The sequence below is a fragment of the Microcaecilia unicolor genome, chromosome 12, assembly GCF_901765095.1.
Source record: "Microcaecilia unicolor chromosome 12, aMicUni1.1, whole genome shotgun sequence".
Classification (NCBI taxonomy): Eukaryota; Metazoa; Chordata; class Amphibia; order Gymnophiona; family Siphonopidae; genus Microcaecilia; species Microcaecilia unicolor.
Genome location: NC_044042.1, coordinates 29,100,808 through 29,161,755, shown reverse-complemented (window position 1 = coordinate 29,161,755; position 60,948 = coordinate 29,100,808). Strand labels below are relative to the sequence as shown.

The window sequence follows — 60,948 nt, the reverse complement described above, 5'->3', positions numbered from 1 at the left end:
GTAATTGCCTTCTCTATCCTCTCAGCCTCTGCTCCTGTAAGAGAATTTAGTGGGATCGAGGAGAATTAACTATCAGTCTCCCTCCCTAGCTGCTGTCACTTGAGCTTTACACAGCTCATTAAAACAAAAATTTCCTAAAACAGTTTCTGGTGTCCTCCAAGTCCCTCTCCACACACCCCCTACCCATTTCTCGCCCTGGCTATTTGAGTCTGTGCCTTTTGTCTTGCTTGCTTGGTTCCCCTGTTCAAAGAAGACTTGTTTCATCTTCCTCAGATTAAAGTTGATTTCATCTACATGAAGTGCCTTCATCATCCACCTGTCCCTAGCTCGAAGCTCTTGACAGATTAGATACCAAAGCCCTTTCCTCAAGCTTCTTGGTTGAACAATGTAGCTCCTCTGCCTTTTGTACTTTTTCTCCTGTTCTTTATTGTAGCTGCCCACATTATTATTTGTTCCCTAATCACTGTATTAAATCCATTCCAAGCAGTTGCTAGTGAAACTTCCTTTCAGGTTAATATATTCCTGAATCGCCTTCTTTTTCTGGTTGACTAGCCCCTCTTCCTCCAATGAGCTGTCATTCATTCTTCAAGATCTCTTTCCTTGACCTTTCCCATCTATCCTTAACCACTAATCTCACTGGGTTTTAGTCAGAGCAAGTTATCACGTCAGTCTCGACCCTTGGCTGCAGGTCGTCATCAACTAGAAAATAATCGATCCACAAGTGCTACCTATACCCTCTTTGAACAGAAGAAGGTATACCCTTTTCTGTTTGGGTGCATAAAGTGCTAGATATCTGATACTCTCAAATATGCTATAAATTTTTAAACTTTGACTCTATCCTTCCTTCTTTACATAGTAGCATAGTAAATGACGACAGATAAAGACCTGTACGGCCTATCCAGTCTGCCCAACAAGATAAACTCATTTTACATGGTATGTGATACTTTATATGTATACACCCGAGTTTGATTTGTCCTTGCCTTTCTCAGGGTACAGACCATAGAAGTCTGCCCAGCACTGTTCTTGTACTAAGTTTTGAAGCTAACATCGAAGCCCCTTAAAATTTACACTCCAGCCCATCCCTATCTATTCAGTCACAATCAGGACGTAGACTGTAGAAGTCTGCCCAGCTCCCGTTTTGTTTCCAATTACCGGCGTCGCCACCCAAACTCCGCTAAGATTCCACGGAACCATTCCTTCTAAACAGGATTCCTTTGTGTTTATCCCACGTGTGTTTGAATTCCATTACAGTTTTCATCTCAACCACCTCCCGCGGGAGGGCATTCCACATATCCACCACCCTCTCCGTGAAAAAATACTTCTTGACATTAGTCCTGAGTCTGCCCCCCTTCAACCTCAATTCATGTCCTCTAGTTCTACCGCCTTCCCGTCTCCGGAAGGTTCGTTTGCGGATTAATACCTTTCAAATATTTGAACTGTCTGTATCATATCACCCCTGTTTCTCCTTTCCTGCAAGGTACTGTATACATGTTCAGGTCAGCAAGTCTCTCCTCGTATGGTTTGCAACGCAAATCCCATACCATTTTCATAGCTTTTCTTTGCACCGCTTCCAGTCTTTTTACATCTTTAGCAAGATATGGCCTCCAAAACAACACAATACTCCAAGTGGGGCCTCACCAACGACTTGTAGAGGGGCATCAACACCTCCTTTCTTCTGCTGGTTATGCCCCTCTCTACGCAGCCTAGCATCCTTCTGGCCACGGCCGTCGCCTTGTCGCATTGTTTCTTCACCTTCATATCCTCCGACACCAACACCCCAAGGTCTCTCTCCTGAGTCGAGCTTACTAATCTCTCCCCTCCTATCCGGTATCTGTCCTTTGGGTTTCTGCACCCCAAGTGCATCACTCTACACTTCTTGGTATTAAATTTTAACTTCCAGACCCTCAACCATTCTTCTAACGTTCGGAGATCCCTTCTCATCGTTTCTACTCCCTCCAGGGTATCCACTCTATTGGCTATTTTCGTGTCATCCGGAAAAAGGCACACCTTTCCTTCCAACCCTTCTGCAATATCTCCCACAAATATACTGTATTAAACAGAACAGGCCCCAGCACCGACCCCTGAGGAACTCCACTGCTCACCTTCCTTTCCTCCGAGCGGATTCCATTTACCACCACCCTCTGCCACCTGTCATGTCAACCAGTTTCTTATCCAGTTCACCACCTTCGGTCCTAAGTTCAACCCTTTCAGCTTATTCACGAGTCTTTGCTTGACATCATCACCTCACCCTCCAGTGTTATCCTTCCCTGAAGATAATGTGATATTGCAATCCCTCCCCTGCCCCTAGGAATTCATTTTCCCTCTCCCAGGGATCCAATTTTCCTTTTAAGCTTTTTAACAAATTGCCCTTGATTGCCTGTTGGGGAACAGATATTAACCAAATTATAAATCTCATTATCTAGAGACAGCCTAATGATCATGTGTCTTCTACCTCTATCTCTAACTACCTGGGCCACTTGGAATCCTAATTCCTTGGCAAACAATATTACCTACCCCATCCTTTCTTCTCCAGACTAACAGATACAAAAAATACCTCTTGGTATTTCTTCAATCAAACAAGTGCTTATTTTTGCTAAGTAGGAGGCAGTCCTGAAAGACGCAGGTATATGATCCCAGTTTTTCTGCTTCTTTATAGGTGAGTTCAGTTCTTTAACATTGAGTGTAACCAATCTTTAGGCTCATCTTATTTAAGGATTGTAATTTTAAATGACTGCCGAGTATGCCCTATGTTCACACTTAGATAACATTTTTATCCCATACAGATTTTTGTAAACTTTAGTTTGTTATGTACATTTGTTTTTATTATTTTACCTTTTGAACTGTAATCAAATTGTATGTTTATGTGGGTATTTGCTGTTTTGCATATTTAATTACTTTTATTATTTATTTGATTATAATTATTGTATTTATGTATTTGACGCAGCTGTAGGGCAACATGTGGCCACGTCGGATGACTGTCTCAATAAAATTGCTCAGCACTTCAGTATTTCTAGTCTGCTTCTATTTCTGCTGAAGTCACATTTGGCCATGCAGATATTCACTCTCATACTCCACTTGCCTTCTCCTCTGTTCCCTATTGGCAGACACACCCATGAAAAGTCCTGATTTAGTTGATGTTGCTCGAGTTAGGACTCTCCCTTCGGATCATGGTGCAGAGCCTCTTGTCAGTGCCAAATCTTCTATATGTCTCCACCTTCTAAAGGAGACCTCATTGCCACCTTGAAAGTTCACACTTTGAACTTGTGCCAGCATTCTTGAAGCCCATGAATAACACCGCTGCATGTTGTGCCTCCTTGGCCTTCTCTCTTGTTTGTATTTTATAAGCTTCCCCACCAATGGATAAGACCAGTTGAAAGGATTAGATCCATCTGTACCTGATATTTTCTTTAATAAGGGTCGTCAGGATATACCTGAAATCCCCCTGCTTGCGTAGTGTGGACTGGGCCAGAACAATAAATATTTCCACTTTATAGGTAGTCCAAGTCAGACTGCTTAAAGCTTGATCTTAATTGCAATTTTCTCCCTGTTCATAGTAACATACAACTATTTCTCCAGGGTGTAAATCTAGAATGATTTACGTGTAGTATTGCTTTGCAAATGAATCAAGTCAGCATTAAATGATATTGGCTTTTGTTTGGAGTCTCTGGAAGAATACAGACAAATGGGGAGCAATTTGGATACATTTTTTGAGCTGAAAGTTGTCTTCCACCCAGAAGGTAAAAAGTATATACATCAGTTTCAAAGAGCACATGTACTTACAGGAAAGGGAAAATGGACAGGGCAAAGGGAAGCAGTAGGAGGAAGGTGTGCTTAGATTTCTTCTTACTGGTTGGACCTAGTGTTGCCAACTACCGGTATTCAGCCGGCCTAGCCGGTATTTCAATGGCCAGGTTGGCTGCTGGCAGACCCTCAAAACCGGTAGTAGAAAAGCCATTTTTTTTGTCCCTAACACTGATACTGAGGCACTTTTGCATCTTCCTCTCCCAGTGCAGCGTCTTTCTCATTGCCTCTGTCTGTACCCGAAACCCTCTCCCCCCCCCCCCCCGCGGTCCGTGCAAGGTCTCTCTCTCTCCCCATGCACCTCCCAGGTCCTAAAAGTGCTTTTGCTGACAACGACACAGCTGCAATGATTCAAACAAGCAGCCTCTGCCTGCATTCGGGGCCTTCCCTTGGCCATGTCCCATCTTCTATGATGTGGCTTCCTGTATGATAGAAAAGACAGTGGTAATGAATACCTAGGAAAGGGGCAGCAGGGACTCAGACTTAGGCATAGACTCTAGGACTGGGTGGGAGACCAAAAGAAGACAGACTTTTAAGAATGGGTGAATTTTGGGCATGTAATTGGGGCATGGCTGGGATTGTGAATGAGGGCTCAGGGATTGGATAGGATGGGGGGATTAGGTGGAGGGACAGTGGGTGAGTGCAGAAAAATGGGAAAGAAGGACATGCGGGGTTTGGGAGGATGCTGAAAGGGATAGAGGGCTACCAAAACGGTGAGAAAAAAAATAAGAGAGAGTAGAAATGGAGGAAGTAAAAGGAGAACAGGAGTCTGGATGGGGGTAAGACATAAGAAAGGGATTAAGAGTGGAAAGGGTTTGGGTGACAGGGAAGTAACTGAGACTGGTAAGGGGGAAAGTACGTGGGCTGGGGAAGGTGGAAATGGGGAACAAGGAAGTTGGTAAAAGATGAGGGGAGGTAAGGGACTGGGGAAGGAATGAGAGCTGGGAAATTGGAAGACTAAGGAAGTAAGAATAGGAAACAGAAAGTGCTAAGTAGGTGAACAGTGGAAAGACAGATTGCAGACTAGAGAGGGAAAGGGAAATGGGACTTGATATACCACCTTTCTGAGGTTTTTGCAACAACATTCAAAGCGGTTTACATATATTCAGGTACTTATTTTGTACCAGGGGCAATGGAGGGTTAAGTGACTTGCCAGATTCACAAGGAGCTGTAGTGGGAATTGAACTCAGTTCCCCAGGATCAAAGTCCATTGTACTAACCACTAGGCTATTCCTCTAGTGGGACAAAGAGGAGTGATATCTAGCTATAGATTAGTGTTTTTCAACCGGTGTGCCGTGGCTGTTTCCCAAGTGTGCTGCAGAGTATCTGGGAATCCCCTCCAGGTCATTGCACGATTTGCCTCATTATCTTCTCACTCCTCTCCACTGCAGTTCTTCAAACTTTGCAGTTGCCAGCATGTATTAGAACAGGCCTTCCTCTGGCCAGCCACTAGGTCCTTCCTTCTGATGCAACTTCCTTTTGCCATACGGGAGGGACACGGCTGAGGGAAAGCCTGGGGATGGCAAGAGGTAGGCCTGTCCTAATATATACCTTCTGGTAATTGCAAAGTTTGAAGAATTGTGACGGAGAGGAAAGAGAGGCCCAAGGAGTGGGAGGAGGAAAGAAGGAAAAGAGAGGAGACAGGCTGCACATAAAGGGAAGGGAAGAAGAGAAAGCAGTGTGTACTGGGGTGTGGGAATGTGAGAGAGGAAGAGATGTGGGGGGGGGGATGTGAGGAGTGAGAAGGAAAGAGATAAGGGAGAGAAAGTGGAAGGAAGAGATGGAAAAAAGCAAGAGGAAAGGCAGGGTGAGAAAGAGGGAAGGAAGAATTGCTGAAAAGGGTGGGGAGAAAAGATGTGGGAAGGGCCAGAAGAAAGAAGGAAAGAGGAAGAGGGTGGTGTAGAGGAGAGAAGCAAGGAGGGAGGGTGGAGGAAGAGAAGAGGGAAGGAGGTGAATAGAATTATGAAGTGGGGAGAAAGAACTTAAGTTTAGCACTTCAATATTCCCTTATCTCTTGTTTGTCCTGTTTGACTGTCCTAATTAGATTGTAAGCTCTGTCGAGCAGGGATGGTTTCTTCATGTTCAAGTGTACAGCACTGCGTACGTCTAGTAGCGCTGTAGAAATGATAAGTAGTAGTATAGGGGAATAACAAGGAAAAGGTGAAAACAAAGGATATGGATGGGGAAAGTAAGCTAATCAATGCCTATTTAAGGGGAGGGGGAGGAAAATCTCCCTCTGCCACCAATCTGAACTCTCCATCCCTTGCCCCCCCAAACAAAATAGTCAAACTACGCCTTTGCGTCCAGTGGTCTTCTGGTCATTTAGGGCACCTTTTTGTGACTTAGTTGTGTTTGAAACAGGTTTAGGCCAAATTGTATAACTTTTAGTCCTGGACATTTTTGTTCTGTTCTATTATGGCAGAAAAATGTCCGAGTTTTGGGAATGCCCAAATCCCAGCCCCAACACACCCCCTTGAGATTTAGATGAGCTGCATAAAAACTGCATAGGAAACCGTCTTAAAAACTTGTTTCAAAAATAGCGATTTGGACGTTGTGGGGGGGGGGGGGAGTCCATCTGCTGCTTTATGCCACTTTTTGGACGTTTTTCTGTTTCGAAAATGAGCCACTGTGTAACTTTGTAAGTCTTGTGTGCCTTGACAATGAGCACCAGTGTGTATTAACCAGCCAGTTTTAATGGGGGTTAGTACACAGATTGCTTTATCTCCTTGTACTTCAGGTTTAATGGCTGGCTCTGGAAACAAATTTATGTTCCCCCTGAGATCCTATTTTGGCAGTAAGGGACCTCATAAATCATGAGGTGTGTCTTGTAAGTTGCAGTGTGCACTGTGCATAATAAATACCATTACTTGTGTGTCACGTATACTGCATGAGTGACCTATATGGCAGTGCTCTGAGGTGCACTGCAAACAATTCCTCGGCAATGCAAGCTATAATTGCTCTGTGCGGCAGAGCAAACATTCTGTGTGCTTGGGGCATGGTGCATCTTGTTTGCACAGGGCTCTGGTTTTAATAGGCCTCGCCGTGATTTCTTTTAATAAGGTATTTGGAGAACTAATGGATTGCGCTGGTGTTGGAAGTCCCCTGTGCCTCTTTTGTTCGTGCTTTTGGGTTATTTCTGTGTGTTTGCGCATGTGTCTGTGGTCCCTTCTTCCCCAATCAAGGAAGAGTCCTTAGTTTTTACAAAGCAGGTGAGCTGACACACAACACTGCATTTAACCGTTTGGAACCTGGTCCATCCCTTTTCAGCAAGGACTGGGGCAGTCAGTAGGCAACATACAGACCCTATAGACTGCACTCTTTCACTACAATGGGTGCTTTGCTGTGCTTAAAAATCTTTCAACCTATGAATGTATGATGAGGATTTTGGAACAGGGAAGAGAGAGATGAGATGTGGCCCTTATCATTAGAAACCTCCAGAAAGGGAATAGGGAAGCTCCAGGGTTGCTTCCAGCACTGTTTGTACTTCCTTCCTTCAGAATACCAATACACCTGTTTCTGCTCCTTTTGTACCCTCATTACCAGGTTACAATCTTGTCCTCCTGCTTTTATTTTTACAGTTGCTGAGAATAAAAACACGGACTCTCCCTCTCCATTTGGCTGAAATCTCTTTCCCCTACCAGATCACTGGAACTCACAGTGCCACAGCCGTAGATGGGATCTCATACCTGTTCCAGGGTTTGCATAGCAGACAGATACCCAGAGGGGCAGCAGAAAGCAATCTAGCTTGGTTTAAAAATCCTGCATAATCAATTCAAGTACATAAGTATTGCCATACAGGGACAAACCAAAGGTCCATCAAGCCCAGCATCCTGTTTCCAACAGTGGCCAATCCAGGTCACAAATATCTGGTAAGATCTCAAAAAAGTACAAAACATTTTATACTGCTTATCCCAGAAATAGTGGATTTTCACCAAGTCCATTTAATAATGGTCTATGGATTTTTCCTTTAGGAAGCTGTCCAAACCTTTTTTGAACTCCGCTAAGCTAACCGCCTTTACCACATTCTCTGGCAACGAATTCCAGAGTTTAATTACACGTTGAGTGAAGAAAAATTTTCTCCGATTCGTTTTAAATTTACTACATTGTAGCTTCATCGCATGCCCCCTAGTCCTAGTATTTTTGGAAAGAGTAAACAAGTGATTCACATCTACCCGTTCAACTCCACTCATTATTTTATAGACCTCTATCATATCTCCCCTCAGCCGCCTTTTCTCCAAGCTGAAGAGCCCTAGCCGCTTTAGCCTTTCCTCATAGGGAAGTCGTCCCATCCCCTTTAACATTTTCATCGCCCTTCTCTGCACCTTTTCTAATTCCACTATATCTTTTTTGAGATGCGGTGAACATGTGTTTATCTTGTTGGGCAGACTGGATGGTCCATACAGGTCTTTATCTGCCGTTATCTACTATGCAGGAACATCCCATGCAGAAGAATCCAGCAATAACCAGGCGAGGATGCCCAATTGAAGATATATCAACAGCCAGAGCTGCATATAAATTATTTCTGAAACAGAGAAGGAGTAACTCAAGCCCCAGGGTGAAGCCTGGCAGTGCTGCTGGGCTTTTCCTCGTACAAGGAAGACCCGGTTCTCTTCAGGGAATATGTAACATAGATACCCCTCCCAGTCAAAGGGGAAGATTTGGTTGTTAATAATTATTATAAACTAGTAAAAAAGGCCCGTTTCTGACACAAATGAAACGGGCGCTAGCAAGGTTTTCCTCGGCGTGTGTATGAGAGTGAATGTGTGTGTGTGTGACAGAGAGTGAGACTGGGTGCGAGTGTGTCTGTGAGAGTGTGTGTGAGCATGAGAGTGTGTGCCAGGGCTCCCCCTCCCTCCCAATTCCAGGGTCCCCCCTCCCTCCCGCCCTCCGAGTTCCAGGGTCATCCCCCCCCACCCTCCATGCCTCCGAGTTCCATGGTCATCCCCTCCCTGCCTCCCTCCGAGTTTCAGGGTCCCCTCCCTCCCCTGCATTATGCTCTCTCCCCTGCATTCATCCATATGCAGGCAACGTCCTCTGTGCCCTGCCCCTCCATCCATCCATGTGCAGCATCTCTCCCCTGCCACCTCCACCTCCTTCCGAGTTCCAGGCCCCCCTCCCCCCTCTGAGTTCCAGTGTCCCCCTCCCATTTCCAGGGTCCCCCCTCCCTTTGTCCCTCCGTCCCTCCCTCCCAGTTCCAGGGTCCCATGGAACTGGGAGGGAGGGGGGACGGAGAACATTGGAGGAGTGACGTCAGCAGGTGGTTACAATCCCAGTGACACACATTGGAACGTTGGAGGAGAATGTTGGAGGAGTGACGTCAGCAGGTGGTTACAATCCCAGTGACACACATTGGAACATTGGAGGAGAATGTTGGAGGAGTGATGTCAGCAGGTGGTTACGATCCCAGTGAGACACATTGGAATGTTGGAGGAGCAAATTATTATATTAGATGAGACTATTAATTGTAATGGTTTTTAAAGGATCATGTGCCAAAAAGATTGGTTTATATGCATCTTTGGCTGTTTGATATACCTTCATCTCTGCGTCCTGCAACCAGGGCAGCAGGGTAGTATAGTAAATAATAATGTTGGCACCCATAGGCAGGAGTGGAGAGCGATAGCGTGGAGAGGTTTCGTCCCCAGAGACAACAGAGCACAGTCTTAAAGCAGGCAGAATCAGGCTCCTCTTTTAGGCATTGGGGAGAATTCTGTAAATAGCACCAAAAGTCAGGGACTGCGAAGAGCCGCACTAAAGCGGTATTCTCCAAACAGTGCCTGCACGGAACTCCCTTTATAGAATACAATTTTAGCACGGATCATGCACCTAACTTTGGGCGCTGCACTTGGCACCTGCTGAAAATGCTGGTGTGCGACTAAGGATGGTTGAGTGCGTAAATGACCCAATTCTATAATGTTGTGCCTAATTTCTGGGACCGCCCCTAACCTGCCCATGTCCCTCCCATGGCCACACCCCCTTCTGAGTTATAGTTCATTAATTAATTAGTTGGTGAGCAGATCCAAATGTTGGTGACCTATATAGAATCCGGGGGATTATGTGTCCAGGGTTTTGGTCATCCAAAAGCACAATATTGTTTTTAGAAGTATGAAATCTTTAGATTATATTTATGTTTACGTTAATTGTTATTTGTCTCAGTATGACTGTCTTTGGTGCACATCTGTTCCTTTCCCAGTGTACAGGTGCTTTCAAGTTCATACAGAGTATATGTGGATTGTACAGCTCAGGCAGTAATCGGCAGCACGGTTACCATTCTGGTAGCGCATGAGCCCTTATCACTAGGTCAATGGCTGTTGGTAAGTTTTAGTCCGTAAATAGGCGTGTCCGTATAATTTTTGTGCACATCCATTTCCCTGCCCATTAAAAAATAGCCTTTTTCCCAGCCGCGGTTAAAAGTGGCCCAGCGCATGCCAAAAAGACACGCCCACACTACCACAGCCCACTTTTTATGTGGCTTTTGTAAAAGGACCTCATAGCAACATATGCATAGTAGATGACGGCAGAAAAAAGACCTGTATGGACCATCCAGTCTGCCTAACAAGATAAACTCATTACACATGGTATGTGATACTATACCTGATCTTGATTTGTCCTTTCTATTTTTAGGTCACAGACCATAGAAGTCTGCCCAGCGCTGGCTTTGCTTCCCAATTACCGGTGTTGCCACCCAATCACCGCTAAGCTTCTGTGGATCTATTCCTTCTAAACATTTTTGAATTCCGTTACCGTTTTCATCACCACCACCTCCTGCGGGAGGACATTCCATGTATCCACCACCCTCTCTGTGAAAAAAATACTTCCTGACAGTATTCCTGAGTCTGCCCCCCTTCAACCTCAATTCCTGGCCTCTAGTTCTACCGCCTTTCTGTATCTGGAAAAAGTTTGTTTGCGGATTGATACCTTTCAAATATTTGAACGTCTTGTGTGATTAATTTTCTTACCCGCTGAGAAAGGTGAGATTGAGCGGAATATAAATAATGTAAATAAAATAAAATATAGAATACAAGGTGAGCAGGCCTGGCTTGGGTGCTAGCATGAACACCAGCTTTCAGGAGGCATAAGTGTGGCATTTAAAGTTTGCTGTGGAAATCGGCGCTAAGCATGATTCTGTAAAGGGCACACACTTTTTTTTATAGAATTTGCGTAGCATTTTTGAGGGTGATGTATAGAATTTTCCCCTTGTGTTGACCCTTTGCCCCTACAGTTTTTTTTCATTAAATCTGAACTTATGGATGCTAAATGAAAAGGTAGTAGCTTCTGTTCACTGTGTCCTGGCATATAACCAGTGGTGTGCTGGAGCAGGCTCTCACAGGCTCGCAAGAGCCGGTTGTTAAGTTTTTAAGAATTTTGGGAGCCGGTTGTTAAAGTAGGGCCCTCCATGGCTACTTAACAACTGGCTCTCAAAATGTGGGATTGGGCCCTCTGCTGAATTATTTTTTACATTGCTGGTGAGGATGCTGAGCCCTGCCAGCCAAGTAAATAGACTACTGCTGCTCCCCGCTCCATGTTTCCAGCTCTGGGCAACAGGCTGGGACTTCTCAAGCATGCGAGAGAAGTTCCAGCATGCTGCTTAGAGCAAGACGTTGGGAGTGGTGGCAGTCCATTTATTGGCTGCCAGCAAAGGTATGCCTAGCATGCTCGCACGAAGGGAGGGAGGAGAGAGAGGCAAGTGTTTCTCCCCCCCCCCCCCCCCCCACCTCCACTGGCCATCCCTGGCCCTTCCAACTGTAGAGCTGTCTACATCCGGAGAAAGAGCCTGTTGTTAAAAATTTACCAGCACACCCCTGCATATAACACTCTCTGAAGAGAGATTCTGTTTTAAAATTAACAGACGCTTATTAGCTCACAAATGTATTTATTCTTTAAAAGAGATTTGCTTTGCTTTTTAAGTGCTTGACACTTGAGTTTCTCTAAGTGAAGGGCAGGGTGATTAGGGTGATGTCTCTTTGCTCCTCTTCCAGTATTCATTAGTCAGCTGTAACAAGAAATAAAGAACAACAAAAATTAATTATGTATATTTGTAAAAGGCCTAAAATTTAGGAGCTTAAAAGTTATGTTTAATAGTTTAGGCCTAGTGGAGGAGTGGCCTAGTGGTTAGTGTGGTGGACTTTGGTCCTGGGGAACTGTGTTCAATTCCCACTGCAGGCACAGGCAGCTCCTTGTGACTCTGGGCAAGTCACTTAACCCTCCATTGCCCCAGGTACAAATAAGTACCCGTATATAATATGTAAGCCGCATTGAACCTGCTATGAGTGGGAAAGCGCGGGGTATAAATGTAACAAAAATAAAATTCATTTCCTAGATTTAGGAGCCTAATTTATGAGCCTAGTGCTGAAAATCAATTTTAAGCTCTTATGTTTTTATCCCCACCTTAAATCCACCCACTTTTTATGCTCCTAAATTTAGGAGTTTAGTGAAATTTCGAATATAAATGTAGGCACTCCGCCCTTGTCCATTTTCAAAAAGGCCAATTTAAGACATAACTCTAAGTTAGAAGCGTAAGTCTTTTGACTATTGGGCCCTTAATTTCTTTCATATAAATGTATTCTCAACATGCTTTATAGTTTATATGTTTGAAACATGCTTTTGTAGCCTGTGCGGTGGAAATCCTGGCTACCAGTTTTAGTGCCTGATCTGTGTGACAGTTCCTAATGAGAGGGAGGAATATTGTTACCCAATTCAAGGCCCAAGGAGGTAACGGGGTGTGTCTGTCCTAAGCCACTTTAATGGTTAATGCATGCATGAATATGCACTGGAATGCACGTAGCGCACATTAGATACCGTGAACATATTAACCCAGCTAATGTCTTATCAGTGTACTAAATATGATTGGGTTAAAAATAACATGAGTGCATAACATTTTAACAGAGTTTCCTACCTGTGTTAAATATGAAAATAACTTGGTGGACCAAAACTAGGAAGTTATTTGTTTTTATTATTCATTTTTGGTTATTTTTGTTATGTACTAGCCCCCGGATTCTATATAGCGCGACTCATGTTGCGTGCGCAAATACAGTCCGATAATTGCCAATTAACAAGCAATTATTGATACTAATTGGCATTAATTAGAATTTACGTGCAGAACTGTCTATGCGTATTTTATAAAGTGCTGAGTGTAAATTCTAAGTCACATAGTTGAAAAGTGGGCGTGGAATGGGCGGGTACTGGGTATTTCTAAAATCTATGCGAGTTGTTATAGAATACACCTGGTTTGTGCCTAATTTAAGCTTTGTGATTTACACCATGTTTTACTTGGCGTAACTGCCCAAGACTAAATTTAGCTGTGCGAACTGGTGCTCGGTGTATTCTATACACCGCGTGGAATTTAGGCTTATTCTATAAAGTACGCTTAAATTAAGGTGTACTTTGTAGAATACTCTTAGATGAATTTCATTTTGGCACCGATTTTTCTAGGTGTTATATACAGCATCTAGTCCTATATAACTGGTCTGTTTATTATATTCTAATTTTGTAATATATTTGTGTTTATATTATATTTATTGCAGGAGTCCTCAAATCCAGTCCTTGAAGTCCACAACTCAGCCTGGTTTTCAGGATTTCCACAATCAATATATATGAGATCTATTTGCATTCACTGCTTCCATTGCATTCATATTGATCTCAGACATATTCATTGTGGAAATCCTGAAAATCAGGCTGGGTTGCAGACCTCGAGCACTGGATTTGAGGGCCCCTGATTTATGGATTAGATTGTAAAGTGCTTTTATTTATTTATTTTATTTTATTTATTCATACTTGTATCCCACACCTATCCAAAAAAGAGTTTTGGTTCAAAGTGGCTTACATTTAACAGTTGTTAGAAATTACATTGATTCAATTATATTTCTAAGGTTGTATGATGCTGTGTTTTACAGTGATTGGCGAGATAACTATTAGCGCATATGTTCTTGAAATGCAGTATAGCGCAAGATTTAATAAATGTAAAGATAATATTTACCTCATCTTCATTGTTCAGGTAAATTTAAGTGCACCTATAGAGGTGTGCTTAACTGTTACCGTGCTGACCCAGAGCCTTGAGGGTGGTGTCAGGGATGGGGTGTTTGATTTGGCGGCGTGGGATTACAATTGACATCTTCAGAAGCTGGAGGGGTGGGGACTACACTGTTTCCTTTAAGCTGAGCGGGAATCCTCCAACTGCATTGTTGCCAGTAGGGGGTGCTGCTTCAATATTGTGTTTTTAATCGCTAGGGACAGGCAGTTTCTCTGGAGTCCTGCAGAGCTTGCCTGTCCCTCACTATTGAAAATGGGATAGTGAAACAGCACCTCCCACTGGCAGGACTGTAGGTGGAGGACTTCCACTCAGTTTAGAGGGAACAGTGGCAAGGATGAGAGGCCCTACTTTGGTACCCCAGCTCCCTGTGCCAGGTACTGTGCTGCCCACAGTAAATGGTCACATTTCTCCCGGTCAGGTATTGCAGCCATGTTTAATTAAACATGGCAATTTTTGCATATAATTATTTTAGTAAATCCTGTATTAAAGTGGGATTTAGTGCACATATGAACACCAGCAACTAAAGAGCTTTAGTACATAGACTTCAAGGCGAGTCACTGTCAAACGGGAGTTTTAAAGTTATAGCTCAAACCACTGAATCACCCTTATAACAGAGGTTTTTACCTTTCTGGGCCTCTGGTATCTTCTCATTTAACAGCATCTCCAGGAGAAGCTGATACTTCTGCAGCTGTTTCGAGTCCACCCTCATCCCAGACTCCACGGGAGCAGTCAGCTGTGGAAGAAAAAAAAACGTTGAAAAGGCCCAGCGCCACTCAGGATCTGATGCAGTGTGCTTGCATCAGAACTGTGCACTAACGATTAGGGAGCAATTCTGTAACTGGGCACCTCCAATTAGATGCCCTGAGGGTGGGCGGTAGGAGTCTGTTCTATAAGGGAACCTAAGCATCTAGTGTAACCGGTATTAGCATTCTTAAGATTTAGATGCCTACACCACCAGTGGTGTAGCCAGACCTATCATTTTGGGTGGACCCACAGTTAAGATGGGTGAGCCTTCCAAAACTTCCTTCCCCGCTGTGTCCTGTATCTCTCTCCCTCTCCTCCACCCCAAATCCAGCATTTGCTCCCCACCTGTGGTCCAGCCACACTCCCCCAATCTATCTCATCATCTTTGCAGACACAGCAGTGATGTACATCTGCTGTTTCACTGGCCTCACAGGCTTCTCTCTGCCGCATCCCACCAGAGAGGAAATAGGAAGTGATGTCAGTGAGGGTGGATGCTGCAAAGGATGAGCATTGCTGCTGCACTGGCAAAGATGCTGAGGTAGATCAGAGAGAAAGGGAAGGAATTGCCAGGCCACGGGCAAAGGCAGAAATGCCAGATTTGGGGATGGGAGAGAAGAGAATGAGGTGGCCGCCGCTGAACCTTTTTGGTGTGTCAAACAGGGTGGGCCTGTGCCCACTAAGGCCAACCCGTAGCTACGCCACTGACCCATACTTAATACCAGCCATATATGCTAGTATTCTGAATGTTTACATCTTAGTACCTTGTTTATAAAATTGCTCTTTTAATGCATCCTAACACCCCCATTCGGTATAACACTGGAGCCAGATCAGCCACGAGCTGCACCCTGTCCCTGAAGTAATGATGTGTGTTTTTAAACTTTGTTATTTTATTTAACTGACCTTTTGCTCTTAATAATGGCGTTCCTTTTCTGTTATTTGTTCTTTGTTATAATTTCAGTTTTAATTGTGAACAGCTAAGTTCCTTTGTTGGTAGTTGCGTTATATCGAGCAATTTAATAAACATAAGCATAAACACTGCAGTAACCAAATAGTATGCAAATAGAACACACTGGATGCGTAGGAACCCAGGTCTATGCTGGTCTTGTGCAAACCCACATGACACTAGCACAGACCCAACCTGCTCTTTACTCTTTCACCACCTTCGACTCCCTGATCTCCCTGGGTGCTTCAAACACCCATGACTCTTCGCACCTCCCCCCCCCCCCCAACGTCCCACAAATGTCCTTAGTGGCTTGTGGCCCTTAGACTATGACTTCTCACACTCCACCCTGAAGATTTTCTCTGGTGGTCCTCCTCACCTAGCTCCTACAGACTACACTGGGACCCACTGAACTCTCTTACCCCCCCCCCCCCCCCAAAAAAAAAAAATGTCCCTGGTGGTCCTACCTACCTGATCCCTCTCTCTGCACACCTCTAAGTTGGGAGGCAGCAGCAATACGTACTCACTCCTGCCTCCATGCTTCCATTTTGACCCCACACTGTGTAGATTGGTCTGGTGGGGCCAACTCGGGCCACCAGCGATGTTTTTGGGGCCATGAACCTAGGGGCCTTCAGTGATGTTCAGTGATCTAAGGTGAGGTTTGGTAAAAGAGGGCACCCTATTAACAACACATAAAAAAACCAGGAAATTTTGGGTTTCTTCCTCTCATTTTCATTTGAAACGACTGCACATCCCTATTACATATCCACGCATCAATGATCTGTGCCTTGTTTTTTTTGTTTGTTTTGTTTTGGGGGGTGGGGGTGATAGTAGTGGAGAAATTTGTACCTTGATGATTTCTGCCTCATCCCTGTTATCATAGTCCATGATGTTCATGTAACCCTCCTCTTCTGAGCGTGGCTGTAAGTTCACTGATTTCTTCAGAACCCTGTTCCTCTCTCTGTCCTGGAGCCACAAAAAATTGCAAGAAACTTTATGCAGAAACGTGTCAAGTACTACAGTGCAGAAAACAGATAAGCCAATCGTTCTTTAAGATCTGAAACCCCTGTTCATGTGCACATACCATTATTAAGGAAAGTACACTATGAAGTAACTCGCAGCTGTTCTTTTTCCAGTTGGTGGTCCTGTATTATGGAATCAATTGCCATTGAATACTCAAATGATAACAGGGGAAAACGCACAAAAACAAGGGCAGGAGGAGTGGCCTAGTGGTTAGGGTGGTGGACTTTGGTCCTGGGGAACTGAGGAACTGAGTTTGATTCCCACTTCAGGCACAGGCAGCTCCTTGTGAATCTGGGCAAGTTACTTAACCCTCCATTGCCCCATGTAAGCCACATTGAGCCTGCCATGAGTGGGAAAGTGCAGGGTAAAATAAATACTATTGGAGATTCTACATGGAATGTTGCTACTATTGGAGATTCTGTTACTACTATTTGAGATTCTACATGGAATGTTGCTAGTGTCCAACATTCCATGTAGAAGGCTGCGCAGGCTTCTGTTTCTGTGAGTCTGACATACTGCACTTAACCCTCCATTGCCCCATGTAAGCTGCATTGAGCCTGCCATGAGTGGGAAAGCACGGGGTACAAATGTAACTAAAAAAAAAAAAAATACAAAGCAATTTAAAAGAAGTTTAAAAAAAATCTGTTTGTAAAAGCTTATGGTACAGCATAAATTGAAGATAAACTGGTGTAGCAGTGATAGTAAGTTGAAGATGTAAGGCCAGAAATTGGTTGGTGGAGATTTGAGTCGTGGATGAATATTAAAAGAGAAGAGCAGATGTATAGAGGGGCATTTTCAATATGGATGTTTTGCAAAAAAAAAAAAAAGAAAGTCAAAAAATCCAGTAACGAACATGGCCATTTTCAAACCAGAAAAACATCCAATTTTTTGTTTCAAAAATGGCCACTTGCTAGACCTTTTTGTGCTTAGTGCATCCATCTTTTTTTGACAGTTTTCGGGGAAAACAAATCCAAGGGGAAAACGCACTAAAACAAGCCGGTTTGATGTATGGGGTGGGGACGGGGGCAGCATTCTTAGTACACTGGTCACACAGACATCCCAGCAGAGCAGTGGGACACCCTAGGAGGCACTGTAGTGGACTTCACATAAAAGTCCCAGTTATATATTACTACTACTACTACTACTACTACTACTATTTAGCATTTCTATAGCGCTACAAGGCATATGCAGCGCTGCACAAACATAGAGGAAAAACAGTCCCTGCTCAAAGAGCTTACAATCTAATAGTTACCCCCTTATATTGTATGGGGAGCCCTCCAAAATCCACCAAAATCCTACTGTACCAAACTGTACACCACTACAGTAGCCCTTATCCTGCAGATGTCACCTATATGTAGGTACAGTAGGTATTTAGTGTTTTTTGGAGCCTGGGCTCACACATTCCACTACAAGTATACCAGTCAGTGTGGGATATGGGACTGAGTCCCCTTCTCTACAATCCACTGCACTGACCAATAGTCTATTCCTGGGATCTGTGTTCTGCTTTAATAGGAATGGCCATACTACTATTACTACTTAGCATTTCTATAGCGCTACTAGATGTACGCAGCGCTGTATACTTGAACATGAAGAGACAGTCCCTGCTCGACAGAGCTTACAATCTAATTAGGACAGACAAACAAGAGATAAGGGAATATTAAAGTGTATTCTATCAATTCTAATCCTAGCACAATTCCCCTAGACCTAATCCATTTTTTATAATGTAATTTAACACAAAGTCTTATAGTCAGCAACTTTCAACAAAAAGTCATACAGCGTGGAGTAAAACAAGAATATATTATAATATAACCCTCAACATAATTCTTATTCCTCTCACTAACCCTAAGAAAGACCTGGCACAGGCAAATCAGAGCTAAAACAAAATGGCTTCACCTCTGCATGGATGATTTTACTGCAGCTATTCAGGACTGACTGTATTGGAAGAGAGTCACTAAGGATGCTCTTTCTATGGCTATCACAGCACCCGTGGAACTGCCTTACCAACTAAGGGCTGTCCTACTGGCTCTAGAACATTGATTTGACTTGATTATCCCTAATCCAGTCCTTAAACCCAATCTTAACTTCAAGCCATTCTTTAGTCCATTCTCCCAAATGTTAAATTGTGGCTTGTCATCTGTATCCCACTCTGTCTAACCTGACCCCTATTCCCTAACTTCTTCACCCTCTCCCTAATTCTACCCCACTCCTCTCTCAATCCCGTTTATCTGTTCTCCCAGGCTCTCACTTGCCCATTTGGTACTAAGGTTTAATTGTCACTTCCTCCTTACTTTCATCTTTGTGGCATCATTATGAGATACAAAGGAGATGTATCCCTCGGAACGCTCCACCAGCAGCACCATTACATACACAACCAGAAGAAGAGCTGCTACCTTCTGGGAGACCATACTGAGACCTGAGGTAGGGAGAAGCAGAGAGAAGAGGTTATTTCTGTCCAACCTAGAAGGACTCAGCATCTTAAATATAGTCGCCATGATTTATAAAGTACCATTCATGTATGCTCTTCTATATGGTAGAGTATATGTCTCTTTCCACCACTTGGGGGGGGAGGGGGAAACTTGGCATCCTAAATCATTTTTTGTAATGCACTATCCCCCCAATTCTATAAATAGCACTCAAAATTGTGTGCGCAAATTTGGGCGCATGTCCAATTTGCACATTCAATTTAATTGACTAATGAGCCAATCAGCGCCAGTAATTGGGCACTAGCAATCAATTATTGGTGCTAATTGGCAACAATTCAAATTTACATGTACATCTTGCTAGGCGCTGGTCTTTAAAATGTGCACGTAAATTCTTGTGAGCGTGACCATGGGAGCTGCATGGGTGGGTCAGGGGCAGTGGCGTACCTAGCTTGGTTGCCACCTGGGGTGGGTCATTGCTGCACCCCCCCAGCTCATCACCCCCACCACCCTTCCTCCTAGCAAGGGGGTGCGCGGAGCAGTTGAGTGGCTGTCAGCTCGCGATTGCTCTGTGCACCTCCTTACTACATGCACCCAGAGTGGACTGCCCCCATCGCCCTGCCCTTGGTACGTTACTGGTCAGTTGTGTTCACTAAAGATGCATGCAGTATTACAGAATATAGGAGATCCACACCTAATATAGCTGCGAGGATTTCAGATGGTATAAATCCTGGCACCCCAATTTATACTAGGTTATTGGCAATAAATTGGCACCCCAATTTATACCAGGAAGGAAGAGAAGGAAAAGTTAGTGGTGGGTTGCAAATGTCAAGTGGGAAGGCTAGATGGACCAATTTAGATGTCCTTAGAGCATTCAACTGCTAATTTGCAAATTAAGATGTGTTTAACCACTATCGCAGAAGTGCTATAGCTACCACAGTGGCATGAAGGTTTGTGCATGCTAATTCATGCATTAGTGCGTATTGTGTTAGGGAGCAAGAACTAGGTAATGGGTAGAGAATGGGCACACGGTAATTAATGCATGCTACCTTCCATTTGTGCTGTTGGTGCAGCTTTACTTACTGCTTTCTCAATATGAGGTGCTGAGTGCAGCTGTGCTAATTGCGACCAGGTTCTACACATGTTAATTCGCATGTCCATGCGTTAATTCAGAGGCTGTTCTGGGCATGCCCCCAACAATTAGCATGCAGCCTTTGCACCTACTGCGTGCTGAATTTTGCTGTTAGGGTGCATTAAGAACAAAAACTTTTAACACACTTTAGTAAAATACCTCCTCAGTCTTCTGCTGTCATTTACAAATCACAGACTTGGTGACTAACAGAGTCACGGTAGGGAAGACAAAAAAAAAAAAAGATTACAGATACTTACAGTGTGCAGAAGTTAGTCGCCTGAGAATTGGCTCCTTTGTCTTTTGATTCTTTCTGCCAGGTATTGCTCTTTGTTCTGTGCCAGTCGCAGACCTGTTGAACCTTTATATGTTCCCCTCAAGTGTGTTATCAGGAGTCATTGATCTTTGCTGACAGGTCCTAGCTCAGTTTCCACATCTGGATGTCTGATGCTCATGGAAACAGGAGTTCTTGCTGCATCTCACTGGACTCAGTGATGGGTTACCTAGGGTAGATGTATGTGGACACTTCTGCCCCTCACTGAGGAAAACTCTAATGACTGAGTGACAGGACATCTAATCTAATCCATTCTAACACGGAGCTTGGTTAGTCACAGAATCCCTAAAAAGGTTCGATGCAACTTACAAACAAAGATGCCCAAACATTAATGGGGAAACATTTCAATTTATTTGTATTTATATGCCACACACTACAACAAAGTCATGTCAATGTGGCTTACATAGTACTACAAAATTAATATAAAAGATGGTTTTCATCTGGTGTGTCTTGCATAATATTATGAGAATTATACAGAAGATGGTGTGAGTCTATGTGGTTTAAGTAGTGCTAAGAGAGGATGTAGAAAGGATATGAGAGAGAAGTGTGTGAGGAGGCACATTAGTTAATAGAGGAAGTGAAGATTAGGAGCAAATTGATTAACCATTCTCTATCAGAAATTTTGTTTATGGGTGAGCCTTCAGACGTTTTTGGAATCAGAGATAGTCAGGCAACCATCTTACATCTGTTGAAAGCGTGTTCCAGAGTTTGGTGGCCAGGAAAGGGAAATTTATGCTGAAAATGGACTTGTAGGTTATTCCTCTGCAGTTGGGCAGATGGAGGAGGTCAAAGTGCCTAGCACCTTTCACTGCGTTTTTTAGTGGGAGATCAATGAGGTTGTGCATATATTCTGGTGCTAGACCCTATAAGATGGAGTAGTCGAGCGTTGCGAGTTTAAAGGCTATTCTGGCTTTTATGGGTAGCCAGTGTAAGGCACGAAGTAGTGGGGTGGCTCTTTGGTATTTGGCTCTGTGAATTAGTCTTGCTGTGGTGTTGTGAGCTGTTTGGAGTTTTTTCAGACTTTGCTCTTTGCAGCCTGCACATAGTTAGTCCATTGCAGTAGTTGATCTGGGATACAGTAAATGATTGTACCACCAGGCGGAATGATTTCATCGAGAGTAGGTTTCTGATCCTTCTTAGCTTCCAGTATGTGCTGAAAATCTCTTTTGCCACCCGTGATATATGCCCTTCAAAGGTGAGTTATTGGTTGATTGTGATACCCAGAATTTTAGGTTATTATCTGGGAGGTAGCTAGTTTGATTTAGTGAGAAGCTTTGGTAGCGAACGAGTCAGTAGGGACAGGAAATTATCATTGATTTTGTTTTTTCCTTGTTCAACCTTAGTTTAAAAGTTGAGCCCATTTTTCCAGGTTTTCAAGATTTCCACAATGAATATGCATGAGATCTGTTTGGTATAGGGGGTCAAGTACTTCTATGCATGAAAGAAAAGCATGACTTGGGGGCGATTGTATCTGATGACCTTAAGGTGGCCAGAAATGCTGACAGCAAAAGCCAGAAGGATGCTTGGGTGCACAGGAAGAAGAATGGCCAGAAGGAAAAAGGAAGTGATAGTGCCCTTGTATAGGTCTCTGGTGAGGCCCCATTTGGAGTACTGTGTACAATTCTGAAGACCGCACCTTCAAAAGATATGAACAGGATAGAGTTAGTCCAGGAGGGCAGCTACTAAAATGGTCAGTGGTCTTCGTCATAAATTGTATAGGGACGGACTTAATAGACCTCAATAGACCTACTACTACTACTGCTACTATTTAGCATTTCTATAGCGCTACAAGGCATACGCAGTGCTGCACAAACATAGAAGAAAGACAGTCCCTGCTCAAAGAGCTTACAATCTAATAGACAAAAAATAAATAAAGTAAGCAAATCAAATCAATTAATGTGAATGGGAAGGAAGAGAGGAGGGTAGGTGGAGGCAAGTGGTTACGAGTCAAAAGCAATGTTAAAGAGGTGGGCTTTCAGTCTAGATTTAAAGGTGGCCAAGGATGGGGCAAGACGCAGGGGCTCAGGAAGTTTATTCCAGGCGTAGGGTGCAGCGAGACAGAAGGCGCGAAGTCTGGAGTTGGCAGTAGTGGAGAAGGGAACAGATAAGAAGGATTTATCCATGGAGCGGAGTGCACGGGAAGGGGTGTAGGGAAGGACGAGTGTGGAGAGATACTGGGGAGCAGCAGAGTGGGAGAAAGGTGGGAAAGAGGAGATATGATAGAGTCATTTAAATATCTCTGTGGCATAAATGCAGAGGAGACCAATTTCTTTCAACTGAAAAAAGAACCTGTGGAATGAGAGAGCATAAAGTGAAATTAAAAGGGGATAGACTCAGGAGCAATCTAAGGAAAGTACTTGATAGTGTTCATCTTTTGTTGAGTCTGTATATTTGAAATTTCAATTAAAAGAAAAGAATGAAAGAAAGTTCTGGGACTGCTGAGAGAGATCCATAAACCCGAATCTCTAAAAAAAAAAAAAAAATGGATCAGAACATCATTCTCTGATTCTCAAATAAATACACTCAAAGCTAGATTCACCCAATTTAATCTGGGTTTCTGTTAACACCATATGTCAGAAGGTTATGTTCAACATATTTGAGTTTCAGAAGCAGATTGCTTCTAACCTTCTTTTTTCAAGAAACAGATTTAACAGGTAGACGCACAAGAGTGAATCTGAAGGGGAAAGGAGGGGGCCAGGGGAGTGGGTTGTAGAAAAGATAGAGAAATGAACAAACAGGTCAATAATTTATTAAACTCTGATTTGTTGACCTCTTGGCTGCATCTTCCTGTACATTCCTAGACTGCTGATCAGAGATTTAACAAGAGAGATATCTGTTCTGAGCCTGAAGAAGAAAATGAGCTCGTAAATACTTTCCCTCTATCCTGGTACCCTAGAGAAGCCATGCACGGAGTGTGGCAGCTGTGAATTTCTTATGTTCCATGGTGCAGGAACGCTCTCCTCCCCTCTCACTGCTACCCCCCAAGTGCTCTGGTCACTAAGGGGCTTCCTGGCTCCATCTGTATTTATTGCAGTTTATAAATTGAAGCGGAGCAAACTGAGTGGCTATAATGCACTGGAAAAGTTGGTGCTGTTGGCAGTAGAGAGGATGTGGTGGGGGGGGGGGGGGGGGTGGAGGTGTCAGGGAGTAGCCTAATGGTTGGGCTTGGATCCTGGTGGCCTGGGTTCAGTTCCCACTGCAGCTCTTTATAACCTTGGGCAAGTCACTTAAGTCCTTTATTGCCCCAGGTACAAAAACTTAGATTGTGATCCCTCTAGGCATAGAGAAAGTACCTGCATATACTGTGTAAATATAATAGTGCTATAGAAATGATTAGCAGTGGGATTTATCCATTTCAAAAAAGCTCAGGGAAACGCATCTCGGTGATATTAACTGCAATCAAAATGTTTAATTGGGATTACAATTTTTGTTTGAACAGCAGCTATTTTATATCTGTTTGATCAAAAATTGTAATCACAATTAATTGCCCAATTAAACATTTTGATTGAAAATAATTATAGGTTTAATTGCTGCATGGATAGGGCGCTGCATATTCCATCTGACCACTACAGTTAACCAGATAATGGCGATATTTAGTCCCCTATCCGCTTAGCTAGCTGGTAGTTAGACATCAAAACTAACTGGTAGAAGGCTAAATATTGGAGGGGAGGGGGGTGGATTTGCCATTTTGAACCCAGAACTGGCACAGCCTGGAGTGACTAGGGTTCACTTCTACCTGTCCCTAAGGTAGGGCTGGGGCTCCTACAGGGGGGGGGGGTCGGGGGGGGGAGTTCTTCCGGGAGTGGGGATGCCCTTGGGGGGTTGGGGCTTCATGAAGGAGGTGGATGCACACTTATCACCTCTCATGGCAGCATTAATGGCATTAATAATTTTAATTGCCATTAACAATTGCATGTTATTCACAAATGTTAATGGTGATTAATCAACAGCACTATATTATATTATTTTTTAATATAATACTGTTAGTAACTTGGATTTATCTGGCACTTTTTTCCTTAGATAACGTACCAGTCACTGAACTCAATTGTCATACATTAGGAACAAATCCAAGAAGACAGGAGGAGCCTTCACGGAAAGTCAAAGCAAAACAGCAAAAGTAGAGGCTGACAAATGCGCAAACCAATAGGGAGATAATCTCAAAAAACAGTTTATTCAGAATATTCATATCAATATCAAGGACCCGACACGGTCCGTGTTTCGGCGCCAAAGCGCCTGCCTCAGGGGTCACAATCAGCTTTCTCTGAGGAGAAGCTGGTAGGCTTGAATTCCTTTGTATATGCAAGTTAATCCACAGAGAGAACAAAGGAACAGCCAACCGATCAGCAAACACCATGTGACATTCAAGCCTATCAGCTTCTCCTCAGAGAAAGTTGATTGTGACCCCTGAGGCAGGCGCTTTGGCGCCGAAACACGGACCGTGTCGGGTCCTTGATATTGATATGAATATTCTGAATAAACTGTTTTTTGAGATTATCTCCCTATTGGTTTGCGCATTTGTCAGCCTCTACTTTTGCTATACATTAGGAACAGCCATGCAGCCATAGGGCCACTTTAACTACCTATAGGGCCCAGAAGCGTAGCCAGGTTGATGGCACGGGGTGAGCGAAGAGCGGACTGCCAAAAGCGCTGGTGTGTATTTTAAACGTGACAGATTATGTGAAAAATAGGCGCCGACGCCATTGGAAGTCCGTTTACGGAAACGGTCTCTCCCCTGGTGACCCACCTAGCTACGACTCTGATGGGGTCCTGGGCAATCTTTTGTGGATGCCCCCCCTGCCCCAGTCCATTAGCAGAGCTTCCTTAGCCCCCTGCCAATAAAAACCCCCAAAAACCAAGCATAAATGTGCAGAGCCATTGTCTAAGCTGTATCTGCTGGTTTTTCCCTCAGAAAGAGGAATTCCATGTCAGAAAGGGGCCACACAGCAGAGCCATCAGCTGTGTGCCCTAAACAGCAGCTCCACACCTTTATATTACTTTTTTTGGCTGGAAAAGTGGGGGTGGGGGTGGGGGGGGGTAAGGAAGCCGCCAGGCAATTGGAAGATGCTGGACCAGAGTGCAGAGATGCCTATGGTGGCCCATATCTAAGCGAGCGAGTGAAGGCCAATGAGCAAGTTTTTTTTCACGGTGCATTCAGGGCATAAATTTGACACAGTGGTGAAGGGACTGAGGTCTGGGGAAGGGATGCTGGCTATTTTTATTGACAACCAATGACGTCACTGCGGGAGCCTCACAGCAGACAACACGGCCATTCCAGAGACCTGGCAAGAGGGAGGACTGAAGGACCTGTGGCGGGTCCCGGAGTGCCGGAAATGCCTGCATCGGTGCCACAGCAGAAGTGGAAGGAAGTCCTGGGAAAAGCTGCAGGACGCAACCCCTGTGCACAGCGTGGGTGCAGGTGCGGTGTGGTGCAGGAGGGCACAGCGGGGCTGTGACACACAAAAGGTGTCTGTAGGATTTGGATCCTGGCTTCCCTGATTCTCAGCCTGCTGTGCTGTTAAGAGAAGGCGTAGTGTCATCATAGCTCACTTTCTTTCCAGTCAGCAGGGACAGTGAAGCTTCAGAAGAATTTATCAAGGGTCGTGACATGATCAGATAACAATTGCCAGAACATCTGCCAGACTCACCCACACACACCTTGTGCAGTCATACTATGCCACAGAGAGTTTTAATCATCAGCCAGGCTAAGTTCCAACTTGTGAGTCAGAGAGAAGTCTCATGTCAGCATTCCCAAGGTCTCTTATTCACAAATTGACTTTTGTTGCTGGAGGCCTGCTTGATAGAACACTCAGCATTTACAACCCCAGTTATATATTCCTCCTGTAAAAAGTCCTGTTATGAGGCCTTTCTGCTTCTCTAACATTTCACTTACAAAATGCCTGCTGCAGGAACATTCTGCTCACAGAATAGCATTTCAGCCCAAGTCCTTCCTGTGGCTTGGTAAACCAGTATATTGAAAGGCAGGACCGCTGAGAGACAGAGCCGGGCCCAGGCCAAGGCTGCCACCCCCCACCCCTTTACCTTCATGCATCTGCTCCTCCTTCAGCCTGTCGCTTTCCTATTCTTGTGTGCCAGGACCCGGGTTATTACGTTAACGTAAGCACCTGGGTCCCAACGCACAGGAGCAGGAGAGAGACAGACCGAGGGAGCCGAACCTTCTGCCTGCCTCCGGAAGTCTTGCCGGTGCCAGGCCCCTTTTGAGGCCTGGCCTGGGGAATTTTGCACCCATGACCCCCCTCTCGGCAGCCATTTTGGAAGGAAGCCCTAGTTCTTGAAACTTCTTTGGTTGGTTATGATATTACCTCTTGAGAAGAGCAATTGCTTCGCAATGAACACTAACTAGCTTGTACTCAACTCATTGCATTATTGAGAATTCTATTTATTCCATATACATGGACACCATGTTCAACACAAAGGCCTCTGTTTGAGAAGCCATTAAGTAACCATAGTTGGTTAGGTTGACAGGAAACCAGTTTTGTGAAGACTTAGACTGTGGTGATTGGAGAGCACCATGTCCAGTTGTAGCAATAACTCAAGTGAATGGCACAATCACTCAGCACAAAAATCGTGAGCATAGTAATGTCTAGAGACGTGTTAACTAAAAGTCCCTCTTGAATTTGTGAAATAAAGACTGGACTATGCAAGCTTTGGCACAGACAATAAATTCCTTTTATTGTAGATAACAAAGATCAGTACAAAAATAAGCTAGCAAAAATATAATTCTCTGACAACAAATAAATCACAATAGATCTGCTCTTGCAAAAAGCACTAATAATTCGTGAATTACAAAGATTGGTTTCCTTACAGAAAACTATGCACTACACATCAGCAAATACAGCTTCTGACTTCACACATGCCAAGATTGCTCTCACTTCCCTGTCACATTATAAAGAGATTTCTCTTGCTAATCCCAAAACAATAAAAGTGTCTCCAAACTCATCCTGATGGTCCCTGTGACCCAGATGAACCACAGTTTACTCTTATCTGAGCTCCAGCAGCTTTTCCTACTGCCAGCAGAGCCTGCCTCAGCAAGAGGGTCTGAAAAGCTTCTCCTTTCAGCTAGGAAGGTCAGAGTTGTAACAAGACGAGTGCCCATTAGTGCACGGAGCTGCCGTTAACATGGTGCCATGCACCTGACGGACCTATGCAGGATAGTCGGGGTGGGTGTGGATGGAGGCTTTCCCACTGCACACTGGCACCTTGCTGAGGGGGCGGAGATAGGTGGGCAGGTATCTAGGGACCAGGAGAGGTCCTGGGCGCCATTTTTGCTTGGCACTCAGGAGGAGTGCATCAGCTTACCTGACCACAGAAGTAGGTAGGCCACAAGTAAAGTAATTCCCCCCCCCACTCCCAACGAGAAGTTTCATTCTCGCTCATGGAGATATTTCGGCACCACCCTCTCCTTGTTCACAGTGTGTGCCTTTCTGTGGAAGGTTGCAGGTCAGGGCCGTGCCTAGGGTCTCTGGCGCCCCCCTGCAGACTATCAATTGGCGCCCCCCCCCCCCCCCCGTGAAAATGATCACGCCCCCCCCCCCCCCCATGAAAATGATCGCTCACCACTTGCCACACTGAAAGGAATTGTCAGCAATATTCTTAGAAACAAATTGGTATACATTGCAAAATAAGATAGCAGATGTAAATTCTCAAAGTGGACATATTCCAAATGCTAAAATGAAAATAAAATGATTTTTTTTCTACCTTTGTTGTCTGGTGACTTTCTTTTTTCAATCATGCTGGTCCAGTATCTGATTCTGCTGCTATCTGTCCTCTTAACTCCATTTCCAGGGCTTCCTTTCCATTTATTTCTTTACTTTTCTCCTTTCTTCTTCATTTCTTGCTCTATATCCATTTCCAGCAATTTCTCCTCTCTCCCTGGGTCCTGCCCTCCCATCCATGTCCATTCTTGTCCCTCTCTGCCCTTCCCTCCTCCATCCATAGCCAGCAATCCTCCTCTCTCCCCTCCCCTCCATTTCCAGCAATTTGTCCTCTCCCTGGGCCCCCATGTCCATCCTTGTCCCTCTCTGCCCTTCCCTCCTCCATCCATAGCCAGCAATCCTCTCTCCCCTCCCCTTCCAGCAATTTGTCCTCTCCCTGGGCCCTGCCCTCCCATCGATGCCTCTCTGCCCTCCCATCCATGCCTCTCTGCCCTTCCCTCCGCGCTCTGGGGCCTTTAAATCTTTTACTTCCGGTCGCAGCAGCGTCAGTGAAAGTGGAGCGCTGCCGACGTCTCCCTTCCCTTTGCGCTCTTGGTTCCCTCAGTGTCCGCCTTCTTCTGACGTCAGAAGAAGGCGGGACACTGAGGGAACCAACGAGTGCAAGGGAAGGGAGACGTCGGCAGCAGTGGCGTAGCTAGGGTAGTTGACACCCGGGGCCAGTCATTTTTTTTAACACCCCCCCCCCCCAAATCCAGTACTAGGCATACCGAGAATACAAAACACGACCTATAGAGCAATTTTACCATACCATAAGCAGTCGTTTCTATGAGTCACACAAGGAAAAGGAAAGCATCTTAAGCACTACAGTGAGCACTAGAACATCAATTCACCTATTGTAAAATGAAACCAGACAGAATAGTACAGATCGTCGATCCTGCACAGTCAATGCCAACTGAAAGCCATGTCTTTTTCACAAACACAGATACACCCTAATCCACTATAGAATAAGTAATCATAAACTTTCTATTTAGACAAAAATTAAACTGAACCCCCGATGCCAGACTCTGCATACAATGCAACGCCAAAGAAACAAAAAATGTCTCCTAGTACTGTGCAAAATATAAAGACAGCAGATGTAAATTTGAAAAAACTAACAAATACCAATCACCACTTTACAAATTAACAAATAGAAATAAAACAAATACAGAAAATAAAATAATACCATTTTATTGGACTAATACATTTAACTGCCAGAGGCCAAAATCTCCTTCCTCAGGTCAATACAGTATAGTGCTGTTACAGTATCCTATCCTGATCTGAGGAAGGGGGTTTTGTTCTCTGAAAGTTAAGTCAAAATGTATTAAAATTAGTCCAATAAAAAGATTACCTTATTTACATGTTCTATTTATAAACATTTATTAACACAGCTAAAATACTATATCCTAAAGCAAAATAATAAAAATATATATTTACAGTTTGTTGTCTTTGGTTTCTGCTTTCCTCATCTTCTTTTCACCGTCTTCCTTCCATCCAGCATTTGTCTTCGCTCTCTCTCTGCCATCCAGTGTCTGCCCTCTCTAATGTGCCTTCCATCCACATCTGCCCTCTATTTCTGCCCCTTCCATCCACCATCTGCCCCAGTCTGCCATCTCTCTCTCCCCCTTCCATCCACCATCTGCCCTCTCTCTCTCCTTTCCCTCCAGCATTTGCCCTCTATCTCTGCCCCTTCCATCCACTGTCTGCTCTTTCACTCCCTTCTATCCACGGTCTGCCCTTTCTCTCTGCTCCTTCGATTCACCATTTGCCCTCTCTCTTTCCCCCTCCCATCCATTCAGGGTCTGCCCTCCCTCTCACTCCCCATTCCATCCAGGATCTATCCCCCCTCTCTCAATGCCCCCTCTTTTCAGCTCCCAGTTCCCACCTGCGGCTGCCCCTAGTTCCAGATCCATTGATTCTCCCATCCACCCCTGCCCCAGGCATGACCCCATTCTCCCTCCTGCTCACTTTTCAGACCCCAGTTCCAGATCCATGCCCCTTCTCCCATCTGTCTCCCACCCAGTCCCTTCTGCCCATCCAAGTCCCCCTCACCCCATCTGTCTCCCACCCAGTCCCTTCTGCCCATCCGAGTCCCCCTCACCCCATCTGTCTCCCACCCAGTCCCTTCTGCTATCCAAGTGCCCCCACCCTCACCCCATCTGTCTCCCAGCCAGTCCCTTCTGCCCATCCGAGTCCCCCTCACCCCATCTGTCTCCCACCCAGTCCCTTCTGCTATCCATGTGCCCCCCCACCCTCACCCCATCTGTCTCCCACCCAGTCCCTTCTGCCCATCCGAGTCCCCCTCACCCCATCTGGCTCCCACCCAGTCCCTTCTGCTATCCAAGTGCCCCCCCACCCTCACCCTGTCTCCCACCCAGTCCCTTCTGCCCATCCGAGTCCCCCTCACCTCATCTGTCTCCCACCCAGTCCCTTCTGCTATCCAAGTGCCCCCCACCCTCACCCCATCTGTCTCCCACCCAGTCCCTTCTGCCCATCCGAGTCCCCCTCACCCCATCTGTCTCCCACCCAGTCCCTTCTGCTATCCATGTGCCCCCCCACCCTCACCCCATCTGTCTCCCACCCAGTCCCTTCTGCCCATCCGAGTCCCCCTCACCCCATCTGGCTCCCACCCAGTCCCTTCTGCTATCCAAGTGCCCCCCACCCTCACCCTGTCTCCCACCCAGTCCCTTCTGCCCATCCGAGTCCCCCTCACCTCATCTGTCTCCCACCCAGTCCCTTCTGCTATCCAAGTGCCCCCCACCCTCACCCCATCTGTCTCCCACCCAGTCCCTTCTGCCCATCCGAGTCCCCCTCACCCCATCTGTCTCCCACCCAGTCCCTTCTGCTATCCATGTGCCCCCCCCACCCTCACCCCATCTGTCTCCCACCCAGTCCCTTCTGCCCATCCGAGTCCCCCTCACCCCATCTGGCTCCCACCCAGTCCCTTCTGCTATCCAAGTGCCCCCACCCTCACCCCATCTGTCTCCTACCCAGTCCCTTCTGCCCATCCGAGTCCCCCTCACCCCATCTGTCTCCCACCCAGTCCCTTCTGCCCATCCGAGTCCCCCTCACCCCATCTGTCTCCCACCCAGTCCCTTCTGCTATCCATGTGCCCCCCCACCCTCACCCCATCTGTCTCCCACCCAGTCCCTTCTGCCCATCCGAGTCCCCCTCACCCCATCTGGCTCCCACCCAGTCCCTTCTGCTATCCAAGTGCCCCCCACCCTGTCTCCCACCCTGTCCCTTCTGCCCATCCGAGTCCCCCTCACCTGTCTCCCACCCAGTCCCTTCTGCTATCCAAGTGCCCCCCACCCTCACCCCATCTGTCTCCCACCCAGTCCCTTCTGCCCATCCGAGTCCCCCTCACCCCATCTGTCTCCCACCCAGTCCCTTCTGCTATCCATGTGCCCCCCCACCCTCACCCCATCTGTCTCCCACCCAGTCCCTTCTGCCCATCCGAGTCCCCCTCACCCCATCTGGCTCCCACCCAGTCCCTTCTGCTATCCAAGTGCCCCCCACCCTCACCCCATCTGTCTCCCACCCAGTCCCTTCTGCCCATCCCCCTCACCCCATCTGTCTCCCACCCAGTCCCTTCTGCTATCCAAGTCCCCCCCACCTTCACCCCATCTGTCCCCCACCCTCACCCTGCCTCGTCTTCTCCCTGCCACCCGGTCTTTAAAAATAAATTGCCGACGCGATAGGGAGCGCAGCACCTCGTGTGCAAGTAAAAGAAGCGGATCCGATCATCTCATTGGGCCTTCCTTCACTGTCCCGCCCTAGAGGAAATAGGAAGTTGCGTCAGAGGAGGGCGGGACAGTGAGGGAAGGCCCAATGAGATGATCGGATCCGCTTCTTTTACTTGCACACGAGGTGCTGCGCTCGCTATTCGCGTCGGCAATTTATTTTTAAAGGGCTGGTGCGGGGGAGGGGCTGCCAGGAAGAAGAGCAGCGGGAGCAGCGGCACCCCCCTTTCTGATGACACTCGGGGCGGACCGCCCCCACCGCCCCGCCCTTGCTGGTCGGCAGTGCTTTCACTGACGCTGCTGCGACCCAGGTAAAAGATTTAAAGGCCTTTGCGGCGCGGGGCGAGGGTAAGCACCACGGCGGCGCCCTCCAGAGGTGGGCGCCCCCCTGCGGCACTTACCTCGCTTACCGCATCGGCACGGCCCTGTTGCAGGTAAACACTGGTCTGCGAGGGGGAGTCGGATTGGAGGGATCCCCGGGGGCCTCGGGGCTGCACAGCTTCTGATTAACAAGAGGGGTCAGGCATTAGGGGTCTCCGGGTGCATCGCAGGATTATTACTGTGGATTTGGGGCAGGAGATAGACACACATGAAGTGGCGCTATGGTGTTAGGCGCTATGATTGGCTGGCCCTGGGGATGATCTAGCTGTATACACCACAGTGAGGTAGGTTCCTAGGCTGGGACTGGATTCAAAACTTTCATTCAGTGCTTTAAAAAATAAAAAAGGGAGAGATACATTAGTGTGTTTTGGGAGTAAGCTAACATCTGGCCGCAATCTGAGCAGGGTCAGTATCAGTGGCATTTAGGAAGTTGTAAGGGAGAGTCCTAGTGCATCACCCGGTGGCCATATTGGTAGGGTCTTTGGGGGCGGACATATCGGAGCAGGGCAGTAGCCATCTTTGTAAGGTTAATCAGCAGAGCAGTTGGCGGCCATTTTTGTAAACTAATCTGCTGGGCAATTGGCAGCCATAATTCAGAAGGTCTAGATGATGGTGCATTCTTTGGGTTGGCCATTTTGTACTTTGGTGAGGTCAAAAAAAAATTCTGTGCAATGATTGATTGTTTCTTCAGTTTATCCAGCAGCAGATGGTGGCCACAAGCAGCACAGATGCATTGAACATCCCCCAAGTTGCTGTGTGAGGCATGCCAACCATGCACAGGCCAGCTACTCCTTTGCACTGCTCTGCAGCCAGTGTTTACCCTGGCTGCGCTACCTCTTCAGCTGCTGCCTCATGGGGCTGATGCCTCCTTGGCAGAAACCTGGGGTCCAGTTTGGGGCTGTGGCATTCTTTCTCACAAGCCATGATGCCTTCTTACCGTGAGGGCTGGACTTACCCCCCACCCCTGCATATTCCGATGTACAGAGCATGGCAGAGTTATAGCCCCCCCCCCCCCCCCCCACCGCCCTCTTTTCAAACATCAGGCCAACCATAGGCCCCTTCCCAGATACTAGGCCTTATCAGTCAAGGTCTAGGGCCCTCATCGTCCAGCTTTACCTGTTGGGCATCAACCAACCAATTATAGCCAGCTTCATGGCGGTTACAATGTGACTCATCAGACCATACAGACACGTTCATACGGTATGCAATAGTGTTCCTATGGGTAGTTCATTGGTTGCAGAAGTCCTCTTAGACATAGTGGAGGCTTGAACCCCTTCATCGGAGGGGGCTGCAGGTACTGATAATAGTCGTATGGCAATGCAAACTGTTAATGGTATTGTGGCTGCAGGTAACATCGCTAATGGTATGGCAACCCAGGCCGACAGCAGGGTGGAGGAGGGGGAGCAAGTAGCAGCAAGCTCAGGTTCTCAGCCACCAGCTGGACCCACAATGTTTAGCACACACATTGCCCAACAGTCTCAGTCTAGTGGCCCCTATAGTAGAGAAGAATAAAAGAAAGAGGGGGAAAAGGAAGAAGGGAAAATCTAGTTCATCCAGCAATGATAGCAGCTCAGATTCTTCCTCCTCTTCTGATGTGGAGGATATAAAATCAGGCGGAGGAGAAACATCTTTGCAGGGGGGAGGCAATCATACCCTGGCTGTGGCAGCCATTCCTTGCTTGTGGGAGATGGTCCCCAGGTCTAGTAGGAAAAAGATAATGAAATGGAAGTTTATTGATGTCTTTCAGCTATTGGAAGGGAGAAAAAGGAATAAGAAAAAGAGGACAAGAAGGACGAGGGTGTGGGGTGGACGAAGGGAGCCTCCAAATCAGCCTTAAATTGGATAACAGCCTTCCTGTGAGTAATAGCCGTGGTTGGCCAAGCTGATCTGGCCCAATTTAGCCCCATGCTAGCCTATGCTCACAACATTTTATGAGTATATAGGGACTATGAGAGATTTAGATGGTTAAAGTATGATAAGGAGTCCTGAGACAAGATGGAAGAGAATTGATCTTTGTCTTGGGGTTCCAAAGATGTGGATATATGGTTATACATCATGACCAACAAGGGACCATTTGCCAATGCCCATAATAGGTCCTTTCAGTTGGCAATGCAAGGGGGACAAGAAAAAAGTTCAGGACGGGGTCTGTTGGTGCTTCACAGAGAGCGTCTTGCAGCCTGCAAAATTCCAAGTTTAGACACGTGCTCAATATATGGAGTCTCTCAAGCAGCGGCAAAAAATGTGGCAAGAAGACCTCAATCATATCCCCCCTCAACCGTCTCTTTTCCAAGCTGAAGAGCCCATACTTCTTTAGCCTTTCCTCATATGAGAGCAGTTCCATCCCCTCTATCATTCTGGTTGCTCTTCTTTGAGCTTTTCCTAATTCCGCTATATCGTTCTTGAGATACGGCGACTAGAATTGAACACAATACTCAAAGATGAGGTCGCATCGTGGAGCGATACAGAGGCATTATAATATTTTTGGTTTTATTTTTCATCACTCTCCTAATTATTCCTAGCATCCTGTTTGCTTTTTTTTGGCCACGGCCACACACTGGGCAGAAGATTTCAGTGTATTGTCTACAATGACACCTAGGTCTTTTTCTTGAGTGCTGACTCCTAAAGTGGACCTAGCATCAGATAACTATGATTTGGATTATTCTTCCCAATGTGCATCACTTTGCATTTGTTTACATTACATTTCATCTGCCATTTGGATGCCCAGTCTTCCAGTTTCCTAAGGTCTTCCTGCAATTTATCACAATCTACATGTGTTGTGACAACTTTGAATAGTTTCACATCATCTGCAAATTTAATCACTTCACTCGTCATTCCGATTTCCAGATCATTTATAAATATGTTAAAGAGCACCAGTCCCAATACAGATCCCTTCGGCACTCCACTGTTTACCCACCTCCATTGAGAAAAATGGCCATTTAACCCTACCTTCTGTTTTCTGTCCAATAACCAATTCTTAATCTACAGAAGGACATTGCCTCCTATCTCGTGACTCCTTAATTTTCTCAGGAATTTCTCGTGAGGTACTTTGTGAAAAGCATTCTGAAAATCTAGGTACACTGCATCAATTGGTTCCAGTTTAGGCTTGAAGAACTTTTGCGCACAAAATAGGTTAAAAAGGCGATGGTGAAAGTTAGAAGAATGCTTAGGTGCATATGGAGAGGAGGTGATAATGCCTCTGTATAAGACTCTGGTGAGACCTTATTTAGAATATTGTGTACAATTCTGGAGACAGCACCTTCAAAAAGATATAAACAGGATGGAATTGGTCCAGAGGGTGGCTACTTCATCATAAAGCATATGGGGACAGACTTAAAGATCTCAATGTATATACTTTGGAAGAAAGGCAGGAGAGGGGAGATATGATAGATATGTTTACACACACACACACACACACACACACACACACACACACACATATATATATATATGGCAAAAATGCACAGGAGGCGAGTCTCAATTTAAAGGAAGCTCTGGAATGAGGGGGCATAGGGAGAAGGTGAAAGGGGACAGACTCAGGAGTAACCTGAGAAAATATTTGTTCACAGAAAGGGTGGTGGATGCATGGAACAGTCTCTTGGTGGAGGTGGTGGAGAAGAAGACTGTATCTGAATTCAAGTAAGCTTTGGACAAGTATAGGCTCTCTAAGGGAGAGGAAGAGATTGCAGATTGCTGGCATACTAGATAGGCCATATGGAGGGGCATAATCAAACGGGGTGCCCAAGTTTTCATGAGGGTGTCCTCGCAAGACGGCCCCGCGAAGGAGCGGGGAAACCCATATTATTGAAACAAGATGGGCGCCCATCTTTCGTATCGATAATACGGTCAGGGACGCCCAAATCTCAACATTTAGGTCGACCTTAGAGATGGTTGTCCCCAGTTTTTGGCCATAATGGAAACCGAGGACGCCCATCTCAAAAACGACCAAATCCAAGCCCTTTGGGCGTGGGAGGAGCCAGAATTCGTAGTGCACTGGTCGCCCTGACATGCCAGGACACCAACCGGGCACCCTAGGGGGCACTGCAGTGGACTTCAGAAATTGCTCCCAGGTGCATAGCTCCCTTACCTTGGGTGCTGAGCCCCCCCACCCCAAAAACCCACTCCCCACAACTGTACACCACTACCATAGCCCTAAGGGGTGAAGGGGGCACCTACATGTGGGTACAGTAGGTTTCTGGTGGGTTTTGGAGGGCTCACATTTACCACCACAAGTGTAACAGGTAGGGGGGGATGGGTCTGGGTCCGCCTGGCTGAAGTGCATTGCACCCACTAGAACTGCTCCAGGGACCTGCATACTGCTGTGAGGGATCTGGGTATGACATTTGAGGCTGGCATAGAGGCTGGCAAAAAATGTTTTTTTTTTTTTTTTTAGGGTGGGAGGGAGTTAGTGACAACTGGGGGAGTAAGGGGACGTCATCCCCGATTCCCTCCGGTGGTCATCTGGTCAGTTCAGGGACCTTTTCATGGCTTGGTCGCAAGAAAAAATGGGCCAAGTAAAGTCGGCCAAGTGCTCGTCAGGGATGCCCTTCTTTTTTACATTATCGGCCAAGGATGCCCATCTCTTAATCACTCCCCAGCCCTGCATTCGCTACGGTGCCGACACCCCCCCATGAACTTTGGTCTTCCCCACGACGGGAAGTAGTTGAGGACGGCCAAAATCGGCTTTTGATTATGCAGATTTGGGCGACCCTGCGAGAAGGACGCTCATCTCCCGATTTGTGTCGGAAAATGGGTGCCCTTCTCTTTTGAAAATAAGCCTGATGGTCTTTATCTGCCTTCATTTTCTCTGCATTTCCTGTGGTCCCCCCTCCTTCATCCAGTCTTGTAAGGATTTCTAAATGTTACTGGTCTGCATTTTGAAGTGCCATTCAGATAGTATGTGATGTAATCACAGAATATGGGGATTTTGCATTAGTTGTAAGAATTTATTCACAGCATACTCACTGGGGAGGAGCTTTGGGAATCTAATTTGCAGCTTTGCTGCTCGTGAATCATGGAAACTTCTCCCCTTATGGGGATCAGTAAGAATAAAACCTGCACACAATGGACAATCCTTGTATATTCTCTATTTAATTAACAGCTGCCTCTGATATTTGCTTTATGCTAATATCAAGCTGCCATGTAAATTCCTAGTTACTATTATTAATTATGAAATTAAAGAGCAATTTACAGCATGTTTGGCAATAATTCTTGTATTAAGTAGAATACAATCACAGTCTGTTTTTTCAACAATTTCTGTCTCTTATAAAGCAGTCAGACTCACCATCTGTTTGGCATTTATTGCTAATGAATTTTGGAATATGCTTTATGTAAGCGCATCACACATGTAGGCAAAAAAAATGGAGCTCTCTCCATCATCGTAACATCATGGGTTCCCCCCTCATTATCATCAGTCTGAGAACTCCCCTGCTGCTTACTCTGACCAAACTGAGCTCAACTAGAGCCTCATTGATCTCCCATTGACTGCCACCAAGTGGAGCCCTTCCTAGCAACATAAAGCTAAGTTACCTTTAGCAGGTGTCAGTGGTGTAGCTATGTGCCCACCCATTTGTGGCTCAGGCCCATCCAGATAGGGTTGAGTGATTTAGAGGCATACCACAGGGAAAACCTTTTCCATTTTAGGTGGCAACATTTTCTTGTGAAGGGTTCTCTGGAAACAAGAAGTATCTGAGAGATTGATGAGAAATGTTTAAAGAACACAATTCTACATCATCAGGTACCATGCCATGAAGGCTATAGATTGTTGATTCGGATGAGTTATGGGGGTTGGGAAAGGATCCAACCTGAATGGTTCCTTGGATGACTACTATAGGATTAGAGGAAACCAAATTTGTTAAGGCCAGTAAGGAGCAACTAGAATCATGGTTCCATGGTCTTGATTGAGTTTGAGAAGCGTTTTTCAGATTAGGGGCAGTGGGGGACGTAAAGAAGATCCTTCCCCCAGTGAAGTAGGATGGCATCTGGGGCTATGCGGTTGGGAGCATAGAGACTGGAACAATATTGGGGAAGTTTGTTGTTCTGAGGAGAACCAAACAGGTCTGTCTCCAGTGTTCCTCACTGCTGAAATATCTGATGGATGACTGAGGCGCTGAGAAGACCATTCATGGGATTGAAGGACTCTGCTAAGCTTGTCTGCAAGGATATTCTGCTGTCCGGCTAAGTATACAGCTCTGAGGAAGATGTTTTAGGAAACCACCCATGTTCGTATCTTGATTGCTTGCTGACAGAGGAGGTAAGATCCAGGTCCTCCCTGCTTGTTCAGGTAATATATCATGACCTGATTGTCTGTGTGTACTGGTATTACCTGGTTGAGAATTCGATCCTGGAAGGTCTTGAGACCGTTCCAGACTGCTTGCAACTCAGGGAGATTGATATATCTCTGTTGTTGCAGGGACCAATAACCGTGTGTATGGAGACTGTTAAGGTGTGCTCTCCACCCTGTCATGGAAGCATCTGTGGTGAGAATCTTGTGATGTGCAAAGGGTTGGCACGGGAGGCCTCGGGTTAGATTGCGTTACACCACCGAAGAGAGTGGCGGAGCCATTCAAAGTGAATGGACTGTGTCAGCATTACTGTGCAGCAGTCGCTAGAGCAACTTTGTAAAAGGGGGTATAAGTGACAGTGAGAAAACACCATATTGAATCCACATATTTCAAAATGTTTTACATCAGTGAAACTAATTTTTAAACAGGATCAAACATATCATTGTGGTGCACATCATCTATATAAACCACAATAGTGATAATGTGCATTTTTATAAACAGAAAAAGTAGCATTGAAAGGAAGCACATCCCTACTGGGGAATGGAACCAGCTTTCCCCTAATAGTTAAAAGCAAGTCCAACAGCCTAAGAGATGCAGTAAAAGATTTGAAACCAATAAATTAAAAAAAACAATTCTTGAAGGTGTTCCATAAAAAATAAGTGAAAAAAAAAGAGAAAAAATATGATTCTCACAGTGCAGCAATTCCACCATGTTAGTGAACACAGTGAATCTGTCTGTCTCTTACTATATTTATTTCGTGTTTGGTCAAAGGTCAGCTCAGCAGCAAATTTGCTTAAAACAGTAAAAAGCTATCAAAATCCCTTTTCCCAAGCATCAAAACAATTAAAACACTAATGGACAAATCACCGATGTCTGAGTGTTTAAAACTCAAAGTCAAATACTCTAAAACCTGCAAAAAAAAAAATGGGGAAAATTATCTTTTTGAAAATTCTAACATCAAATTGAAGGTAGCCTGCAGTGGTGTGCTGGAGCAGGCTCTCGAGAGCCGTTTGTTAAGTTTTTAAGAATTTTGGGAGCCGGTTCTCCATGGCTACTTTAACAAATGGATCCCAAAATGTGGGCTTGAGCCCCTCCTGAATTCTCTTTTACTTTGCTGGCGAGAGAGAGCCCCCCTGTTAACAATTTACCAGCACACCCCTGAAGGTAGGGAACAATGCAGCACCACATGCCCTCCTAGAAATGCTAATTTTTATTCAAAAATGCTGCGTTTTTCTTCCAAAATAGCACATAAAAAATGACAAAAATTCATGCGTTCCAGCTGCCATTTTTGTGTGTTTCAATGACGCAAAAATCATCATGGGGTGCAGGAAGTGCTAATTTCACTCTTTTTACAGACTTGAGTACCCTCAGATGTAACCCATCAGGCCCCATCGCTTTGTCTACTTTTAGTTTAGCCAGCTCCTCATGAACACAGTCTTCTGAGAATCGGTCCAGGTCTACCGTACCTCCATCCCTATTAGCGTTTGTTTTCTGTGATCCTACTCCCGGTCTTTCATCCATGAACACAGAACAGAAGTCATTGTTAAGCAGTTCAGCTGTATCCTTATCGGATTCTACATATTCCTCCCCCTCAGCTTTGAGCCTCACGGTGCTATTATGGCACTTCCACCTGTCACTTAAATACAGTGTTGTTTTTCTAGTAAAAAAGGTGCCGGTACTCAAATGCTAGGCCACCCTTCAGGAGTGGGGTAATCACTGAGGGACCCACCCCATAATAGCCAGGCCACCTGCAACCAGTCATAGAATCTATGACAAGACAGAATTGGCGTGTAGAGCCTGAGCTCTTTGATTAAAACTTGGGCTCCATGGGTCAATTTTAGCAGACAATGGAAAAGGTGCCGGTACTCAGTACCCCCAAGTACCCCCTCAAAAAAAAGCCCTGCTTAAATATCTGAAAAATGTCTTGTTCCCCAGTTTAACCATATCAGCTGTCTTTTCTTCCATTTGCCTCTTGGCTTCCCTGACAGCTTTCCCAGCTTCTCTTAGCTTTTCTAGGTATTTTTGCCTGTCTTCTTCTTTCTGAGTTGTCTTGTATTGCACAAAGGCTATCCTTTTTTTCCCCCCATATTTTTTCAGGAACTACATTCGTGAACCTGAGCAGTCTTCTTTGTTTTCTTACTTTTATGTAATTTTCTAACATAATGGTTTGTCGCCTTTAAAATGGCTCCTTTACTTTTGACCACTGCTGATCTACTTTCTTCAGCTGTTGCCACTCAACTAACTCTTCCTTGAGAAATTCCCCCATCTTGGCAAAATTAGTTCTTTTAAAATCTAGGATCTTCGATCTTGAAAAAGCCCTCTCCTCCTTTGTCTTAATATTGAACCACACCATGCGGTGATCACTAGGTGCCAAATGATCTCTCACCATAACATCAGAAACATTGTCCTCGTTTGAAAGCACCAGGTCTAGAATAGCTCCACTCCACGTCTGTTCTGTCGCCCACTGCTGAAACAGTTCTTCCTGTAGAGAGAATCCAAGATATCTTTGCTTCTAGACGACCTCACAGCACAGACGCCCCAATCGATGTTCAGCATATTAAAATCACCCATCAGTAGTATTTTCCCTTTCCTAGCTATCTTGTGGATGTCTTCAATGAAGTCTCCATTCAGTTCTTCTGACTGTAAAGGTGACCTGTATATTACACCATTGTAAATATATTTTCCTTTTCCTCTTTCTAATTTAACCCACAGCGCTTCTTCCTTACTCGTACGTCTTGCAGTTCTGTCACTTTAATATTATTCTTAACATATAATGCCACTCCTCCACCTAAAAACAGATAAATATAAATAAAAGCATCTACATAAATACAAATCTTATTATGAATAGTAAACATTAAATACAATCAATCAATAAATATGAATAAAAATTGACAAAACCATATGAAACAAGATGATATATAATATGAAAGGTTTATATAACAAATGAGTAAATATGATCATTTACTAAAAAAAACTCTGTTTTGATGTTAATAAAAATATAGACAGATCTGATTTAACCCCTTAGGTGTTACAGTATTGTATTTGAAAATAAATTTCTGCTCCTTCTGTAATAAAATCCTATCTGTGTCTCCCCCTCTCCAGTGTGGGACCACCTTGCGCAATACTGTAAATCTTAGATCTTCAAATCTATGCCCTTTGTTTTTCATATGCTCTACCAGGGATTTCTCAGATATATTTCTTTTAATGGCAATGCAGTGCTCAATTATATGCGTATTCAGTGATCTGTTTATTTTTCCAATATAGAGTAATTTGCACGAACAAACAACTACATAAATTACATGGTGTGGTTCTGCAATTAAATACTGGCGAAGTTCATATCTGTCTCCAGTTAAGGGATAGCAAATCAAAAGAAAAAAGCAGATCAAAAAAGACAAAAAAATAGAACAGGAGGGTAACAGAAGAAGTGAACCCCTAAAAGTAGTCATACAACCACATAAGCACATAAATGCTTCCCAAGCTTACTCAGCAAACTTCACAATGCTGCCAGTCAACATAGCATTGTGAAGTTTGCTGAGTAAGCTTGAGAAGCACTTATGTAAGGTGATTGTATGACTACTTTTAGGGGTTCACTTTGCTTTTTACCCCATTAGTTTTTTTTTACCCCTGACGCAGCCTGAGGGCAAAACGTGGCTACGTCGGGTAACTTGTAATAAACCACTTCTTCTGTTACCCTCCTGTTCTAATTTTTTGTCCTTTTTGATCTGCTTTTTTCTTTTGATTTGCTATTTCTGGGGCAGATCTTTGCCTTTTTTTTGTTTCTGTCCAGTTAAGGGATATACAAAACATTTTGTTTTGTGATTCACATGAAAGACAGAACAATTCAAACATGGAAAATGACCCCAGACCAAATCTATTGTACGTGGAACTGGAATGGAAGATGGAGCTAATATATCTTTAAGGTTCTTAGTTTTCTTAATGCAGTTATAACTTCTTTATTCTCAAAAAATGGTATGCATTGATTCAAGATGGTTACCGATGCTGACGTACTGTAGTTCTGCTCTAAGCACCTATCCTCTCCCGCGACTGTCCGGTGTATCCACAGGCTGAGCTGAGGCAGGTACAAGCACCTTGTATGCCTGTAGAGACTGTGATTACAGTAGCTTTGAGAGCTCTTCCTTGAGCATAGCCTGGATTTCCTCATGCAGGATAGGTGTCGGTATCAGCTGCCAGTGTGGATGCAGCCTGCGATGTAGCCTCTGCAGGTGTAGGATATCTAGAAGACCTTGAAGGCTCTCGAAGCAAAATGAGCTGTAGAGATGGAGAGCAGTCTTGCATGGGATATGAGTTACACCAAGCATGGATATACAAAGTTAAACAACATTGGTGGGAAAATCACAGCATCTCTTTCCATATACAGTGCATTTTCTTGCTGACGCTGTTTAATTTTGTATGTCCAAGCTTGGTGTAACTCATATCCCATGCATCCTTGAGATGTTTTGACAACTGACATAACAATCATCACAATTGCATAAGATTGTTTGCTGTCTTTGACAGGACCCCTGATGAAGGCCTGCATGTTGAAACACGGCCCGTGTTGGGTACATCTGGTCAGCGCCCTTTTGCATGTTGGATCTGAAGAATAAACTGAGCTATTGACTGTTTTTAGAACTTGTGTGTGGTATCTTCCACTCTTTCTCATTTCGTTCCTGTGACCATCTGTAGCCAAAGTTTCAAAGCTATTTTCATGGCACATGCTCCATAAAATCTCAATTATGCATTCTTTATCTGGAACCTCAAGGAAATTGGCTATTGTCATTATATACAATACAACATACATATTTTTATACCTCAACAGCCAAAATAAAATTATCTCAGTTCTTCACGGTTTAACAAAAGAGTTTGACCAGCCATTTCTGGGAATTTACAATATTGAAAATAAAGAATTACAAACAAGTATTAAGAAAAATAAAAGTAATATTTTTTAAAAGTTTACAATTTTTCAGTAAAAAGAAATGTTTTTAACATATGACAGAAAAAAACCAAATGATTACATTCTGTTCAAAGGAAAAAGGACAATGTATTCCATGAATTTATAGCTTGATAAGTAGAGGAGTGTGGTAGCCGTGTTAGTCCACTCTTAAGGTTATCAATAGAAATCAAACAAAATAAAACATGGAAAAGAAAATAAGATGATACCTTTTTTATTGGACATAACTTAATACATTTCTTGATTAGCTTTCGAAGGTTGCCCTTCTTCGTCAGATCGGAAATAAGCAAATGTGCTAGCTGACAGTGTATATAAGTGAAAACATTCAAGCATTACTATGACAGTCTGACAGGGTGGGAGGATGGGGGTGGGTCGGAGGTATGCATGGGGACATCAAAGCATATCATTGATATTCTAACAGGATGGGTGTGGATAGGTGAGGGTTGGGGTGATCAACAGAGACATACAGCTTTATGGTTTATAATGGGCTAGGAACCCCAGGTCCTTGTTAAGTCCTTTCTGTTGGATGTTAAAATATTCAATCATTCTGACTTCAAAGGTCTTACGTTCTTGTATGGTTTTAAAGTTACCTTTCAGTATTCTCACTGTGAAATCACTGGTACAGTGTCCTGGTTCTGTGAAGTGCTGTCCCACCGTGGTGGGGGCCCTACTGGCTGTATTGTTCATGTGATGTCTATGTAAATTGAATCTTGTCTTAAGCATCTGGCCTGTTTCTCCAATATAGCATCCTTCATTTTTTACACTGAATGATATATACCACATTGGAAGATGAGCAACTGAAAGATCCCTTTATGTTGAATGTTTTAACACCCAACAGAAAGGACTTAACAAGGACCTGGGGTTCCTAGCCCATTATAAACCATAAAGCTGTATGTCTCTGTTGATCACCCCACCCCTCACCTATCCACACCCATCCTGTTAGAATATCAATGATATGCTTTGATGTCCCCATGCATACCTCCGACCCACCCCCATCCTCCCACCCTGTCAGACTGTCATAGTAATGCTTGAATGTTTTCACTTATATACACTGTCAGCTAGCACATTTGCTTAATACTGCCCTTTAAGCTTCCCATTGTCTCCTTCCAATGTTTCTATGTTGATGTCCCATTGTTAAATTCCTAACGATACTTCGATGGTTTCGCATAACTTGTACAATGTAACCCATAACCAAGTTGTAACAAATGTATTTCCATTATTCATATCTTATTGTAAGCCACACTGAGCCCGCAAAGAGGTGGGAAAATGTGGGATACAAATGCAATAAATAAATATTTCCGATCTGACGAAGAAGGGCAACCTTCGAAAGCTAATCAAGAAATGTATTAAGTTATGTCCAATAAAAAAGGTATCATCTTATTTTCTTTTCCATGTTTTATTTTGTTTGATTTCTATTGATAGCTTGATAAGGAAATGTGGATGAAAAAAATGCTTGTATTTAAAATTTTTAACTGATGGATAATTTAGACAATTTTGCTGTCTAGATTTTAAAGATTCACAATTACAATATATGTTCTTGGTCAGGCTGTTGTCCAGTCTTCTGACTTTAAGAAGTCCTTTTACAAAGCCTTGGTAAAAAAATGGCCTGCGGTAGTGTGGGCACGTCTTTTAGGCACCCGCTGAGCCATTTTTTACCACGGCTGGGAAAAAGGCTATTTTTTTAATGGGCCGAGAAATGGGCCTGCGCTAATAATAAAACTATTATGTGCCTGTTTACAGCCTGAGCCCTTACCACCACCCACTGACCTAGCGGTATGAGCTCACATGCTACCCATGCGGTAACCATGCAGCACGCGCCAACAAGGGTGCGCTGCCAGGTACCGCCGGGAATGCACACAGCGGTAGAAAATTATTTTCTACCGCAGGATTCGGCTGCGCCAGAATCAGAATTACGGCACACGCGCTACCCCGGTGGTAGTGCCGATTGGGCGCACGCTACTCATGCAATAGCCCTCCCACGCCTTTGTAAAAGGCCCCCGAAATTTGATGTAACACTTTATATTCTGTCCCAGAAGTCTTTGCGGAACTTGCAGTCACACATTCTAATTGCACATCGCCTGGTGATCATTGTTTTCTAAACCGTCTCATGTTTTTTTTTTTTTTTTTAATTTATCAAAATTTCAAGAATTAGTCAAGCAAAAAAAATACTTGTACAGAAAAGTATGATGTAACAATAATATACAAATATAACTAATAAAAAAAGGAAAAACATCATTTGTCAATCATAACTCAAATCCACATTTTAGATCCAAGATATTATACAATGGAAATTCTAATTTTAGGAAAACAATAAGAGGCATTTTCTTTATCTAACAAATCACTAGATTCCTGTTAATTAAATTAAAGGGAAAGCCTATTACTGGGGAGTTATTGTCCCCCAGTAATCCGTTTAGTTGACAAAAAAGCTGTAAGATGGGAAGGCTCATAAAAGACATATTTTACCGATTGGTATCTGACGACACATTTACATGGATATCGCAAAAAAAAAAAAAAAAAAGTAGCTCCTAACTGAAGAACACTTGGAAGCGTATTTTCAAAGCACTTAGACTTACAAAATTCCAAAGTAACCTATGGAACTTTGTAAGTCAAAGTGCTTTGAAAATGAGCCCCCTGGTTTCATTAACAAAAATTGCTGACGTCTCTTCTGAGTGTCCTTGGAGACGCACGGAAAAATTTGAATTTTCAAGCCCAGGAAAGTCTTATCTTTCTTTTTAAAGAACATTTCCAACAACCAATTCTTATCAGGTGCCAACACTACAGTAGCAATCAAAGTAAACGCCACATAAACCGTCTCATGTTTTACTTTTGTTCCAGATTTCTGCCAATTTACTTGCAATGGTATTTGATGCTCTCAGCTCAGTTCAGCTCCAGTGTGAGGGGTTAAGTATTTCTTCTTCCTGGAAAGGACACTAATCTATATACACTACTGATGGCTTAATCCATCTGAAGATATCAAAAAAATCACCAGAAACATCAGTGAACACAACTCAATCATCTGTTTCATCTCCTGCTGCTGTTATCACAGTCCCAAGTGACTTATTCACTTTGACAAGACAGACAATTATTGTCCTGGAAGATTTACAGGAATTTTCAGATCCACTTCTGAATCATATTATGCATGTTACATGAATACTTTGCCTCCTGGTGTGTCAAAAACACTCCATCCCCCATAGTCCTTGCTCTGTCATAGTGTAAATATTGCAGGAACACTCTGCCCCCGCACAGTCTCTACACTGTCACTGTGTATATATTACAAGAACATTCAACCCTCTACATTCCCATCCTGTCTCAGAGTATATCTGTTACTGTCACACTCAGCCACTCTAGAGTTCCTGCTGTCACTCTGTATGTATTAAAGCACCATTCTGGCATCCTTGCAGGGTTACAATCCTATATAATAAATGACAAGTGACTGACTCACCTGCAAATGCGCAGTAGAGACTCCCCTCTCTGTCCCGCCCTCATGTCAAGACGTGATGACGTCAGAGGGTGGAACAGAGAGGGAAACGGAGTCGGACTGTCAGACGCTGCCGCTGGAGCCTGGAAACGAACATCGCGCGCACCAACCTCCAACCTCCACCCTCCCCCCCATCCCCACCACCGCTCCCGCCCCCCTCCGTATCGGGCCCCCTGCACTAACCTGACAGCGCCTCTCACCTTCGTGTGGAAGCGCTGCAGGCAGCAGCAGAGCGATCTGCTGCTGCCTGCGGCGCTTTCACACGGAGGTGAGAGGCGCTGTCAGGTCAGTGCAGGGGGCCCGGCACAGAGGGGGGTGGGAGCGGCGGCGAGTAGGGTAGCTGGAAATCTCACCTGTTTTAACGGGCTTAACGGCTAGTGTATATATTATAGGAATACTTGGCCCCTCTACAGTCCTTGCAGCTTCACAATGGGCTAGATGCACAGAATTCCGGCGTTGTAGGAAACAGCTTTAGAAATCACCGGCTGAAACACCAACTTGGAATTAACGACCAATGCTCAGCACAAACCGCATGCAAATTTTATGCACACTGTTAGTATTGAGCATTGGTTGGTAAAGAGGTACGAACGTTCCTGGTGCATGCACACAAGAGCTGTGCAGTAGGCACAACTCTTGTGTGTATGTCCAGTGAGTGGCCCCCTCCTGACCCCCCAACCTAAAAATATCCCTGGTGGTCCAGTGGACCCCTCCCACTATCCAACCTAAAAAGAATCCCTGGTGGTCCAGTGGATCCTTCCCAACCCTCCTCCTAAAATATACCCTGGTGGTCCAGCGGGCCCAACGACCCAATATCCTGACCCTCTCCCCCCAAAATATCCTGGTGGTCCAGCGGGGCTACCAACTTGACCCAACCTGGTGGGCCCCGGGCTGGGCCAGGCTATGCCTGGCCAAGCCCAACCCCTTAGTGAACACTAGCCTTGGTAGTCTAGTGGAATCCCACTCTCTCCTCCAGACCACTCCATATACCTTTGTCTGAGGCAAGAGGAATGTCTACTCCCTTCTGCCTCTGGGCCCACCCTCATCAAAATGATGGTGCCCAGCCCCTTCCCAGTGCATTCTGCCTCCAACAAAGGTATGTGAAGGGGTCTGGGGGGGTGGGCTTTCACTAGATCACCAGGGCTAGTGTTCACTAGGGGGTTGGTTTGGCCTGGCCCAGCTTGGGGCCCACTGGGTTGGAATGGTGGGCCTACTGAACCACCAAAGTTTTTTGGAGTAAGGTCAAGAGGTTGGGTCAGTGGGCCTGCTGGACCACCAGGCTACTTCATTTTTGGGGGGGGTCAGGAGAGGTTCACCAGACCACTGGGGATTATTTTTTAGGTTGGGGGGGGGGGGTTGGGAGGGGGTTCCCTGGACCTCCAGAGATATTTTTTGGTTGGGGGGGAAGCTCAGACTTGTGAAGGGTTTGGGGGTAAGGGGCAGCGGCATGACTTTCTTGTCAGTTCCTTAACCAATTAGGGGTCAGCCACTAACAGGAAAGGTAGCACAGGACACTATTGACAGCTCAAGAGCTGTTGGTAGTTTCTAGTCATTAGGGCAGGGATTTTCCATGCATCGTTTCTCTGTGCATTGCACAGAATTGCTAATGAGCTCAGCATGGGACTTTCAGTCACTGCTTCTGTGCACAGTTAAAGCAGTGGCCAAAAGCCTCTGTGCATTACATGCAAATTAACATTTCATTTAGGCTGGCTAAAACCAGTTTAAATTAGAGAATGACATGGGGATGGGGACAATGAGAACCTACAGCCCCACTAATCCACTTCACCAACCCATTCAGTTATGAAAGCCCACCTTCTATAAATACCCTAATAAATCCTTCCTTCTTCCCTTAATCTCTACACAATACTAACTATACTTGATATACTGGAATAACTATGTTAACAATACTATGTAAGCCACTTTGAGCCTGCAAATAGGTGGGATAAGGTGGGATACAAATGCAATAAATAAATAAGACAGGGTGGGGACAGAGCCTGAGGCGATGAGGTGGGACTGGGGATAGGGCCTGTGGGGATGGGGACAGGGATGGGGGCGGGGACAAACTTTGCCCCCATGTCATTTTCTACTTTGAAACTTGCTAATGAACTGGACTGTTATTTACATTTGAGTGATGCGGATGGCGATATTTTGATTTTTTGGAAAAACAAGCAAACATGTTGGCCACAACTAGCAAAATTTGCATGGGGGATCCTGTACATTCCTGCTACCATCACCTCTTCTAAAAAGACATCTTCTATTGCAGGAAGGACTGTGGAAGACAGGAGAGCTAGACTGAATCCTGAGATTGTTGACGACTTGTTCATCCACAGATTAAAAAATCATATCAGTGCTTTATAGGACATATTTCTCTCTATTAGGGCATACAGAATGGCTTGTATTTTGTACCCCTAGACATTTTAACAGGATAGATTAGGATTCCTTGGGTTAGAAGAAATCAGCTGTTGGGGTTGGAAGGGTAGAGCGTGCTGGTGGTGGTGGTGGTGGGGTTACTATATAGCTGCTCATTGTTATTATTTTCTATTTAAACAGTGGAACAGCATATTGTTCCTTTTTATACTTTAATAAAAAGATTTAAATATAAAATCATAAGTGTTTGAGGCTTCTGCAGATGAGGACAGAGCTTGCGGGGACGGGGTGGGGACAGAACCTGAGGGGATGGGGTGGGGACAGAGACAGAACCCATGGGACAGGGACAAACTTTGTCCCCATGTCATTCTCTAGCCTAAATCAAACATTGCAAGCCTGATTTGCTTTGAGCATCAGGCTCAATATATCTGTAACAGTGTTCATAATGGCAGTAGCTCTCACTTTATACGAAGAGATTGTTTCCAAGGCCATTATTTTGATCATTTTTATACTGTGCTCCAGTAATAGCATTGCAATTTACCTCACCCAGCATGGATCTGATTCGTCTATAATGGAAATGATGTCACAAAAGCCAACATGTCCAAGACAAGTGCATGCAATCTTATTTGTCATTATGGATGTGATGGCTCCAGGAGGGCCCCAGGCAATTTGCAGGACAGCAGTAAAAACACATGACACTAAAGTAATGCTTTTTAATTCAAAGAATGCCTGCCAAATTGCCCCTGAAATATTGTGCTGTGAAGGCTGGATATTGTTTTCTACTCAGGAGGTAATACAAAGTAAAACTAGAGTAGATGAACCTGGACACTCCTACCTATCGATGGAGAAAGCTTCAGTAACAGAATACCTAGAACAGGTGTACCTTGATACCTCTCACCAAGGACTTGATGATAGGATACCTAGAACAGGGGTACCCTGAAACTTTTCACCTAGGACTTAGCAACTGGATACCTAGAACAGGGCAACCCTGATACCTCTCACTGAGGACAGGATGCCTAGAACAGGGGTACCCCGATACTTTTCACTGAAGACTTGGTGACAGAATACCTAGAACAAGGGTACCCCCATACTTCTCACTGGGGGCTTAGTGCCAGAATACCTAGAACAGGGGTACCCTGACACCTCTCACTGAGGACTTGACAGGATACCTAGAATAGGGGTACCCCGATACTTTTCACTGAGGACATATTGACAGGATACCTTTAACAGGGACACCCTGATACCGCTCATGGAGGACTTGACAGGATACCTAGAATAAGGGTACCCTGATAATTTTCAGTAAGGACTTAGTGACAGGATACCTAGAACAGGGGTACTCCAATACCTCTCACTAGGGACTTGATGACAGGATACTTAGAACTGGGGTACCCCAATACTTTTCACTGAGGACTTAGTGACAGGATACTTAGAATAGGGTACTCTAATACCTCTCGCTGAGAATGTAGTGACAGAATACCTAGAACAGGAGTACCCCAATACTTCTCCCTGAAGACCTAGTGACATGATAACTAGAACGGACTTGAACACTCATACCACTTGTTGGTCTATTAGTGCACCGTCCTGGGCTCTGGACTTCTCAGCTTCAATTTCCCACTGGAGATGAAAACACTGACAGATTTCCAATAACCTGCTTAATTCCAGACAGCAGCATGCTGCAAGTCTGCAGAGGGGCCATGTTTAGGTAGTTAATTCATTTTTAAATAAAACACAGTCACCCCCCCCCCCCCACTCCCAACCCCCTTGGCAAACTGTGAATGTGTCTGGGTCCTGTTAAACACTGCCACACACTCTTTGAGGGTCTCTGATGCACATCTGTGTCTGTAAAAGAGCATTTTAGACCATGGATTACTGATAGTATGCTGTCAGTTCCACTCTGGATCACCTTCAGCCAGGAGGGTCTATGATTGAATTCAATTAGAGGAGAAACTCATGTATTTTTCTCCTATATGGTTTCCAGCAGCCTTCTGCAAATCCTCTCTCTTTTTAACCTCTTTGTTACTAGAGACTTCTTAGCTGGGTAAAATAAACTGCTCATTTTTTAGGGAGTGGGGACAATGGTGATGAAAGAGGAGAGATGTATATAGTGTAGTAAGGAAATGTTCAGACTTCCAGTAAAGCCTAATTTATGAATAATAGATCAGGCATTTTATTCTTATTAGACAGCAGGGGGCACTGCTTTGCTTTATAGATCTTTGCATGCTGCACTGTGGCTCTGAGGGGACTGGGTTCCCAAGATGACAAACAGAAACTGGTTCAGGGGTAGACAGCAGAAGGCGGTGGGGCTTCATTCACTCTGAAGATGAAATAAGGGTGATGCAGAGTGTTTCAGGAATCTGTCCTGGAACTCTTCCTTTTCCACACTTTTATAGGGTCATATTGCTGGGGATTGTCTTCTTGAAGGCAGTCCTAAAATCTGCAACAGGGTGAATGTGCCAGGTGAAGTGAGCAAAATGCGGTGTGAATTAAGAAAGCCGCACAACAGATCAAGAGTATGGCAGGTGAGAACTGAAACAAAAAACTGCCTTCATAATTTCAGGATTTGTAAACAGTGCAACAGGGTAGTGAGCAGAGCCAGAGAGACACTGGGTACACGGTAGAGATATGCACAGGGATGGGGACAATGGAAAACCCATGGAAATCTGCGGCAAATCACAGTGTTGGTGACAAAATAGTCATTAATACCACAGGGATGGGAGGGGATGAATCAGAAGTGAATGGGGACTAGATTATGTCCTCATGTACACCTTGACTCAGAAACGTGAAACACTAATACCTCAGCCAAATAAATTACTTAAAAAAAAATCTTGCACATTTAACAAAGTAATGCCCATTGTTTTGTGTTAAAATTTAACAAGTTATAGGATGAATTTTGTGTTTGGTTTGAATTTACAAGATCTTTTAAATGTGGGTTGGGTACGGGGATCAGAAAGAAAATTGTAGGGATGATAAGAGGATGGTGCCGGTATGATGGGGATGAGGTAGAGATGGAAAGGTCTTGACTGGGAATGGTGAGGGGACAGTAGCAATATGACGGGGATGGAAAATAATTTATGAGGGACAGGTGGAGATGGGGACCAGATTATGTACTGTTTGGGCCTGTCGGTTCTGCATCTCAGAACCAAAAACCCAACACCTCACCCTTACAAATTCCCCAACTGGTTTCTTAGCGTCACCGGCCTGGTAAGTACCAAAAACAACTATAAACAAAAGAAGCTTCTTACATTAGTAAAGTTTATTCTAGTCCAAGAACAGGAAAAATAAGAAATAATAATAAAAAGTTTAGGAACACCACACAAGAAACAGGATGGTGAGGGAGCAATAGACAAAAGAGAAATGCCATGGAAATGGTCGCATATTCCTTAGCCCTAATAGAGGCTGGGGAAGATTTTCATCGACCCCCCCCCCCTCGCTTTCCAGACCAGGCATTTATATAGGGTTAAGAACTTGTTTTTTTTTAAGGAACACATCACACCGGAATACGTCATGCAGGATATGTCATTTGTTTATTACAACTGCCAAAAGGCACATAAAAATATATATATTGCATTTTCCTAAAAGGTACATCCTCAGTAAAAACAATATCTTACTTCAAAGGATTCAGGATTCCTTTCCCACCGACCCCCCAGCAATAAGCCATTCTCCTATCCTGTCCTGAATTGCAGGATTTTCTGTCTCTCTCCTCTGTCAGGACCCCGCCCCTGTCACCTGGAAATTAGTTCTACCCTGTTTCCCCGAAAGTAAGACATCCCCCGAAAATAAGACCTAGTAGAGGTTTTCCTGAATTGGTAGATATAAGGCCTCCCCCGAAAGTAAGACCTAGCAAATTTTTGTTTGAAAGCAGGGCTGCCCCCCCCACCCGAGGTCGCCGGGCCCCCCCCCCTCCCGTCACTCCCAGAACTAACCTTAAACGCCTCCTTTCACCGCAGCAAGCAGCAGCAGGGCAGACCTCGCCTTCCTTCCATGCCCCGCCCTCGCGGATGTTACGTCAGGCAAGGGCGGGACACGGAAGGAAGGAGTGGCCTGTCCTGCTGCTGCTTGCTGCGAAGGTGAAAGGAGGCATTTAAGGTTAGTTCCGGGAGCGACGGAGGGCGGGCGGGCCAACCCCGATGCTTCCCGAAAAATAAGAGAGCCCCTGAAAATAAGACCTAGCGCATTTTTGGGGGCAAAAATTAATATAAGACAGTGTCTTATTTTCGGGGAAACACGGTACAGCCAAAAAGTCTCTAAAGGCTCTTTGAGCACACTCATCCTAAACAGTGGATGGCATGACTCATTGTCTTTCAATTACCTGCCCAGAGGAAGGAGGGAGGAGTGAGGTACTTGCTTGACATCTAATGGCCTTGCTTAATATCATTGTTATCTACAGAAAAAAAAAAGAAGTCTTCACCTCTTATGGTCTGTAGATTAATTCTTGATATTAGATATTTAGCAGCACTGAAACTGCCTGGTCTAGGCCTTCATAAGTACACCTCTACCAACAATACCTATGCACACCTCTAGTATACAGGTAAACATCGAACCAGCAGACAAAAAGAAGTGATAATGGTCTGCACAAGCCACTGGTGAAATAGCATCTAGAATATTGTGCCTGATTATAAGGCTGCACATGCAATGTAACCAAAACTGAGACAGTCATAAATGGTACAGACTGCACCAAAGCCCCACATCTAAGACTTCCTAAATATGAATAAAATTAAGGAAAGGGTGGGGGGGGGGGGGGAGTGAGAGGGGATATGATAAAGACATTTCAATACTTCACAGGTGTAAATAATGAACAAGAAGGAAACTTTTCTCAGTAGAAAGGAAGTTAATCCTCTTCTGTGTTCCCATTATGGACCAGGAGCTCACTTTATTTATTTCATTTTCTTATATACCACTTGCAAGCCTGAAGGCTATTGAAGCGGTATACATTCAGGTACAGTAGGTATTTTTCTGTCCCTGGAAGGCTCACAATCTGTGCCTGAGGCAATGGAGGGTTAAGCGACATGCCCAAGGTAACAAGATCACTGGTCCCCAGTCCAATGGACAGATGATAAAACCTAGTGAGGATTCTCTGGTAGGGGGAAGAGATTCTCCAGTGCTTCCTCTTTTTCTGGACTTTTTGAGATATGTCAAGGAACAGCCACATTTTGCAATTTAAGAACAGTTTACTTCTGTTCCTAAAATATTTTATGTATTTATTTGTTACATTTGTATCCTACATTTTCCCCACCTATTTGTAGGCTCAATGTGGCTTACGTACTACCGGAGAGGCCTTTGCAGGCTCCGGTGTGAACAAATACAGGGTGATGTTGTGGTAAGATCAAGTTCATGTAGCACAGCCATTCTCTATCTGATGCTAGAGCAAAAACCACCATGAGCTACTAAGAGTCCCACAGAATCCAAAGACTCAAGGTAATGTAGTCACATTTCAAGCGTCCATTGAAACAACAGCTTCTTGCAGTCAAGAGGAATGAATTTTAACAGGCATAGTATTCTCTTACCAAAACTTCCAACAAATACCTTTTGAACAATTTCTTAGCTGATATCATAGGCAACCGAGGAAAATTTAATATCCTAAGGTTTGCACATCTGGTGCTATTATCCAGTGCCTCTAATTTTAGCCTCAGAGATGACAAGTCAGAAGACACAACAGCTTGAAAAGGATAAAAAGCTTGAACAGATTGCTCCATCTGCTGAAAACGAGGTTTAGCATCTTTTAAGTCTGCTTTATACTGATCCAAATTAGATTCCAACACGTTAACCCTATTGTCCAAAGCAGCAAAAGAGGGCAATAATGCCTTACCCAAGACTGCAGTTGCCTCTCATATTGTATCCAGCATGCTGTTTGATGGTTTGTGTAGTAGAGAAGAAGGCAAACCTACTGAAATAGGAACAGGGTACTCCTCTCCCTAGAATGTCTCTCCGCTCTTCCTGAGTCTGTAGAGATAGCTGTACCCTCACTTTGGACCATCTCCGTCATTCGCAAAGGCAACATTTCTATTACTGTGTCTTCACCGCCATCATCCACTCCTGCCTGCCCTCCAACCCTAGTGTCTGATGCTTCCAACTGTCAGCGTTTGGGATTCTGGAACCTGCAAACTCTGTGCTCAAGGATGTTGAGGAGGAACTCATCAATATGGGCTAAGAGATACCTTGAGACCCAAATGCTGATTACCTCTTCAGTATAGTCAGATATAGCAGGTGCTGGCTAGATCCATCTTCTGGTCTTCAACTTGGGCCACAAATGCATAAATTGGGCCCATGACTGGAGAAGCAATTGCTTGAGAGGAATAAGCAGTCTGCTGTCCCTTTTGCTTGCCCTTATCAATGAAGAAACAAGAAGGAAGCAAGTTAACTAAACCATAACCTGACAGAGGCTATCATGTTTCTGCCATCTTGGATTCTCTGGAACTAACTTAACATAAACGCTTATTGACCAGCACATAAACAGTTATGTGCCAGTTTGACCCCTAGATATTTTAGAGGTTTATGATTCTAAAATGGATATTCAAGTTGCACATAGCTGGCTCATAAGGTGCTCATTTTCAAGGCACATACATGTCTCAAAATGCCCCCCCCCAAAAAAAGTCTATCTGCTAAAAACATCCAAATAGGAATTTTGGAAAGGCAGAAAAAAATGTTCAACGCTGCAATTCGTCCAGCTAGCAAGGGGGCGTGTTAGGGATAGGTAGGAGGCATGTTTTGGGCGGGACTAGGGAGGATGTCCAAAAACAGGATGTCCAACAGCAATAATCAAACAGGAAGAAACATCCAAGTCTTAGATGTAGTACGTCCTAAGTTAGACCTGTTTCAATCACGTCCAGGGTAAAAAAAAAAAAGGGTGCTGTGATTGAGCAGCTGACCATTGCAGGGTTTAAGGCATAACCCCTCTGTAATTTCCCAGTGGTTACTGTCCCCGTCCCCCTCTTTCCCCTGAAAATGAAACTGGAAAGGAAAAACCAGGCTCTATGACAGCCTCAGGTATTACAGGCATTCTGACCAAAGCATGAAGCAAGCCAAGTGTGAAGAGTTGCTTAGTGGTTAGTGGAGAGGACTTTAAACCAAGGGACCCCAGTTCCAACCCCACTGTAACTCAAAATGTTTTTAATTGTTAGCCCTCCAGAAACAGAAATATAGCTATTGTATCTAAATATATAAGCCACTTGCAAGCCTGAAGGCTATGAAGTGGTGAACATTCAGGTACAATCGGTATTTTTTTGTTTTTGGAGGGCTCACAATTCCAAAATAAAATAGTTAAAGTGGGATTTGAACCTGGGTCTCGTGGTTTAAAGTACCCCTAGGCTACACCTCCGCTCTGCTTGACCCTTTGTGTGGCCATTTTTCTCAAAATGATGCCAGACGGATGTCTCTATCCCTGGTTTTATGTCATTCATAAGTTGGACATTTCATTCTGGAAAATGGCTAGTCATTTGGAAGTTCTCAGCACAAAAACATCCATCTCAGCCATTTTTGAACAGAAAATCTGGACATTATTCCTGTTTGAAATTGGCTGTGAGATAGAATTTTTTTTTTTTTTTAAATTATGAGCAGGATGTCCCATGAGCTTTTCATCCACATGGGGGTAGGACAAGGCCTCTAGGAAGTTAGCAGTCAGATTTCTTATGTCTCAAATTTCCTTCCAAACTTTGGTTAGGTCCCTCTGTTTAATTAGCCCTTAATAGAAAATTTGATTAGAAAATGATTAGTCCATGATAGGGATGTTATCATGATGCGCCTTCTGTCTCGCTGCACCCTACGCCTGGAATAAACTTCCTGAGCCCCTACGTCTTGCCCCATCCTTGGCCACCTTTAAATCTAGACTGAAAACCCACCTCTTTAACATTGCTTTTGACTCGTAACCACTTGCCTCCACCTATCCTCCTCTCTTCCTTCCCGTTCACATTAATTGATTTGATTTGCTTACTTTATTTATTTTTTGTCTATTAGATTGTAAGCTCTTTCAGCAGGGACTGTCTTTCTTCTATGTTTGTGCAGCGCTGCGTACGCCTTGTAGCGCTATAGAAATGCTAAATAGTAGTAGTAGTAGTCTCTTGTAACCAGAGCTAATATTGTGATGTCATAATGCCTCAGGCCACCAATAGGAGCCAACCTCATCAGTGATGTCACAATGGCTTGATTGTCCTATACTTGGCTCACTTTTATTACATAGCTCTTTGAGCAGGGACTGTCTTTCTTCTATGTTTGTGCAGCGCTGCGTATGCCTTGTAGCGCTATAGAAATGCTAAATAGTAGTAGTAGTAGATGCCACCAGCCTTGTGTTCAATTGGAAGGGAAAAAGCTTGAGTACCCTCCCTCCACCCTATATATTTGCTTTAAAGATGGCAGGATTTAAACAGGGTTCAAACTCTTTACAGGCATTAAAAAAAAACCCTTCCAAAAAATGATTGTTAAAACTCCACATGTCTTCAACTTTGAATGGAACAAAATATGTGATTTCAAGAGAAAAACCACAAAAGCGAAAACTTAGCTTTGGTAAAAGGTGTGGCCAGAAACTTTTCCATTCGGTGCGCGAGTTCAAACCAGTTCTTAAAGTATAAATCCAAAATAAGTCTTTTTGAAGTAGAAATTTGTCACGGTTCACTCTATCTCCTGTCACATGATATCACACAAATTCGCAATGCAGGAAAAAGAATGACCCATTTTCATACAATGTCCAACAATTAGGGCTTGGAACAACCTTCCTGAGCCCTTACGCCAAGCCCCCTCCCTGCCCATCTTCAAGTCTTTGCTTAAAACCCACCTCTTCAATGCTGCATTCGGCACCTAACTCTTACTGTTCAGTAAATCCAGACTGCCCCAATTTGACCACCCCTATCGGACTGTCCGTTCACTTGTCTCTTAGATTGTAAGCTCCTTGAGCAGGGACCGTCCCTCTATGTTAAATTGTACAGCGCTGCGTAACCCTAGTAGTGCTTTAGAAATGTTAAGTAGTAGTAGTAGTAGGGCTTCAATGCACTGGTGTTTCAAACAGCTTTTGTGTTCGGTCATGGTTTTTTTTTTAATGCCCGTGAAGAGTTTGAACCCTGTTTAAATCTTGCCACCTTTAAAGCAAATATAGAGGGTTGAGGGGAGGGTTCTGAGGCTTTCCCCTTGATTAAGTGTTATTTAGTCTGAACTAGAAGAACACATTATGAGAAACGAGTGAATCCTTTCTTCCTGAGGGAAGTATTTCATAATTTAGTACAATCCATGGTACTAAGCCATCTAGATTACTGCAATGGAATCTATACGGGATGTAAGGAAGAAATCATAAAGGAACTCCAAACTGCTCAAAACACAGCAGCCAGGCTTATATTCGGAAAACCAAGATTCGAAAGCGCCAAACCTTTACGAGAAAAACTACACTGGCTCCCAATCAAAGAACGTATTGCGTTCAAAATCTACACCCTGGTTCACAAGATCATCTACAGCAATGCCCCGGCATACACGACAGACCTCATAGACCTACCAACCAGAAACACAACAAAATGAACATGAACATACCTAAATCTCCATCACCCAAGCTGCAAAGGACTTAAATACAAATAAACCTATGCATCCAGCTTCTCCTATATAAGCACACAAATATGGAACGCGCTACCGACCACTGTGAAAACAACATACGACCACCTAATCTTCCGGAAACTCCTAAAGACTTACCTGTTCGAAAAGGCATACTCAAACGACTCAATCTAAATTTATTTATTTATAGCATTTATATCCCACAATATTCCCTGGGCAGGCTCAAAGTGGCGTACAACAGTCTACAAAAACATACAATTCTGCAAACAAGCAGTATCGTAAGAGAGAAAGGGAAAGAGCAAGGTGAGAAAAGGGGAAAGAGTAGCGGTGATCAGTATGTCGCTATGACAGTTGTAATTCAGAAGGAAGAGACACCAAGCGGGTTTGGCGCGTATGCTCTACCAAAAAGGAAGGTCTTGAGGCGCTTCTTGAAGGTCGGGTGATCAGGAGTAAGTTTAACCAATTGAGGCAGCCCATTCCACAATTGACTGCTAAGATGGGAGAAACTGGATGCATAGGTGGTCTTATTCTTGAGGCCACAAAAAACTGGGTAATGGAGATTTAAGTACGAACGAGCTGAAATGCCTAACCCTGCAACACAACAATATAAATGTTCATATTGGACATAATCTACTGTTCCCCTTGAACCCCAATATGTCTATCAATTCTGATCATTAGTCTGTCATAACCTCACTTTGTATCTGTTCATGCCGGTATTGGCGTCTGCCACTACTGCACTATGTAAGCCACATTGAGCCGGCAAATAGGTGGGAAAATGTGGGATACAAATGCAACAAATAAATAAATTAACATAAAAAAGGAGTGTGCCAACCCCCGCTTCTAATCTTTTCTTATGTTTTAGCAGCTGGTTGTGCTCTGCTTTTTTGCTTAAGATTATTGACTGCTGTTTGAAGTGAGAAAAAATAAAGAGAAGTTTGCTGAATAGACAACCGGTTGTTTGAGAATCATTGGGTAAGCCTTCACCCATCGCATATGTGGTGTGAAAAAGTTAAACCTCACAAGTGAGTGTACGGTAGAGCTGAGCTCAGCTGGTACAGGAGATAAAAGAACTATATCAACTCTTTCATGCAAAGGCCAGATGCTTAAGACAAGATTCAATTTACATAGACATCACATGAACAATACAGCCAGTAGGGCCCCCACCCCGGTGGGACAGCACTTCACAGAACCAGGACACTGTACCAGTGATTTCACAGTGAGAATACTGAAAGGTAACTTTAAAACCATACAAGAATGTAAGACCTTTGAAGTCAGAATGATTGAATATTTTAACACCCAACAGAAAGGATTTAACAAGGATCTGGGGTTCCTAGCCCATTATAAACCATAAAGCTGTATTTCTCTGTTGATCACCCCACCCCTCAATTATCCACACCCATCCTGTTAGAATATCAATGATATGCTTTGATGGCCCCATGCATACCTCCGACCCACCCCCATCCTCCCACCCTGTCAGACTGTCATAGTAATGTTTGAATGTTTTCACTTATATACACTGTTAGCTACCACATTTGCTTATTTCCGATCTGACGAAGAAGGGCAACCTTCGAAAGCTAATCAAGAAATGTATTAATTTATGTCCAATAAAAAAGGTATCATCTTATTTTCTTTTCCATGTTTTATTTTGTTTGATTTCTATTGATAACCTCTCGTATGAGGAAAGGCTAAAGAGGTTAGGGCTCTTCACCTTGGAAAAGAGATGGATGAGGGGAATCTAAGCTAAAAGCCCACCTTTTTGATGCTGCTTTTAACTCCTAACCCTTATTCACTTGTTCAGAACCCTTATTTTATCATCCTCACTTTAATATTCCCTTATCTCTTGTTTGTCCTGTTTGTCTGTCCTAATTAGATTGTAAGCTCTGTCGAGCAGGGACTGTCTCTTCATGTTCAAGTGTACAGCGCTGCGTACGTCTAGTAGCGCTTTAGAAATGATAAGTAGTAGTATTAGTAATGATACATGCTGCTTCTAGGAATGAACAGCAGGTATTTCCAAGTGGTGTGGATTGGTCACCGTGATGCTGAACTTGCGTATGTACATAAGAAAAGTTATACTGGGTCAGACTGAAGATCTGTTTCCAAC

At 44.4% G+C, this 60,948-nt stretch overlaps 1 protein-coding gene across 1 annotated transcript; it reads right to left on the bottom strand.

Annotated features, from left to right (window-relative positions):
• Positions 1–11,717: 11,717 nt before the first annotated feature.
• Positions 11,718–33,175, bottom strand: MLN (motilin). The gene is made up of 6 exons (XM_030221679.1): positions 33,072–33,175; positions 20,345–20,445; positions 18,824–18,948; positions 16,362–16,478; positions 14,453–14,561; positions 11,718–11,791 (listed from the first exon to the last, which is right to left on the bottom strand). Exons 1-6 carry the CDS (start codon positions 33,173–33,175, stop codon positions 11,784–11,786), a joined length of 564 nt encoding a protein of 187 aa, XP_030077539.1. The 3' UTR covers positions 11,718–11,783.
• Between the last annotated feature and the right edge of the window lie 27,773 nt (positions 33,176–60,948).

Excerpts from the sequence above, each read along its gene's own strand:
- MLN (XM_030221679.1), bottom strand. The coding sequence starts at position 33,175 with ATGGCTTGTGAGAAAGAATGCCACAGCCCCAAACTGGACCCCAGGTTT. Across the intron at positions 18,949-20,344 it reads GCGACTAACTTCTGCACACT|GTCTCAGTATGGTCTCCCAG; the intron begins GTAAGTATCTGT and ends TCCCTACCTCAG. Across the intron at positions 14,562-16,361 it reads ATGAGGCAGAAATCATCAAG|CTGACTGCTCCCGTGGAGTC; the intron begins GTACAAATTTCT and ends TTTCTTCCACAG.